Source organism: Papaver somniferum, chromosome 9 (genome assembly GCF_003573695.1).
Source record: "Papaver somniferum cultivar HN1 chromosome 9, ASM357369v1, whole genome shotgun sequence".
In the NCBI taxonomy this organism is placed as follows: domain Eukaryota; kingdom Viridiplantae; phylum Streptophyta; class Magnoliopsida; order Ranunculales; family Papaveraceae; genus Papaver; species Papaver somniferum.
The window spans coordinates 58,539,882-58,611,970 of NC_039366.1; the positions used below are offsets into that span (position 1 = coordinate 58,539,882).

The following is a 72,089-nucleotide window of genomic DNA, read 5'->3' on the forward strand; positions in this document are numbered from 1 at the left end:
GCTCTCACTGATTAGTAAATCAATATCAACCTCAACATGAATATTATTCATCATAACTTGATTTATCCTGTCAAGAGATTCTTGCTCTTTCTGGAGGTATAACTCAATATCAATAGATAAGCTCTCAAGCTTCTTTTCAATCCCTGAAAACACTTCAAGGGTTTTAAACCTGGTGGAGGTTTAGATAGAATTTCTTCTACATATTTTATTAAATCAGTCATGGAAGAGAATTATGAAATCCCTAGATCTGGTGGTGAATTTATTGAGATAACACTACTGTCCATAGAGTCAGATCGCTACAAACACAAACTTGTAAGTTCTTGAACGTGTTTGCCTGCTCTGATACCAATTTAAAAAGCGGGGTCTAACAACACCACCCAATATTTCGCTTAGCAATATTTATGGACTAACTCCGAAACACTTTCTAGAGAATCAACTAGACAGTCAGGCTCAATCTAGGTAAAAGTATCTCAAGGAGTTAATCTCTAAATCTCTCGATTTGATCTTTACTCAAGTAAATAGAAATCTGCGAGTCTTTATCAAAGAGAGATAAACTTGGACGGTACCAAAGACCAATATCCAAGGATCAATCAATATCAATCAACAACCGTTAGGTCGGAATATCCAATTGATTGATCTAACGCACAACCAGGAAACCACAAATGCAGAAAAACCCCAGGACCAAGTCTAGATTAAATACACATTGTATTAAGCCGCTACAGATACTAGCCTACTCCAAGCTAACTTCGGACTGGACTGTAGTTGAACCTCAATCAGTCTCCCACTGATCCAAGGTACAGTTGCACCCCTACGCCTCTGATCCCAGCAGGATACTACGCACTTGATTCCCTTAGATGATCTCACCCACAACTAAGAGTTGCTACGACCCAAAATCGCAGGCTTTGACAATAAACAAATCTGTCTCACACAGACAAGTCTATCAAAGGATCAATCTGTCTCCCACAGAAAAACCCTAAAGTTTTTGTTTCATCTTTTGATATAAAATAAAGGTGAACAGAAACCAATTGATAATCCGGTCTTATATTCCCGAAGAACATCCTATATTAATCAATCACCTCACAACAATCTTAATTGTATGGTAGCGAAACAAGACGTCGTGGAATCACAAACGATGAGACGAAGATGTTTGTGATAACTTTTTATATCTTTCCTATCGAAGAACTCTCACTATCTCAAGCCAATCAATATGATTGTACTCGTACGATAGAAGATGCAAGATCAGATCACACAACTACGATAAAAGTAGTATCGGTCTGGCTTCACAATCCCAATGAAACCTTTAAGTCGTTAACCTGGTTTTAGAAGAAGAAAACCAAAGGTTAAAGGAGAACCGACTCTAGCACGCAAACTAGTATCACACGTAGGGTGTGGGGATTAGTTTGTAGAGTTGATAGGTTTCCCCTTATATAGCCTTTCAAATCAGGGTTTCGCCTTGCTCACAAAGCAAACGCTATCCACCGTTAGATGAAAACCTGATTTAGATTCAAGCTAATATATCTCAACCGTTAGATCAAAATCTTAGCTTGTTATACACAAATGAAATGCACGCTTCTAGGTTTGTTAACCTTACCCAAACGTGTGCATAGTTGGTTCAATAATAGTCAACCAAAAGGTTAGCCATTTGAGCATTTCATACCAACCACTTTCTTCTTCACCATAACTAGTTCAAATGACTCACGTGGACTAGTTAGAGAGTTTTTCAATTGCAAGGAAATCTCATGTACTACACAAGACACAATTGAAGCAAAGATGATTTGATTCACATGAATTGGTTCATGAACTTTATAGCCACGGTTTGCAAAAGCATTCCTTAGTATTTATAAGTTTAAGTTCTGAAATCATTTTTAGATATATAACCTTTACAAGTTCGCAGACTAGGTTCGCGGACTTGAAGTACTGGAAAGAGTTTTCAAACTCCAGTAGAAATTCTCGTGTTCAAGAGCTTCGCTGGTTCGCGGACATGGTTCGCGGACTTGGATCATGCAATCAGTTTGTTAACTCAGCAGAAATTCTCGGGTTTGAGAACTTCGTCAGTTTGCGGACTGAGTTCGCGGACTTGGCTACTAGCCATTCTCCAGTATAGGACTTATGCACATATGTGTTTCCACAACATACTTATGTACATTATGGTTATGTAATCTAAACTCGCATTCCAATCATTGAAACATTCTTAGAGGACGTTATATAGTTGTTACACTATTTCTCGTCAAAGCAATTTTCAAGATGATCGAAACATACCTGACTTGCGTCGCTAGGTAAAGAAAAATATGGTCGAAGCGAAACGCTTACCAACACATATTTCGAGATATAGATAGGCGAGGTATACTCGGCTTGAAATATTAAATGTGTATAATCTAAGTCTATATATATAGCATACGACTTTTGTCTCAAGAAGTAGGATATAGAATAGATAGACTTTTGAGTGACAAATAAGTTCAAGTCTTCACATACCTTTTTGTCGAGAAGTTCCACCGGTTCCTTGAGTAGTTCTTCCACTTGTATGATGAATCGCCATGAAGTCCTTGAGCTCAACTACACTTACTATCCTAGTCCGAGACTTTGCTATAATAGACTGGAAATCAAGACTTATAGTTTTGATCACTAACATTGACAAACATGCTTAATATAGCAACGCATGCGAGTTTGACCGAGCAGTGCTCTAACAATCTCCCACTTTGTCAATTTTAGTGACAAAACTATCAATACATATGGAATACAAAAAAGATAATGAAACTTTAGTAGCTCCTATTCCATAAGTATATTCTTCAACATTCCTTGAAATATTCATCCTTCCAAGTACTCCAATGATCCCAAAGGTTTTAAGTTTAGTATCACCGATGTTGAAGATCCGTAGCTATAACAATGAGAAAGCATTGGTCTCGATCATTGTTATACAGTGTCATAGTATTATTACACAGTGTCAAAGTCCAATTGTATCACAACTTCAACAATAATATTGTGGTGATACGTATCACTCCCCCTTAGTCAATACTCCATCTCGATCATGGAAACCACTCCCCCTTACACAATGATCCGAAAACCATATGTATTTCTAGTGTGAACTACATATTAATTCTCCCCCTTTTTGTAAATAAAATTGGCAAAGGTACAAGAACGGGATCATAATGAAATTTCGACAAGAGACATTTCATGACTAAAAGAAATGACGCACGTCATCTTAATTTAGATGCAATCATACAGCCGAAGCTAATAGCATTCATCAAGGAGTTTAAAGATATAAGATAACCCCTCTAAAATTCCACAACCGCACACCCCTTAAGATATGAGCATTAAGCACAAGTTCAAAAGAACTCTCCCCCATTTGATGTCATTCTCAAGGGAACAACAAGAGCGACCTTAATTTCGAGAGAAAAGAAGGATATTTATTGGACACCAAAAACCATGAAAATGATTTTCTATATCCAAAATTAAATCAAATTAATCACAAGTAAACCCATGATTAATCTAATCGGAATACGCAATAAAATCAAACACAAAAAGTGCTCAACTTAATTGATTATGCTCAACATAAGTAAACTTACGGAACATATGACTATCATAACCATTAGAAAATCATTAGGATAGTCGTTCATATACTCAACACAAGAAGAATCTTATGGAATATATAATACTCAACTGGACTAATTACAAGAGAACCCATAATTAATCTAATTGGAATACAAACAATCAAACTAATCACGAAAGTAATCAATTTAATTGTCATTTGTTTTGCTCTACATAAGAGAACTTACGGAGCAAAAACTAAATAACCAAACAAGATGATTAATTTAGTTCACAAATGCACAACATAACATACCTTACGGAACAACCAACCAAGATAATCAAAGAATAATCAACTTAGTTGTATCGTGCCCAACATAAGACATATTACGGAGCCTCACAGTATTACATAAAATATGACTCAATGAAGATCAATATTGTGGAATACAAAATGATCTATTCTATTTTCAATCATTATTTGCAAAAAAATAATAGACTTTATCCTTGAACACAAAAGATTTTAAACTATCTTCCATCAAAGAATTGACAATATAGGCTTAACTTTTGTATTTGTCAAAAGTCTATTCATCCTTAAATCAATACATGATTACCGGTCATGAACGGCTTTAATTTTGACAAAATATGGGACAACATAGTTCACGGACGCAAACACCAACATCCCATAACAAATTGCAATATAACAAATCATAAGATTAAATACTGCAAACCATCATCCTCCAAATATTTTTAGAATTTAAACCCAATAAACCTAAAAACATGAAGATGAAAACGTTGGACAGAGTAGTGAAATCTCAATAATTGCTATTCCAAACTCTAGTAATCCTTCTCAAAAATAAGAATAAATTCTCATAAGAAGTTTCTTAGGCATCAAAACAAACTCGTTATGCACATACAAGATGATTTGTTCTTACATGGTAGAATCAATCTTTTTGCATGGATTTACACCAATAATAGCTACCAAAGGCGTATAAAAAGATTTTCTTAACAAATAAGAACATACAAAGTCAATAACGACCATGCACCATAGTTCACAAAGGATGATTGCGAACATTCAAGAATCCCATAGCAATGCGTACTACTGCCCTTTCTTGAACTTCCTTCTTTGTGATTCACCAACAATATTCTTGTAAAAGCTACAAATTATCTTAAAATAGTAGTACTCCAAGAATCCAAGTGCCCAAGTTCAAGAGAAGTGGAACAAGTGCAACGAAACGGAGCAAAATACTCAAAAACAAGAGACAGGACAAACACCAATCTTAACTCATCCAAATTCAAGGTTTCTCATCTTCATTTTTAAGGGAATTAAAATAGGAAGAGATTTCAAAAATAATGAGGTCAATCCGAGTTCGGATGAACAAGTTACGGCCAAAACAAATTTACCGAATATCGACGTCAAGTATGCATACGGGTTTGCAAATGAATTTTCGTATCCTGGAGTAGTTTGCAGACTAGGTTTGCGAACTTAAACCCATGGATTTTGGTTTTAAATGATGTTATACATACTTGGTATGTGTACCATGAAGTCCAAACATCCCGAACTAATGTTTTCAAAATTAAACTTTTAAGAACCTTAAACACTGATCAAGTTAGGTAGAAATGAACGATAATCAAGGTACGTGGATCATTATAAGTACTCAAACAAGTAATAAAAACATAAAACTTGCTAAAGTTTATAGACATACCTTTTTATATAAGTCCAATTGAATTCTACAGCCTTACCGAATATAATCTGTGTGCCCCAGTTATTGTGCTTCCCTCACCGTATACATAGCAGGGCATTTCTTGGTGAGGATGCACTTTCAACACAAACAAATTGTGTTGAGGTGAACAATTTCTTGCTCACCATGGCACCAAGAAAGAGTTTCTGTCCAACAACTTTTAAATATTGTAGTGTTGAGAAACACCGAAGGAACTATTTTTATAAGCCTATCAAAGAACTTCAAGAGAACCCAAAAAGATTTGTGCTTCTTATTTCTTTTTTTCCAACTTATAAAAAACAGTTTATGCAGATAGTTTTTAGTACTGCGAAGAGAAACTCTTTTGATAAAAAGAGACGTCCTAGATTCTTCATAAAAGAAGACAATACTACTATCTTGATAGGAAGTATCAGGAATTGAGCAACGAATCAATTCATGTTTTGAGGTAATATACTCAGATGACTGAGATTTAAAATCCTCCTATAATTCGTTTATTTTATCACAACTAATTGGATTACGCAGAGGAGGAGGATTGCTCTCATTGATTAGTAAATCAATATCAACCTCAACATGAATATTATTCATCATAACTTGATTTATCCTGTCAAGGGATTCTTGCTCTTTCTGGAGGAATAACTCAACATCAAGAGATAAGCTCTCAAGCTTCTTTTCAAGCCCTGAAAACACTTCAAGGGATTTTAAACCTGGTGGAGGTTTAGATAGAATTTCTTCTACATATTTTATTAAATCAGTCATGGAAGAGAATTCTGAAATCCCTGGATCTGGTGGTGCATTTATTGAGATAACACTACTGTCCATAGAGTCAGATCGCTACAAACACAGACTTGTAAGGTCTTGAACGTGTTTGCCTTCTCTGATACCAATTGAAAAAGCGGGGTCTAACAACACCACCCAATATTTGCTTATCAATCTGTATGGACTAAATCCGAAATACTTTCTAGAGAATCAACTAGACAGTCAGACTCAATCTAGGTAAAAGTATCTCAAGGAGTTAATATCTCAATCTCTCGATTTGATCTTTACTCAAGCAAATAGAAATCTGCGAATCTTTATAAAAGAGAGATAAACTTGGACGGTACCAAAGACCAATATCCAAGGATCAATCAATATCAATCAACAACCGTTAGGTCGGACTATCGAATTGATTGATATAATGCACAACTTGTATTATTTAATTATATAACAAATATAATGCGGAAAAGAAAAAACACAGACACCAGAAGTTTTGTTAACGAGGAAACCGCAAATGCAGAAAAACCCCCGGGACCTATTCCAGATTGAATACACATTGTATTAAGTCGCTACAGACACTAGTCTACTCCAAGCTAACTTCGGACTGGACTGTAGTTGAACCCAAATCAGTATCCCACTGATCCAAGGTACAGTTGCACCCCCACGCCTCTGATCCCAGCAGGATACTACGCACTTGATTCCCTTAGATGATCTCACCCACAACTAAGAGTTGCTACGACCCAAAATCGCAGGCTTTGACAATAAACAAATGTGTCTCACACAGACAAGTCTACCAAAGGATCAATCTGTCTCCCACAGAAAAACCCTAAATTTTTTGTTTCGTCTTTTGATATAAAACCAAGGTGAAGAGAAACCAATTGATAATCCGGACTTATATTCCCGAAGAACATCTTAGATTAATGAATCACCTCACAACAATCTTAATCGTATGGTAGCGAAACAAGACGTCGTGGAATCACAAACGATGAGACAAAGATGTTTGTGATTACTCTTTATATCTTGCCTATCGGAGAACTCTCACGATCTCAAGCAAATCAATATGATTGTACTCGTACGATATAATATGCAAGATCAGATCACACAACTACAATAAAAGTAGTATCGGTCTGGCTTCACAATCTCAATGAAGTCTTTAAGTCGTTTACCTAGTTTTAGAAGAAGAAAACCAAAGGTTAAAGGAGAACCGACTCTAGCACGCAAACTAGTATCACAAGTAAGGTGTGGGGATTAGTTTGTAGAGTTGCTAGATGTCCCCTTATATATCCTTTCAAATCAGGTTTTCGCCTTGCTCACAAAGAAAACGCTATCCACCGTTAGATGAAAACCTGATTTAGATTCAAGCAAATATATCTCAACCGTTAGATCAAAATCTTAGCTTGTTATACACAAATGAAATGAACGCTTCTAGGTTTGTTAACCGTACCCAAACGTGTGCGTAGTTGGTTCAATAATAGTCAACCAAAAGGTTAGCCATTTGAGCATTTCATACCAACCACTTTCTTCTTCACCATATCTAGTTCAAATGACTCACGTGAACTAGTTAGATAGTTGTTCAATTGCAAATAAATCTCATGTACTACACAAGACATAATTGAAGCAAAGATGATTTGATTCACATGAATCGGTTCATGAACTTTATAGCCACGGTTTGCAAAAGCATTCCTTAGTCTTTATAAGTTTAAGTTCAGAATTCATCTTTAGATAAATAACCTTTACAAGTTTGCAGACTAGGTTCGCGGACTTGAAGTACTGGAAAGAGTTTTCAAACTCCAGCATTAATTCTCGGGTTCGAGAGCTTCGCTAGTTCGCGGACTTGGCTCACTCAATCAGTTTGTTAACTCAGCAGAAATTCTCGGGTTTGAGAACTTCGTCAGTTCGCGGACTTGGATACTAGCCATTCTCCAGTATAGGACTTATGCACATATGTGTTTCCACAACATACTTATGTCCATTATGGTTATGTAATCTAAACTCTCATTCCAATCATTGAAACATTCTTAGAGGACGTTATACAGTTGTTGCACTATTTCTCGTCAAAAAAAAATTCAAGATGATCGAAACATACATGACTTGCATCACTAGGTAAAGAAAAACATGGTCGAAGCGAAACGCTTACCAACGCATATTTCGAGATATAGATAGGCGAGGTATACTCGGCTCGAAATATCAAATGTGTATAATCTAAGTCTATATATATAGCGACTTTTGTCTCAAGAAGTAGGAGATAAAATAGATAGACTTTTGAGTGACAGATAAGTTCAGGTCTTCACATACCTTTTTGTCGAGAAGTTCCACCTGTTCCTTGAGTAGTTCTTCCACTTGTATGATGAATCGTCATGAAGTCCTTGAGCTCAACTACACTTACTATCCTAGTCCGAGACTTAGCTATAATAGACTATAAATCAAGACTTATAGTTTTGATCACTAACATTGACAAACATGCTTGATATAGCAATGCATGCGAGTTTGACCAAGCAGTGCTCTAACAGTTCCTGCTTCACATGGGTACGTCTTTGCTATTTGGAAATATCTCTACAGATATTGGGGAGGCTAAAGTGACGCCTAGCATGCAATCAAAACCAACATGGTTAAGGAAGTCAAACAATATGACACATCATTTTCAATATCACCGGAAGTAATGGGGGCGACTAAGGTGGAAGGAACAAACACCTGGGGAGGTAAGTCTTCCCCGATTACATTATAAATCAAGTTTATAGTCACAATTGAGAACACTTTTTGCATGTATTTATTAAAAAAATACGTTCGATGTCTTTCTATAAGAGAGGAAGACAAAGACGAAGTATTTTGGTTATCAAGGGAATAATTGCAATATCTTTCTAGTAAAGAGAAAGACAGACGAGTGAAGGAAATACTTGCAATGTCTTTTTATAAAAGAGAAAGACAAAGACGGAGTATTTTGGTTACTAAAGGAAATAGCTACCATCTCTTTCTAATAAAAGGAAAGAGAAGAAGAAATTGTTTCAATAAAAGCTGAAGCTAAAAATAGAGCGAGAGGAGCGAACGGGAAATATTAAAGATTGCATGTATTTATTAAATAAATACGTGCAATGTCTTTCTATAAAAGAGGAAGACAATCCACGAAGTATATCGATTGTTAAGGAAATAGTTGTAATGTCTTTCTAATAAATAGAAAGAGAAGAAGAAGTGTTTCAATTAAAGGTGAAGCTAAAAATAGAGCGAAAGGGAAATATTAAAGATTGCATGTATTTATTAAAGAAATACGTGCAATGTCTTTCTATAAAAGAGGAAGACAGCGACGAAATATTTCGATTGTTAAGGAAATAGTTGTAATGTCTTTCTGATAAAGAGAAAGAGAAGAAGAAGTGTTTCAATTAAAGGTGAAGCTAAAAATGACGTGAAATGAGCGAAAAGGAAATATTAAAGATTGCATGTATTTATTAAAGAAATATGTGCGATGTCTTTCTATAAAAGAGAAAGACAAAGACGAAGTATTTCGATTGTTAAGGAAATAGATACAATCTGTTTCTAATAACGGGAAGGAGAAGAAGAAGAAAGTGTTTCAATAAAAGATGAAACAAAAGGAAAAAAGAAAAGCGAAGTGGAATGAAAGAAAGGAAATGTATGACGAAAAGCTAGAGACAATCAACCTGTACACCAGAGATTGTCGTACATTCATTATTCGCAGACACACGAGCATTAAGTCAGCAAATTATAGGCCAGTACGGGAACAAATGGGCAACCAATGTGCTTAGAAAGTTACGGGAGCAACCTACATTCGAAGTGAGGTATGTTCTCAAATTCGAAGTTGAGTTATTAATTTACTCCTGATAATTTTTCTATCAAAGAGAAAAATTGGAGTGTTTTTCTATCAAAGAGAAAAATCAAGGAAACGCTTCATTCACCATAATGGTGGGAGGTGAGATTAAAGAAGATTTACAAGACCAACACTTAAGTCATATGTTAGCTAATGGAAGAGCAAGAGAACATAACATGCCGATCTGTTTGGCGTTTGGGTAATTACTGTATGGAGTTTTAAGTACATTATTGGTACTCATGTTTGGTGATTTGAGATGGTTAAGTACATTTTTGGTACTTTGAATTATCAAGCCGAGCTCGGGGGAGGACATACAAAAAGCTGGCCAAGGCCACGAAAGGTTATCATATAAGCAGCATATGGCGAATTTGAATGAGCCGTGAAGGTTAGTTCTTATATATTTTGATTTTCTTAATCCACACTACAAGTTGGCCAAGGCCACGAAAGGTTATCGGATAAGCAGGCATACGGCGAATTTGAACGAGCCGCGAAGGTTAGTTCTTCTTTTGATTTTCTTAATCCACATAACAAGCTGGCCAATGCCACGAAAGGTTATTGGATAAGTAGCATATGGCGAATTTGAACGAGCCGCGAAGGTTGGTTCTTCTTTTGATTTCTTAATCCATCAAAAAGTTGAGAATTAAGAGGGGGCGATGTTTGTACCCTATTAAAATAGTGTACGTGCGTACCGCACAAACTATTTGATATCTGTAAAATACGGTTTATTGTGGAAACCGGTGGGTTTATTGAGGAAACCCACATGGCTTATTATGGAAGCACAATACGGTTTATTGTGGAAACCGGTGGGTTTATTGAGGAAACCCACATGGCTTATTATGGAAGCCCAATAAGGTTTATTGTGGAAACCGGTGGGTTTATTGTGGAAACCCACGTGGCTTATTATGGAAGCCCAATACGGTTTATTGTGGGTTTATTGAGGAAACGCACATGGATTATTATTGAATCCCAAAAAAATTATTTTGGAAGTCATTTTGAGATAGACACAGATCTTGCGAAGATATACAAGGATCTTTCAAGATAGACTCAAATTTTGTGAAGATATACAAGGATCTTTCAAGATAGACTCAAATCATGTGAAGATATACAAGAATCTTTCAAGATAGACATGGATCTTCAAGGATAGACACAAATATCAAGGGATAAGTACAAATCCAGGTGGTTATTTAGAATAACTACAAATCTAGGGTTATTATGGAACCAGATTAGAGTTTTTTGCCTATAAATAGAGGCCAAAATCCAACTCAAAAGTTATGGAATTCTGGGTTAGATAACCATTCCACAACTATTGTAATCTCATACCAATATAATATTTTCTCTCTACGGGGATTCATCCGTGGACGTAGGCATCAATGGCCGAACCACGTTAAATTCTTGTGTCTCTTTATTTTTCTTCGATGTGTTTTTAACCCTAATTTCACTTCATAATCATCAAATCATCGTGTTTTGTGCCTAGAATTTATTTTTGGTACAAACAATAGGTAAGGCGCCGAAATTTACAAAACGTATGGGATGGTTGCTATATTCGCCAGTCTGGATAAATTTCATGTAAATATATTGAACGGATCAATAAATATGCCAGCGAAGAAGTTAACACTCATGGCTCCGTTTCTTTGCAGAGTGACATCACATCAGATGCAAGGTGGGACGATTTTAACCCTAAGCTAAAAACCACCATCAACAACGATCTTACATCATTCTCAAGAGCATGAGGATATTTTAATCCATTGGTATCAGATTTCAGTATGCGGGTATATCAGCGAACTTTTATGGATATGCTCCTCGTCAGGAGATATATCAACTCATAACTCAAAGAGAATATGAACGTTATCTGATTAGATTAGCATACCTCAAACTAGAGGTTTTCGTCTATTCATCAGCGCACTTTCAGACGAAACAATCACTGCGATTCCATGGCATGCCTTGCAAGGACTTTAGTTGACGCCGAATCAAGCAAGCGTACTCTTGCTAAATCTAGCAACAAAGTAATATCCAACACCTCATGCATTTCTCGGTGTGAGAATTTGTATGAGACACAATTGGAGTTAACCAATATCGTCGACGATTCTCCGCCTGATCCCCAGGCGGGAATGCCTCATCAACAGAAGCTTCAGTTCCGCATTACTCTACCTATCAAGGGAGCAACTGGGTGCAGGAAACAAAAATTTCACGTAACCCATAAGAGGTAACTGATTAGGTTTCCTCTCTCGTTTACTGTCCAGCTGCAATAATATAAAGAATTTACATCGTCATGTAAATACAACGGTAAACTGTAAAAACAAATTTTGGAACATAGACACTGTCTCAATATCAGTACCAGTCCTGCCAAGACAACTGACAGAGATAAACAACAATAAACAACATTTCAAATGCACGTACTGTGTCTTATATGTCACAACGATAGCAGAGATCTTACAGGCTCAAAGATGGCTTATTCAAACCAATCATTATGCTACCGTCCCGTATTTTTCCACTTCAGGTGGTCCGGGGTTTACCAGATTCTAAAACCTGATAACTATTGTGGTTCTCATATTCAAATATGCCTACCACAATTATATTTTCCTTCTTTGCCAAAGATAGACTTATTTGCATAGGCACTGCTGCAAATTTAATTCACGAAATTCATGATTTTAGGTAATAGCTCAGGCGATGAGAATACATGATATTAACTTTAAATATCATTTGAATGCACTCACTATCTCTCGACTTTTGTATATCTACGAGACGTAATTAAAACACGCATCTCTCATTGTTGTTGTAACAACATATACAAAGTGCAAATTACGCACTAGCTCTTTAAAGCTCGTCGATGCATATATATAATAGGCACATATTATGCATGCCACAAAGCTAGCAGGGACACATAAGGGGCAAAATGTGCGACTCTCCTTATTGCTCCACGCAATATTATGTACGGTGCATATATATTCTCTAAAATCAAGCCCAACTAATTTCCACGAAAGTCAACGATGAAACAAGAAATAATATATTAAAAAATGTAATATACATGGTTCTAACATAACACCGACAAATCTCCAATTTTTTCTATCAGGGTCGAAGAAATATTAATTTATCAAAGTTGAAATATGAACACATGCTTTATAAAGTGTCTCGACATCAACTATAGGTCATTTCAAGGACCGTTAATAGAGACTGGCTAACCGTATTAACCACAGTCAGGTATTCACTATTTCAGTTAGTCGCTCACTCGTTTTGGCAGTGAATGAGTGTTAAAAACACTCATTCTACAGCCGTTGCTCTCACTAACCCATTTGATAATCACCCGTTCACTGACTTACCAACATAACGAGTAATTGTACATGCCACTATTAAGTCTATAACACTACAAACACATGACTAATGAGTGTGGAATAATTAACGGAAGAAAACAATATTTTTATTTCACTGATTTTTTTCATTCTTCTTTACAAAGTGCCCATGGTATATACAGGAGGAGGAAAAAGAAAAGACAGGAAGTGATTAATCATCAATTACATTTACAACTTCATGACACGTAAATGTAATTTTTTTCTTTTTCAAAGGAAAAAAAGGCAATGGCTGATTATTTTATTGTTATGAAATTTTGGTTACATGATCAATTACATCATAAATAAATGGAAAGAAACAACTAGTACTAAAATTACAGATTTCAAATCTTAGAAGAAAAACCTGAAATTGTATTATTCTCCGTTCCATCGACGCGATTGATATCTTCCTAATGGTTATGATTTTAAACCATTTTGATTCCTGATCTTTAGAACCTTGATCTCCATATTCTTGATCATCAACATCATATATATTATATGCTTCCACTGTAGAGAAGTAATAAGCCCAACTTAACATCATCACAATCAATATCGGTATTAATTTCCGAATTAGATCGTCGTCTTTCATAACGTATTCGATAACAATGTACCAGTACCACCGGAAAAAGCCATTATGGCTATCATATAAGAAATTTGAATGGGATTGAGACACCATCAGATCTATAAAAACAAAGAGAAAATCCCTGAAATTGTTGAAACAACAATTTTTTATTAGATATTTACATAAATCTAAGAGAAATAACCCTGATTTGGACGGAAGATTCGAAAAATCAAATCCGGACAAATCAAGGAAATTGAACGAAGAAATAGTTAGTTTTTTTTTTTTCCTTTTTGAGAGTTACGGGAGAGAAGAGAGAAAAAGGGGGTACTATAACAACATATTCGTTTCGGGTTGAAATTCCAGAAATCGGATTACGAGTGATAGTCCTAACTTCCCCAACCGAACAATCCATATATTCTCATAATTGGACTCCGAGGGAATCCAATTCCCCCCAAATCTTGATTTTCCATTCCATCGTCATACCGAAGGAATATAATCTGATTACTAACTTAAAATACAACGGAGTAAAGGAAATGATCCTCCAAACAGAACAAAACTAACTCCTCGGTCCTCATATTTTCTTCATTTCAGAAATCGGGAGAGGGAAGAACGAGAGAAAACAAGAAAACCTTGAACAGTCATGGAGATCGAAATTAAGAATTGATTGCTATTAATCGCTCATTCTTCTTCATCTTCCTCTTCGATGAAAACCAATACTATGCAATCACCGATTTGGGGATCCAAGTTATTTAAGGATATTTAAGTAATACTATGAATTTGAATTGCAATGTAATCCAATTACCCCAACCAAACATATTCTTTTGTATTAAGGAATTCAATTCCCTATAATCCAATTTATGGGATATGAAAAAGTTGTAATCCAATTCCTGTGATATGAAAAAGTTAATGAAAAAGTTATTATTGAGATATGAAAAAGTTGAAACGAACAAGCTGTAAAGGTATTCGACACGGAAATGTATTTGTGTCGTACCTACATAGAGTAAGTGGTCCCACTAATTAGTGGTTGTGAACAGTGGATCAGCCACCTAATCACCATCTTAATATAACATACACTAATTAATTGAGGGCTATTTAGACATTTTAAAGAATAACTAGATCACCGCTGCCACGGTAGGGAGTACCGACCGAAGAAAAACTAATCACCGATAAAACTGCTGCTGCTAATGTCATTCGTTTAATGGCCATCTTGAACCCGCATCATACTTGGACTCCAGTTTTTGGTTTTTTTGAGAAGAACTTTAAAGGCCAATTCCCGGATTATCAGGCAGCATCTCTGGGAGCATTGGGAATGATTTCAGATGGCTGTTGCGATTTGATGAAACATCGCCTGCATAATTTTCTTCCTACTGTCATAGAGGCTTTAAAGAGTGAAGAAGAGATGATCAAACTTTCTGCATGGTATGCACTCGGCGAATTTGCAGAGCATGTGCATCCTGACCTCGAAGGTTATTTTTCTTGTATCTTAGGTGCCTTCATTGCTGATGCATCTGTGGAAGTGAAGGTAAATATAGGAAAACAAATCTTCGCTTGAATATTATTTGTTATATATGTTACTTATGAACATGTGTATTGGTTTTCTTTTTCTCTATCTTTTTACAGGAGGTGTTATATCCTGTTTTCACAACGATCTGTGAGAACATGGAGGGTAAACTCCAACCTTTCCTCGGAAGTTTGATGCACAAGTTGACTGAGGACCTCAAAAATGCTGACCAGCTGCGAGAGCTGTCCTTGGTGTGTCGTGATCTTCTTTTTGATCCAGATTTTTTATCAAATTAGTTCAATTCAACTATTAATTTGATTTTTTTGCTACTAACTTCTTTTTTCCCTGGGTATGATAAACGGTACTGCAGGCCGCTATTGCTATTATAGCAACTGCAGTAAGGAAAGATTTTGAAGGACATGCTGATAGTATTCTGAAGTGGATGACTAACTTCATGCTGGTTGACAAGGAAGACAATCTGCATACATGTGCAAATGCTACAGAACAAATTGGAATAGTTGCACTGGCAGTTGGAAGACCGTTCATGAATTCCTGGATTGACCGTATAATGAAAAGTGCAATTAAGGTAATTTTCTTTAACACTTATCTTTTTTGGGTAGTACCCAATGCTTCATTTAGTTGATTCACTTTCCTTTCAGTGTTTTAAAAAGCGCAGAGAGTGCACCTTTGGACTCTTCATCAATGTTGCTAAAATTATGAGCTCTGATTTTCGAGAGGTATGTTTTTTTTGTATATAAGTACCACTGTCTCAGTGCTTTCAACATGCCACTGAAAATATAATTGGCGAAACCGAACAGTACCTGCCAAAGGTTGTAGATCTAGCATATGCTTCGTGTGAATTTCTGTCACCTGCTGATGAAAAGGCAGCAGCAATTAAGGCCATTGGCTTATTCGCCTTACATATAAAAGGTATCCTTTTCTTTCTCTCTCCTTTGTTCGTTGATTCAGTTTATTCCGCTATTTTATGGGAATCACTTATTGGCTTCTTTGCTTGTCTAAAGATATTTTGAACAGTCTCTGGAGATTGTCAAGCTATATTCTAGTCATTTCGATATAGATGATTGTCTACAGGCTATCAAGGCTTTGCAACGTAAGTTTGAATTCCAGCCTCCTGCTCTTCCACAATTTTCCTGGCAGTTTAAAGGGCATCATTTGTTGGAGAAAGTACTAATAATGTAACTGAGAAGAAGATACTTAGCTCAAAATAATGTTACTGATGTTGCTGCACAGAGAATGTAGAGGCACGTAAACTACGCTGTCCTAAAGGCAATATCGCCTGCCACTCCTCTGAGATGCTACAGTAGTTGGCGAGTCACCTCCAGGATACAACTACAGTTAGTACCCCTCAATGTAGCATACAATGAGGGTACCCTTAGAGCTTGGCAGAACTTAAAACAGTAGAAGAAATGTTTACAGAAAAACAGAGGGAGAGTAGAAGAGATGTTTCTCTGTGGTCTGTCAAATGAGCTCAAGACTCCTCCCTTATATATTGTTTAAGACGTTACAAACGAGAGGAAAAAATGCATGCAACCAAACCATGCGTATGACAGAAATACTGGTAATGTTGGGTTAAAAACAGTGTTGAGCAGTGTGTTGTCAAGAAGCTAAGCCAAACATGTGCAGACAAAGAAGAAGATTCTTCTACATGTGTGTAAAACCTTGAACCCACACCCGAACGACCGGACGGTGGCGGCGTGCGTGCTTCTGTGCGAAGCACCGCGCGTACGGGAAAGGCAACCTTGCCCTAGTCTAAGCCTTCCCTCCAAGCACAAAAGTCTAATGACCCAAGGGCCATGCCCTTATAGCCAATTCTATGGTATTTATGTCTAAAACTCTTTAGATTTTAGTCAATGTGGGACTATTGTTTTATCTATTCAAAAGAAAAAACAATTAATGGGCAATAGGTCTAGGGATCAAAACATAGTCCAAGGAAAAATTGGTAATTTTAAATCGTTTTTTCTAACATCATTTCATTTGATCTCCTCTGTATGACTCTGCTCATAAATACTACAAATGTGTGATTCTGGTAAAGTGCATCTGGATAGCTGAGTGTATATGTTTTTAATCACTACTGACCTGAATGTTTGAAATCAGCCTTGTTTACACTTATTTTCAGATCTTAGTGATTGGGATAACCTAGTTTCCTCTTTGTTCTTGAACATTAATGAGCATGAACTTAAACTGGTTACTAATTTAAAATGATTTCCACATCAACTGCAGATATGTTCGTAGTGGCATCAATGGTATACGGGTCAGATAATGTGAGTGTAAATACAAATTTGTCGGGATTTTTTTTTGTTACTTTTAGTTCTTACACTCGCGGCATTGATCAAGGTGGTGTTATTTGCATGCTTTTACAAGATGTTAGTTCTGCTCCTTGAGTGGGCCCATTAAGCCAATTTTCGTCAGCTGGAAGACCCGTATTGTTTGATCAAAGCTTTTCTTTTGATAGCTTGTAGCGGAAAGTAAAAAATGCCATCCTTTATCTAATGCATTGGTCTCTTAGTACTATGTGATAACTACCTTTTGGTTGGTTATTATTTGCCTTGCAACTGTATCGGGTAACTTCTTGCTCGCCTGGGTCCTTGCTGCAAGATGAGCCTACTAATTTTGTTCGTCCTCTTGCTTTGTTTTGTTCAGGAAGGGCTAGAAAAAGCTAGGGAAGTTCATGGTAAGAACTGGATATCAAGCTCAGAAATGATTTTTGACACAGTAGTTATATTCTCCCCATTTATTCATGCATCATTGTATGCAGAGATTGTAATAAGTATCTAGAAGATGAGCATCAGCATCAAGAAGATGAATGATGTTGATAAGGAAGTTGCTGCGGAAACATGTAAAAGTATTGCTGAGATTATTACTGAGAGTGCCAAGAGTGATGGCGAGTATATTGAGCCTTGTAAGTATGACTCTTTTGGAGTTGGAGTATTAGATATTAAATAAGCTTTTCCATGAAGCTGTAGTTTTTTATAGTCTGAGTAACCAAAATTGCAGACAAGAGTCGGCTTGGCGATGCAATTGTGTTGCTCGTTTGTGAAATTTCAGCCTGTTCACAAGATGAACTCCGCACTGAATATGGTAACATGATTGTGAATGCTGTATTTGCTGAGCTCTTACCTGCATTTGCTTCCGTGAGTCCTGATTTTGCACTAATCTTTCAAAAGCTTGTGGAACCTATGATGAAATATGCGGTATGTTGGCTACTAATTTAAGTAAAGTTTTATACCCTACATTGTTTTCTCATATCAGTCATTCCTTGTTTGTGTGTCTTTTTGAGCAGGTATCAACAGAACTTGCAGAAGATGTGGCTACAGTGGTTGGTTTCCTTGGAAATGTTGCCAAGTCAATAGGTGCTGTATATGTTGACGTAAGAATTTGAATGTTCTCTGTGCTCTTTACCCCCCAACCTTTCTTAATCCCTTAAAACTAAGAGGACCACTTGATTCAGACCCTGATGCCTTTTTCCTGCGAGAACTAGCATCACCAGAAACAAATAATAGGAGGAATGCAGCATTTTGTGCTGGGGAGCTTTGCAAATGGGAGTCAATGTCCAAGTATCCTTTCCAGTCAATAACTTCATGATTTGATATTTGAGGCTTTATCTGTTAAGGTCTTCTAGCTGCTCTGCGGTGGAGAAAATTTTAGTTTTGGTATGTCCTATTTCTTTTTTTTCTATCTCTCAGGTGTTCCTGTTTAACAGGAACAAGTGGGTCCAAGTTTCAAGTTCTTTTCAGTCTTTACTATATATATATATATTTCTAATATCTGTTTAACAGGAACAAATGGGTCCAAGTTTCAAGTTCTTTTCAGTCTTTACTATATATATATATATCTCTAATATCTGTTTAACAGGAACAAATGGGTCCAAGTTTCAAGTTCTTTTCAGTCTTTACTATATATATTTCTAATATCTGTTTAACAGGAACAAGTGGGTCCAAGTTTCAAGTTCTTTTCAGTCTTTACTATATATATATATATATATATATTTGGTCCTTTCATCAAATACTCAGACATTACCTCGGTGTACTTCACCTGCTAATTCAAATTTTGGAAGATCCCAAGGCGGATTCTGTTGTCAGAGATAATGCAGCTGGTGCTATCGCGAAGATGATAACGGCCGGACCCAGTTCTCTACTTTTAGACCAGTTAGACCAGGTTTCTACGGCTTCTGCTCTATTCTTGCTCTCGTGCTCTCTGTCTAATTTCATATTAATACCCTCATCCATAACTTTGAGATTCTTTAGGTTCTCCCCGTTTTCCTGAAAGCCTTGCCACTGAAGGAGGATCGAGCAGAGTCGATGGCTGTTTACAAATGCATTAATGATCTTGTAAATTTGTCTTCATCACACACCCAGGTAAAATGATAATTATATGCTTGCTAAATTGGACTAAAAAAGGTTCACCACTTTCATCCTCTACCTTGGTAGTTGTCATGGGATGCTGATGTGGACCATAGTCCTATTACATTTTTGTTGTGAGTCTTTGACATTGGTTAAGAAAGCCAACCTCTAGAGCAATGATAGTTGAATTCCCTGTTTGGTTGGCTCTCCAAATCAAACGGTATTACATTCAAAAAATGTGTACATGTGTTCTTTTTATAGTAAGATCTCAAAACTCATGTATATGTTGGGTATTTCGTTTCATTTGCTCACTAGTTCAGTACTTGCTCAGATCCGGAGGTTTCTTCCACAGTTCTCTATGGTTCTTAAACAAGTGCGTCTAAATGATGAGACAGAAGCAGTTGGAGCACTGATTCAGCAGATTTTAGTCAACATTTAGGTACGGAGGCTGATCCGCTGTCTGCTTTTGCACCAAGAGCACGAAAAAATGACATATCCGGCAGCTTGTGTTCTTCAATTCCTTGTGGTGGATTTAGGAGAGAGAATTCCCCGCACTTTAAGTGATCTTTTTTCCCCTAAGATCTATTCTAGTAGAAATGCAACAGATGAGACGGGGCGGGGTGCCTAGTTTTTTATACTAGTGAAGGCGATGAAGAGATCGTCGGTCTTCTTCTTTTTCAATGATTAGTTGGCCTCAAGTTCACATATGTGGACGTTTAGTGGAAATTAAACGGACTTGCACTTGTTTACGCTTGACCATGAATTTTCAAGGTCTGTACTACGATTCGATTTCCTGACTTGTTTTTCCTTTTGAAGCATTGTCCACTTTACTGTGGGCACAAGTCACACGACAAGCCTTTTTATTTTTTCTTTTTAATGTGTCTCTCTCTTTTGTAAAGTAGCCAACAAGGTCATACCCTCCCATCAAAAAATACCAGAAATGCATATCAAGCATGTTTAACTTAGAAACCTGTAATAGGGCTCCAAGGTTTGAGTTTTGAGGGCTCATAAAATGACAAAATATGGGTTATCCAACTATTTTATTTTTATTTTTGCTAGAAAAGAAGAATGTATTAATAAAAGAAGGTTACACAGCGGAGCATGCTTAAGTATAAGAATGCTCGAACAGAATCCAACCATTCTCTAGAGACTTTAGACCTTCTAATATGTTTTGTTGCTTTATCAACAAGTAATAAATGACTTCTACGCAAGAATTCAAATCTTGCTAAACTAAAACAAGATTGTTTTACAGTCATGTATGACTGAATTATTATACCAATACAATTGGTTGACACTAGAATTAAAGGAATCAATCACTATTTTGGCATCACTAACAAAACAAACTTTATCCAGCGCTTTAGATTTAGCCCATTGCACTGCTTTAAATAGTGCCAAATTTTCAACTTCCTCAGATTCCTTACATTCCCGGCTTTGAGTTTGCATTCGAGAAATGTACATGCATGGTCAGTTAGGACCAAACCAATGCCAGATAAATTAGTATCCTTGTCGAATGAAACGTCAGAAAAGATAATATGACAGTCAGAAGGGAGTGTGCAAGTAATTTGATCAATGGTTTTATCATCTACTGAGGCTAATCTAACTGGATTCTGGGAAGTAGAATTGGACAAGTATAACTCAGTGTCATTGATAAGCTTAATAGCCAGTCTAACAGTAGACTGATGATTAAGGTTTTTCCCTTGAAAGACACTGGAACATCTTTCTTTCCAGATGCTCCAAGCGATAGAAAAGACATATCATGCCTACTTAATCAGTTCATCATCCGATAACCATTTAATAATCCAATCATGCAGATTAATGTTAGAAGAACAATCATGTGCAATAATATCTGCATAAGGAGTTAGAAACCAAACAGCTTTCGAAAATTCACAGTGAAGAATAATGTGTTCAGGTGATTCAGTACTACCAGAATTACACATATTACAAGATGTTTCATGTTCGTTGGAGAATCTTGCAAGTACCGTTTTTGCTGGAAGAATGTTTTCATGACACTTCCAAGCAAAAATCTGTACTTTGGGTAAAATGGGAAGATTCCACAGAGATCTGTAAATAGGATTAATACTCTGAGGATTATTCATATAAAAATTCTGACCAGAGATGACTTTATATGCTGATTTGACAGTAAAGGAACCATTTTTGGTATATGGCCAAATGATTCTGTCACATCCAGATAAAGGAATCATAATTCCTAAGAGCGTCCACAGTGGACGATCAAACCTATAACTATGGTCCAGAGACGAGACACAACGGGACGGAGTAAAGACTAAAAGCCGGACCAAAACCGAATTCCAGACTATATTTGGTCTGGGACCAAGACAAAACTATATATAGTCGAGCGAACGTATAATGTTCGTTTGTCACCGGGCGGGTATATAATGTGATCCTGTTGATGAGGCGTGCATATAATGTGATCCTGGTGATGGTGCGGGAATATAATGTGATCCTCATGAGGCGTACATATAGAGTTCGCCTGATGGCTGATGGGGCGTACATACAATGTGATCCTGGTGATGGGGCGGGCATATAATGTGATCCTGGTGATGGGGCGGGCATATAATGTGATCCTAGTGTATATTTTTTTCTAGCGACCAAATTTACTCTTCCACCCTAGTGTAACACCACGGACTAAACTTAAATTTGGTCGTTTTTTTTTGTCTTTGGTCTTTGGTTATGATCGCACCACTGCAGTTGCTCTAAGATACTACTAGCATTCTGTGGTGTGAAATAGGCATTGACTAACTCAGCATTCCAAGATTTTGTATCCTTATCAATAAAGTCAGAGAATTGGTAAAGATGAATTTAGGCTCAATAGCATTAGGGAACCAATTATCCGTAAAAGCAGAAATATTATCTCCATTCCTAACCTCCCAAGTGGAGTTATTTCTAATGACCTCAAGACCACGGCTAATGCTTCTCCAAGATCAAGAACAGTCTACCTTCTTAGCACAATGAAGGGGATGGCAATGTTTAAAGTACTTACATTTCAAAATAATGACCCATAGAGCATCAAGGTTATGAATGACTCTCCAAGCAGTTTTGGTTAACAAGGACAGGTTAACATGTTTAATGTTACGGAAACCTAGACCACCTTGGTATTTGTGTGTGCAAATTATAGGCCAACCTCTAAAGTAAAGGCCCCCAGCCTTAGATTTACCATACCAAAAGTCTCTCTGAGAAGACTCCATGCTGTTAATAATAGCATCAGGAACAATAAAAGAATTCATATGACAAATAGGAGAAGATTTTAAGACATTTTGGACCATAACAGACCTACCTGCCTGATTGAAATATTTTCCTTTCCATTTAGCAACTTTTTTGTCAAAGTGATCATTGAGGTGATTAAAAGAGTCAGTTCTATCTCTAGAGATGAATAGGGGAATGCCTAGATAATTCTCATTAAGAGCTATTTTCTTAACTTTTAAATCATTAATAAGGGAGACAACAAGATCAGGATGAACATTATCCCACTATTTTATGTAATGGTTAAATTGTCCTTTGTGAATTATTTGATTTATAGTTAGTATCCGAAAATTAAAATATCAAGATTAGTGAAGGAAGAAGAAAAAATTTGAGATCTAGAAATTTAGGTTTTCTAAATCCAAATGAGTGACTCTAGTAAGATTATTAGTGAGGCAAATCAAACAAAAAACCTCCAATTCCTATAGATAATCAAGAATTTCTTACATAACCACAAGCTCAACCTATACATGAATCATATGAACATTATTATGAATTTTAAGAACCCAAAGAAGATGAATATCAAGAACTAAATGCTCCATAGAGTGAGGTATATCTCTAGTTTAACTCCAATAACAATTTTTTTTGCTTTTAATCACATGAAGTATTTAGAAGTTTGATTTTTTTTGTTTTTTTGAAACCCCCGAATCTGAACTGTAAGCAACATATGGTGTGGAAACATTGTCGACCAAACTGTAGCGACTGTATATGGTTTGGATAATTCATTTTACCCATCGTAGAACACCTTTACGGTTCAGAATATTCTTACTTCCCCACCGTAAAAGTTTTTGAACTCAGAACTTACGGTTTGGAAAATATGATCTCCAAACCGTAAACTCACGTTGTGTGAAACATCAACTTAGTTGCATGAATAGCATTTATCCATGAGTTTAAGGTTTGATTTCCAAACCGTATATTTTTCCAGGGAAGCCTACGGCTTGGAAACACCAACGTAGGAAATCAGAGGATGTTTTACGGTTTAGAGCTCACATAGTATATTTGTTTACGGTTTGGAGTTTCCCACCGTATCTAGGTTTACGCTTGGTTTTCCAAACTGAATGTTTCTGTTTTCAGATACATATTTTTCCAATCCTTTGCAATATTTTTCATATTTATAGATCGATCTTCTTCCTGAACCAATGGAAGATCAACCTGCAGCTACGGATGTTTTGTCCGAGGATAAAAGTGCTCATTATGCCAACAACTTTGAATGGAATGATAAAAAGGATGCAAAGAAGTGGGCTCGAGAACAAAGGCTGAAGAAGAAGTGTATCATAGTCCAAAATAAACAATTTAAAAGCTACAACTTTCAAATGGTTTGCGAGTCTAGTGGAAAATATGAGAGTCATCAAAGAAAAGGTCATGAGTATCGACCAAAGTCCACGAGGAAAAAGAAAGTTATTCATATAAAGAAGACCGTGTGTCCTTTTCAACTTCAATTTAATTTCAACAAGAAAAGAAAGTGTTCTATATGAGTGAAGTTAAATCGGGTTATCATAACCATCATATCCCGGAGAGTTTGATTAATTATCCTTATCTGACAAGGCTCAACCCTGAAGAAAAGAAGCTAGTAAAAGTGTTGAATAAAAAAGGAACAAGACCTGTTGATATTCTAGCTAGTGTGAAGGTATTAGATGAATATAACACATCTATCTTGTCTACCATCTACAATAAAAGAGAAAAATTAGGAATGAGGAATGGGAATATAGACTACTTATGCAACAACTATTGTATTTGGCGAAAAAGGCGAACTACTCGGTGGCCTATGATGTAAATGAGAAACATGAGGTGATACATATTTTCATTGATCATCCAGAATTCGTAAGGTTGGCAAGATGCTTCCGTCAAATACTTTCATGGATTTCACTTATAAAACGAATAAGTATAATATGCCGATGTTGAACTTTGTAGAGCAAACATCTGCAAAGGCACCATTTAGTGTCGGTTTTTGTTTATTGAGAGATGAGACGAAGGAGAGTTATTTGTGGGCATTAGGAAAGGTAAAGTTATTATACCAATAAGGTTATACTCCTAAGGTATTGATCACGAATAAGGAGCAATCATTGATGTGGGCGATGTAACGTGTTTTTCCCGACGGACATCATCATCTTTGCACGTTTCATTTATGGAACAATGTGAAAACTAATTACAAGAGCATCATTCAACCGGCATGGAAAACCGTGATGGAGATGATTAAGACACTTCTATTGGATAAACAACCAGAAGTGAAATAGAAATTTGTTGAAGATGACAAAGTAGCCGAGGTTAAATGGGCTAGCTTCAAACAAAAATGGGATAAGTTGACATGGTCGACCACGAAAGGAATTTATTTTGTAAGTGAGCTTGTTATATTTGAAAATTGGGAAAGCTACCCGGAGGTGATAGCGTATTTGAAGAATGAAATATTGGATCCCCACAAGGAAAAATTCATTAGTGCGTGGATAAACAATCATAATCATTATGACAAACAAGCCACAAGCATGATGGAGTCATCTCACTTTCGATTCAAGAGGAGGCTAAATGGGTACGATGGTGGTTTTTTGTGATTTTCAAGTTATGGATAAGTACTTTAAGCATGATCTCAATAGAGTTAATGAGGATTTTGAATTTAATCGATCTAGAAAGGATACTTTTTATTTGGATAACCCTTGGCTCCGAGGAATTAATCTCTATGTATCGCATTGGGCGATTAAGAAGATTATGAAGGAAGTGGACGCTTTGAAGAAATTTATTCCAAGGGAATGTATTTGTCCCAACATGTCTTCATTGGGCTTTCCATGCAAGCATATTATAGCTAAGAACTCACCAAAGGTTATCCCAATCCAATACGTCGATCATTTTTTGAGACTACTTAGCTTTAATGATATGTTACCCAATGAAGGTTATGGAGAAGTGTTTTGCGACACCGAGGCGTACAAAGAACTACTTGACAAGTATGCTTCACTGTATTCGGCTCAAAGACAACTTTAATTGTATGAGTTGCAGAAATTCAACCGCCCCCACACGTCAAACAATATTGTTGAACCAACCAAGGGGAAGGGAAAGGGTAGGCATCCATCTCAACAAACAAATAAAGAACGGAAAGTAGAAGCCAATAGAATTGTTCAAGAAGGTCCATAATTAGCGGCTTTAATCCAAAGAGATCTTTCGGTTTTTGAGCGCTTGAATTCCTGGTATAAGAAGGAGGGCCTTAAATAAGAAGGTAAGGCTACAAACGAACATAAATTAAATGAAAAGGAAGAAGGTGAACCAAGTCGAGATAGTGAAGTGAAGGTCAAAAGCCCCAAGAAGACGGTTTCTCCATCCCAAGAAGGCTCAACAACAAAAGTCTGCCTTATGTTAAACCCTTGGGTGCCTAAATATCTATGCATGCAGCTAGACACATGTCTAGGCTCTTCCCTTAAATTTTCCACACGTGGCTTAGCTAAAGACATGCAAATCTTTTTTTTTTTTTTTGATGCTAAGGCATAGGCCCGTCCTGCCCCCTGGCAGCGTAGCCACCGGCTTATTCCCCACTGAGCAAACTCGGCCCTTCTTAAACCCATGTTAAAGTTAGTATAATGTACGTTGGAGCAGAGATTCTGAGGGGATTTGAACCCAAGACATCCCAATCCAATTCATCTAGAGTACAATGAACCACTATACCAGGCCTTCGTTTTTGATAATAATTGAACGTAAACGAAATTTATATACATATTATTTTTCTAGATTTTATGGTTTACACTAACAATTAGTGTTATTTATAAGAAAGCTTCCGCTTCAAACATCAACCATGAAGCGACGGTTCACGCTTCAACATATGCATCGCTTCTTAGAAATGAAAAAACGAGTCACACTTCGCTTCACGCTTTAAAAACCTTGCTACTGTCTAACTAATTATGTTTATAGCAAATTTGTTAAAAAAAACAACTAACTTTGCTGCCAAATTATTTGAGATCTCATAACTAAAGTAAAGTCCTTCACAATAAAATTTATGTCAATCTTAGTATTGTTGCCAAAGTCTGCACTAATTTTGTATCTTTGCTTCCTAGCTTTTGCATATTTTCCTATTAGCAGCATGAGAGTTGGTTGGGAGTCTCTCCTAAAAGCGATGATGTGTCCACTCCATTCTCTTTCCCATTGGAAAGCCGCATCAGCTCCAGCTTTTTCTAGCTCGTCTCTGGTAGTACAGTCTACATGCAAACCTCTAGCTTCTCTAATACTCCCTGTATGATCAAACAAAGTTAGCCCAATTCCAGTCTTAGCTGTGGAAAACATCATAGTTAAAACAATATTGATTTTAACGTTCATGGTCCATGTTGGCTCCTCCAACTAATGTGTCGTAATTTTAAGGGCATCATCTTTTTTGGGGGTTGCAGTACAAAGATTGCATTATGTTATAACCTGCTTGGTTGACTGTCTTGTAACCACTAATGAAACTGATTATTTTATTTACTGTAACAACACTGCTTTGCTCTTCTTTTGAAAGGTAATATTACACCTGCCTTTACATATATGCGAGATGATAATGCTACATAAAACTTATCAGTCGATATCTAACCTCCTCTATCTGGATTTCCACAACAGTCGCTTAGCCAATCATGGAAAGTATTTGTACCATTAGTAACATATTACATATCAAAGTTAAAATGCATCTAAACTTGTTTAGCAAAATTACATTGTAGAAACAGGTGAGTGAGTGTTTCATGACCATCATTACATAAGTTACATTCAGTGTTTATGCTTGGGATGATAGCTGCCACCCTCATACTATTGGGAAGTATAGCGTGGGATGCTTTCCAAATAAAGTTCTTGACAGATGGTGATGTATCCATCCTCCGGATCTTGTCCCAATTCTGGTTTGTAGTACCATTAGAGTTTATATGGTTATATAGAGATTTTACGGAGAATGTACCTTCTTTGTTTAGAGTCCAGTGTGGTATGTCCTCTTTATCATCAACATGTATTTTTATTTTTCTAATTTTCTCAATGGTTTGAGCATCAAAGTAGTTTTCTAGTTTTCCTAAATCCCAAGTTTTATGTGAAGTTCACAAATCACTTACTTTATTTAGACAATGTGTATGCATTTATGGTTTTCTGAGTGGTGGCTTCGTGTCTGGGATCCAGTAATCATCTCATATGTCGATATTAGTTCCATCTCCTACTTCCCCAAAACAAAACTGTTTTATCTGATTGATATCAGATAACAATCCTTTCCAAATCCAACTATCCTTCCTATTTGACTATTTATGTGCAGAACATCACTATTGGGGTAGTATTTTGCTTTAAGGACGGAGGCACAAAGAGAGTCGGGATTCTCTTTCAGTCTCCATCCCATCTTATCAATCATAGCTAAATTAATTTCTGAACATAAGGATACTATTTATGTGCAGAACATCACTATTTGGGTAGTATTTTGCTTTGAGGACAGAGGCACAAAGAGAGTCGGGATTCTCTTTTAGTCTCCATCCCATCTTAGGAATCATATCTAAATTAAATTTCTGAACATTTTTTATTCCCAACCCCCTTTCATCAAGAGATTTACAAATAGAAGTCCAATTTTTTAAACAAACACCTTTCTTACCTTTCTCATTTAGACCATTTTCATCCTTCCCCACCAAAAGTCTCTTTGCAGTTTTGTTAAATCTTTACAAATTTTAACTGGTATCTGAAAGCAATTCATTTGATAGACATACAAAGAGGTAGTCACATTCTTGATCATTACAGTTTTGCTAGCATTATTCAAATCAAATTCATTCCAATTAACATACCTGGATTTCATTTTCTCCACCAAAGGTTCAAAACATTCAATTTTTGATCTGTTTGTAAACAAAGGACATCCTAGGTACTTATATTTTAGAAGGGTAGCAGTGACTCCCAGAATATCTTTAATTTTGTGTCTTATGCTCGTTTATGTTTTTGGACTAAAAAAACTCCTGATTTACTTAAATTTATAAGTTGCCCAGAAGCTAAACCAAAGTTCTTGAACAGATTAACTAAGTTATAGCATGTTTTTCATTTACCTTACAAAACAACAAGATAATCGTCTGCAAACAACAAGTGACTTATAGAAGGAGTTGGATGAACTATTTTTATACCTTGTATCAAACTTGTGTTTTCAGCATGCATGATTGTTCTTGAAAGCGCTTCCATGCAAAATAAGAACAGATAAGGGGAGATTGGATCTCCCTGTTTAAACCTCTGGTAGGTTTAAAATATTTAGTGGGAGACCCATTCAATAAAAAACAAAGAGTAGTTGTCGAAATACGTTGATGCACAAGATTACACCATTTACTGTTAAAACCTAATTTGTTCATTATTTGTAACAGGAAGTCTCATTCGACTCTGTTGAAAGTTTTGGACATATCTATTTTCAGTCTCATAAACCCCTTTTTTCGATTTAGAATTTTTCATTTTATGAATAATTTCATGCGCCAACGTGATATTTTTAGAAATCTGCCTTCCTGGAATGAAGGCAGATTAACACATGAAAAAAAATATACAAGGTATAAAAATATACACACTGTTTAAGTCATGAAATTAACACATGAAAAAAAAATATACAAAAACACATCCAAACCATGCTAGCCTTTTGATCTTTTAAGTAAAATTCTTAATAAAAGAGAGGATAGGTCAGTAATTGAAACTACTAAATGCTGGTCCATTCTGGAACTCAAAATTTATCTACTCATGACGATATCGATTACTTGAAGTTCTTGCCTTCGTAGGTCTGACCAAACTGCCAGTTAGTATCAGTGATGTGCCAAGAAGTAGAACTACGTCCATCACCGGCTATGACTCTAAAGGTAAGAGATTCACCAACTAACATGGCATCTGTGACCCAATTCTGACCCCAATCTCGTCTCATCGTTGTCCATTTTAACTTCTTGCTACCCTTAACCTTCACCATTTTGATATCTCCTGCGCCTGCTACATTCCACACCAATACCTTGTTGTAGTAGGGGTTCCCTGATATCGTGAATCGAATCCCTCCTTCTTTCTTGCATAGAACCCTTCGATATTGAATAGGAATGATGCCGCCTGTTAAGTCAGCTATTTGACCGAATGCCGGTTGGGAAAGATCGAAGTGAACTGCTGCTTGTGAATCTGGGCAAAGGTTAGTTCCAGTTACAAAGACCGAGGGTTGCCCTGGTTTGCACCATTTCTGATCTAGACACTAGATCTCATAGCAGGAACCACATGCCAAACCATCATTGTACAGTGATGGGCTTATTGCAGCTGTTAGTTGACCATATCCGCGTTTGCTTAAATCCTCATAACCGCATGATCCTCTCCTGCACGCAGAATTATTACCAAACGAGAGGCTGTTGCGTTAGTCCCAGAGGCATAACGAATGAAAAAGTAAATCAATAATAGTGCTACCTTTTTTTTTAATCTTACGTACCGTTAGTCCCAGAGGCATCGGCACCTCCATAGAATGTAGCCTGACCATTGCCCCATGGTCCAGGCTTGAACTTGGGTTTGTGATGCTTGGCAATTTGACCTTCTATAGGATCAGCAGCAATAAGGCTCCTAACTAGACGAGGCTCGGATCCAGAAACATTGACAACAAGAAGGGAGAGAAACTGAAGCAGCAGCAATCCTCCTGATAAGAGAATACGCTGCTGCATTGTCGAAGACGACAATGACATTTTTGAGCCCAAGGGGCAAAACGTGCCTTGGCAAAATTTGAGCTCTGAATGGTTTCTCTCTCTCCGCAGCACTTAATCCGGCTCCTTACCTCCTACCTACGCTACTTTATTGGTATATTGAGTTCCGGTAGAATGATATTGGCATATATTTATAGTCGCCAGATGAGGTTGGTAATAATTTAGCTGGAGGAGGGACGTAATTCTCTCTTTACCTCTCTTCCTATGGAAAGGTCCGAAGCAGAAGCGGAAAGCTTTTTCTAAATTAGGCAAAAGCTTATTCTGTTATATATGGCTTGATCTTTCTTGCAAAGCAATTTAAATTGACTTGTTTAGAATCCATAAACAAAATTCAACTGATAGTGATACTTGGTCGCAAATAAGCTATAGTTACTATGCTTGTGTCTCGTGGAATTTTAAATTTTGCTCCAGCACACTAGTACTTGTATATAAGCTCCTTGTATGCATCCTTGTTCTTCGAATAATAATCGATCTCCGCCTGTGATTTTATCCATAGGAAACACATGGCATCAGTGAGGATGAATAAAAAATTACAGCTCCAGGTTGTGTAATAGCTCAAAATCATTAACAATGAAACTAGAACTTGTAAAGAAAGGAACATGAAACACAACAAATACTGTACCTTGCGAACACCAATAATAGCTGTGACAAGTTTTTCACCAATAAACTCTTTCAAAAATGCATCTTTCTCTAAAGCTTCTACAGATTCCTCTAGATCATTTGGCAGTCTTTGAAGTCCTTTGACGCAGGCCGGGTTCGTTACTGTACCATAATGATGGTGTTAATAGTGTCGAAAGTGATAAGGATATCAAATGTATTGTGAATGAAGATGGCGAGAAAACATACAAACCGGTTCAGGCAAGCTAAGATGTCTCCGCAAACCATCAGTTCCGGAAGCAATTAGTGAAGCCAATCCCAGGTGTGGATTGGCACAGCCATCGAAAGATTTCAGCTCAAAGTTGCTGACAAGACCATCTGCTATTCCTGGTGGGCATGCAGTCCTCAGTGGAGCTTCCCTGTTTTCAGTTCCCCAGCAATGGTATGCTCCACTCCATGTATTCGGTTGAATCCGATCATAGCTGTGCATTTAATGAATAAATCAATACACATGGATATTCAAAACTTAAAAACTCATTGAGATTGGCTGTTGCAACCATAACCGAGGATCTAATAATTTTCAGAAATATCTAGTCCTTTAGATTAGCCTCTCCTACTGATCTGAAGAATGTTAACGAGAAATGGGAAGTTGTAGAAGAGTTTATTATAATGTGTTGAAAGCTTTCACCAAAAAGGTGAAGAATGCAACCTGTTTGGAAGGGGAGATACAAATGCCAAGACAGAAGAAAGATGACCAAGAACTCCAGCCATGAACTCCTCCGCAATTTTGGACATTCCATACCGAGATGATCCATCATTCGATCCCATAAACACATTCTTCCCATTCTGCGATAGACTTAAATGGACACGGCATCCAGATCCAATGTCATTCAAATCATACCTGAGAGAGAGTACAGGATGACAAATATGTGATGTAAAGAAACAAGGGTTCAACATTCTCAAGAAAAAAACATTTACTAATGAGGAACGGAAAGAGATGGATCCATTTTGACATTAAACTAAATACTTACTTGGGCAGGAAAGTTGCCAGTAAACCATTTTTTCTTGCAACAGCTCTTATAACCTCTCGAGTATATACTAAGTTATCCGCAGCAGAAGTACATACTGCATGCCCTGTAACTATCTCAAATTGACCTTTGCCAGATTCAGCATGCATCTGTACGATTAGGAAAGCTATCACTCAAATAATTAACACATAAAATTTATAGAAGGAAAGCAACAACTTCAAAAACTGATCTTAGCCAAAAGAGATTTTTTACTTCTAAAACACTTGTTCTGGTGTTTATATCTATCATAAAATGCCACGATAAAATATTTACTGAAGTACATGGATCAAGAGATTCTGGTGACACTTCACGGATATCCACCCAAACATAAACATAAAATTAACATGGATATGTTCTACCTGTTCCAATGTAATATTTATAGACTGGAGAGCTGCATTTACTTCCTGAAGAAAAGGGGACGCGACATCAAAACTTTGAGTGGAACTGTAGGGTGTGTGGTCCAACGGTATCCATTCTTCTTTGCCATCCCTATGTAAATGCTTATACAATTGTGATCATCCAAATTGAATGCATGTGACGAATAACCAAAACGGAGAGAAAAAATAGTATACCTTAATATAGCCCTAAAAAGATAAAACTCGTTTTCAAAACCAGCATTCATTTCCTGTAAACAAGTTTTATCAGTTAACCATTGAATGGAGATTTGTTGTACAATGGACTTAACAAACACCCAACACAATACCAAGTTAAATTCATCTTTCAGGACTTTTGACGCCCTTTGTAAAGTCTCTCTTGGACAATATTCCCAAGCTTCGCCAGGTTTAAGTTCCATGTCAGCCAAAACCATTTCCTCCTGCCGAGACCTGCAGGAAAATAATAATGGCTTAATGTGCTAATATCAGTTATAACTAATATCAACATGGACAAAGCTGGTAACCAAAATGAGACAGATAAAGCGTATTAAACAACACATTTTTCGAACCATGGGAGCGTCCTCTTGGTTGACAAATCAGGCATTAGTCTGATTTCACCAGTGCCAGTTAGATTAGTTCCATCAGCTGGACCATCGGTAAATGAAGTCATCCCCATAATTGCAAAAGTTAAACCCACGCCCTTATGCCTGACAACATCATAGAAGCGCTTTGCAGGGATTACCTGAAATGAAAATTTAAAATTGAAGTGCTTTACTAGATCACAGTAATCCCATGTCTTCTAAAAGTATCAATACAATCAAATTTAGTTTAAGGCCTAAGGGAAATCTGCATCTTTAATACCGGAAAAGGTATAATTTGTATTGATTCTAATACACAGGGACCTACATGTAGTAAGTCAATTGTCAATCCTCTTCTTTATAGAAACTAATTATCAAATTACCAACTTACACGACATCGGTGCTGTCCAGAGGCCTCAACAAAGACAACCCGAACAAACACAATACCCTGCTCTGGTACATTAGCTTTTAGTGTTTTAGAGTCATGAGGTGTATCATCGTTTGAAGATGAAGATCCAACAAGCTTTTGGAGCTTGTAAAGTTGAATAGCATTGTTCTTAAAAATGTCTTTGGCTGCTTCCACAGCTTCAGAAATTGTAAGGTCACCATCATCACATGCATCCCGTAGAACAGATGCCACAACTTCTCGTGCTCTCTTCGCACCTGAAGAATCAAAGGAAAGACAGTAAACAACTACAACACCAGTTAACTGCCACGTAAATTGTTTCTAGTTGGTCTCCCATCAGGTTTAGCCAAGCTTTCCAACTAAGAAAATTTCTGGCGCTCACCAGCTTTAGTTAGAAGAACATTTTTGGTTATGAAAAAAATCCAGGCATACCTAAATAGAAGGTTTCTGGAAAAGCATAACCATCGCTGCTGAAAACTACCTGCGAATAATTCTTTGTTTTAGCTTAACAATAGCGAACAAAAAGAGAAATGGAAACTTAATTGGAGTATCACCGTACATTTTCTAAAACATAGTGAAAGCCTGATAAATTTTTCATTTTTCATTTTTTTTTTTTTGAGATAATAACACCAAGATGAGTCAAAGGAGAAAATGACCCACAGATAAACACTTGGATCAGAAATTTGACAAACGAGGTTAGTATTAAATTATTGCCAGCAAACTGGGACATCAACTACCAAGTTCAGAAGAACAAATCTGAATTTTGGTATGATTTCAAGTATGCACATGGGTATATACCATGAATGTTATTCCCACCTACAGAGGTCAACTCATTGTGTTAGGCATCTTTACTAAAGCATGCTGATAATTGGTGATCACCAGTAAAGCTGCTTGCCACATCTTCCTTCCCAGTAGGAAAAATGTCCCCCTAACAATCTCCACTGTTACGAGAACTGATGGACTAATACTCAAATTCCTATAACCCCAGCCAAGCTGTTAGATAGTAATGCACTGAAAGCTTGCGATCTGATTATAACTGTAAATGTAAAGGTACTGCAGATAGTAAAAGCGCTCGGCATGTATTACCTTCTTTGTTGGAGCTAACTCTAATAATTCTTTCACTGATGATATCATCCCATGAATGCTAAGCTTTGGCACTGCCAATCCGAAGTCAAGGTACACCTGATTCCAAATCCATTACATGGTCTAAGAGGGTACCCAAACATTAAAATCAATCTTGCCCATGCTTGCAATATGAAAGACCTCGAACCTGAGGATAGACAGATGCTAGATATGATGCTTCTCTTGAAAATGGATATGATGCGTGTAGAAGCACAATATTACATTTTGAATATCTCTTATCATCAAGAATAGCCCGTAGATGAAAGGGATTACTCAGCCTTAAGTCCAGATCCTTATCCCCGAACCTGGTACCGTTTTTCTTAACTGTGTTAATATTTCTCCATTTGAAGATTAACAAACAGAAGAAAGGGAACATAGGTGAATCAGGGCTTATATTACACAATTGCAAAAATCGGTACATCAGCATAATCAGATAGTAACTGGAGACTAGTAGTTCCAAAAACCAGATGTGCAGCCTCAAGCATACACTGTACGTATAAGGTTAACAAGTGTGCAGAAAAGAAGATGTTACAACTGTATTACCCTGTATGTATCTGTATCGGCAAGTCAAAACTCAGGGCAATGTCCAAACTGCATGTAAATATATAGTCAATAAAGCTCTTATTCTGGATGCGGATAGGCTTTCCAGCTGCAAAGAGACATGGATAGAAATTAGCAATTGATACCATCACCACCTGTAAAAAGAGTCATGTAATAAGGCATCTATTACCACTTAAAGCTTCAAAAAGTCCTTCTTCAGCATCCTTCTTACTAACATTTGGATTAATCTCTAGACCACTTCGATATGCAGCAATGCTCTTCAAACCAACGACTTGATTAGCAACTGTAAGAGGTGTTAATTAAGGAAACAAAATCAGAGAACTAAACTTCATTTATGAATCACAGATGATTTTTATCACACCCATATAATTTAAAGGCCATATCTGGTTAACATTGTAATAATAAATGCAAATGAAACACGATTAAATTTAAAAGGATATGATTTCATTTTCGTTGCGAAGATATCAGTAAACAAATCCAATGTCCATTTCGAACCATTTGGTATTTCCTGAAAGAAGAAAACAACTGCTCTCGTCAATCCATTATTTGTACAAACCAGCTATACAACTAAGTGGTTCGCCTTCAATTTAACCCACATAGAGCAATTATATTTGATCAAGTCACAAACATTACATTGTCAAATGCCAGCTCACGCCAAAACTGATAAAACAAGTATATTTACAAGGTAATGGTGACCAAAACCACCATTTGGATAATAAAAATCCTAATGCAGGATTTATAGTTGAACTAGGTGAATTCGCAGGCGGCAACTCAGAGGTCTACTAGACTCTCATAACCCATTTGGAATGGTTCTCATTAAAACTATCACCCATATTGTCATCACTCCTATGAAATTGGAAACCTATAAATAAATTACCAAGAAAATTGACTGTTAATCAAAATGTAACTGTTCCAGATTAAGACAATTGTATAAACTTCTAACTTAATTTTTAACAACATTGAACCTAACTAGGAGCAGATACATTAACAGGTAGCAATCCTAGTACTCTTTTCTCTGTATATTTGAATGTAGACGAGTTTCAACCTATGATGAGTATTATCAACCAATGAATTTACCACCGTACTAGCGAGCATATACGAAAATCTAGGTACATAAAGCGAAAAAAAACATAGACACGAAATTGAAGAAATACATTATCGAAAAGAATTGTAAAGATTAAAATGTCTAGAAACTCACATCATTAAGAATCTTCTCAGCAAAGTATTCAATCCTTAAGATTCTAGCAACAACTGGTGCAACACTCTTATGCCACTCGAGGTCATGCATTTTATCAAACTCAAGTCCATCATCAATTAACAAGACAGAAACTTTTGTAGCTTTAAAGCATTCTGAACTAATCGATTCCAGTCCAGCTGATTTCCTATATTCTTCAATACCGTTCAAAGTTTTCTCACAACCATATAATTCTGCAATATCTCTTACACTTCTCTGTAAATTCATCAAAAAGAAATCCAAAAAATCAGAAATTTGAAATTCAAGTCAACTTGTACTGTAGTAAAAAAAGTAGTGAACTGTAGAGTTGAAGAGTGAGTGAGATAGTTCAAGTACCTTGAAAGAAAGAGTATGAGGAGCAAAAGATAAAGCATCACCATCAGCTTCAGAGAAACATTTGATGAAAGGAAAAGTTGAATTTATAGATACTAAATTATGAGCATGGTTATCAACTATATCCATTTTCTCTATTGTTTCTATTATCACATCATATTCATCACCATACTTCTTCATCTCTCTGAACTCTCTAACTCTAACTAACAATCTCTCTGTCTGGTTAGCTGAATGACTTTGATTTCTTGATTTTGGGCTGAACAAACTGAGACTTTTTTGTTTAGTTAGGAGAATGTCCAAAATTTTGTCTGTTGATTCGGTGTGTCATGGCTAGAGCTGGCAAACAAGCCAAAACCCGCGGGTTAACCCGTGCCCGGCCCGTGAAAATCCGAACCCGGCTCGGCTGGTTTCAAAACAAGCCGGGTTCGGGTTGGAGAAATGCCGGCTTGTGAGTAAACGGGTTAACCCGTCCCGGCCCGGGAACTCGCGGGTTGAACCCGTAAACCCGTAATGCTATCAACGGCTGAGATCGTAAGATCTAACTTCTCTCTTATATAACTCCTCAAACAAAAAATTTCTCAGTTCCTCCAAAACCTAAAATCTCCGCTGCGGCTCAGAAGAAGGAAACGAAAGGCTTTCTAGGGTTTTCTTCATCATGGTAAGAAGATTCGTGGTTCATTAATTCGTTGTTCGTTTCATTAGTCATTTCTATTGATGATTCTGATTCTGATGGTGTTGTTGTATTTTTCAGGTTCTCTCAAATGATATCGATCTGTTGAATCCAAAACCTGATTTGGAGAAGAGGAGGCACAAGCTTAAGCGTTTGGTTCAATCCCAAACTCCTTCTTCATGGTAACTACTCCTAGTACTAATCACCATCTTCATCATTATCAATCTCTTATCTATGATTTCATTTTATTGAATCTGATTTGGGTTTATTTGCTTGTTTGTGTTTATGTGTTTCTATGGAAATTGTTGCAAAATTGGATGATTTCAATTTTTCGGAACTAACTTGAAGTTCCACTATTGTGTTTTTGCTAGCCTGCCTGCCTGTCAACGAAACTGCTTCCCATTCAATTTGTATGTATTTGAGAATAATTTTGGAAACGCTTTAACTTGTTGGATGTTTTTGAGATGTCAATGTTCCAATTTGCTTGATCACTTTAATGGGAGGACATCATTTGCAGTCTAAGAGACACTCCCTAATTGATGTTGCGATCAAATGTGAACTCAGACTGTCTCGGAGACTTTTCGAGTAACGTTCTTTGGCCTCATTCTTTTTATTGAGTTATTATTTGTACATCTAATTGGGGTTTGTAATGAATGGTTTGATTCTGTAGTTTGTGATGGGACATTCTTTCCGTCTCTCCACGATGAGATGTCTGCAATTGTGGGTTGTTTCAACCGGCGTGCACAGAACCTGCTACAAGTTCATTTATCTTCGGGTTTCAGAAAGTATTTTACATGGATTAAGAGAAAACTTGTGAAAGGAAATCACGTTGCTATGGTTGAAGAAGGCAAAAAAGGTTTACTACATATCTTTGCAGGTTATGCGGTTGGAGGAGGACATGTATTGCATATGGTTTGTGATTTAACAATAGCTGCTGACAATGCCGTTTTTGGCCAGACAGGTCCAAAGGTACTCGTATTATGCTTGTTTTATGAGCATTCTTTGGAATGTTAATTTTTTAATGCATATCTAGAAATTGCACACTAGAATTATTTTTCTGATCTCCTCAAAATACCTTTTACGGTGGATTTGTGCAGGTTGGAAGTCTTGACGCAGGTTATGGAAGTTCCATCATGTCTCGTTTAGTAAGTGTTGAAACTGAATTCTCTGGCGCAGTGGGGGAATCATAGCCCTTAACATGTTATTTTTCTTCTGGTGGTGGTTTACCAGGTCGGGCCGAAAAAAGCACGTGAAATGTGGTTTCTAGCTCGATTTTACAATGCTTCTGAAGCAGAGAAGATGGGGCTAGTAAACGTCGTAGTACCGGTGAGTTTATTACAATCAACTACTCAAGGGGGCTACTGTATTGTTTTCAGCATTTTGTGTTTTTGATAGACAACAACTTTTTTTGTCTTTTCCCTTGAATTTCTGCCACCATTGCCAATTTGCTTGTGTATGGAAGATTTCGGCAGTGACAGCGACATTTCTTCTGCAAGAAGGTTTTCCCACTTTACTTTTTACCCCAACAGGATACTACTATGGATGTAGGGTGGCAGCAGTCAACCTCGTCGGCAATACAAGCCGAAGGAATGTCTCGCTTCACTGCTGTCTAGTGGGCACAAAAACTAACAATTATGCTGTCAGATATTAAGTGCCAAGGATGCTTCAACATGTAAGTAGTAGTTATTACTTGTATTTTTCAGTTTTTCTTGTGATTTTGGAGAATATATGAATATTTGAATCTTTGTGTTGTTGTTGGATTTTTGAAGGCAGAACAACTGTATTCAGTCACTCACAAACAGTGGTTGTATGTGGAAATTGTCAAACTGTCTTGTGCCAACCAACTGGAGGTAAAGCTAGACTTACCGAGGGATGCTCATTCTGGAGAAAGGGAGATTAAGCGGTTGCGATAAGGGAATGTTGTAGTCGATATTCATTATTACTAGTAGAACAATGTAGATTATATAGTGTTTGTTTTTAGCTAAATAATGGCTCCAAAATTTGATCTCATTTAGGATATGTTCTTAAGGTATAAAACGGGCGGGCTAACCCGTGAACCCGCGGATTAAACCCGTTACGGGCACGGGTTGAAGAAATGACAACCGTGGAGAATTTCAACCCGCGGGTTTCAACCCGTATCAACCCGAACCCGTGGAACCCGCAACGGGCAAGCCCCGGCCCGCCCGTTTACCAGCTCTAGTCATGGCCATGGAGATAACACATAAGAAATGTGATAGGACACGCCTTTCTTCTTCAGTGCTCCATTTGTACCCTTATATTAGAATGAGAATTGCGTAGAGACCCAAAATTGGTTAATGGGAAATAAGTCAACAAGTGCATTAAAATGAGGTTGGACTTGGGTAAATGTGCACCGACCGGAAATCCCACTGATCTTAAGTTTAAGCCTAGTTTGGTATTGCTGTGAGTTTTACAAAAGTGCTTTCCTGTTGTGCGTTGTTGTGCTGTGCTTTAAAAATAAAGTAGTCAGACGTTTGGTAAACTATAATATTTAAAGTGTTGTGGAACCAATAAACTGTAAATTCTGTTTGGTAAATTATCATGTTGAAGTGATTATGATGTGGCTAATGACGAAAATAGACATGATTTTATTTATTTATTTCAATTACATCTTTTAATAATAAAATATTTTTTTTATTTTGAATATTATTTAAATAAAGATAAAAAAAAATTCTTATTCATATTTTAAATTTATTCTAATTTTTAATATTTACATTTAAATATTATTATTATTGTTGTTGTTGTAATTATTATTTTATAAAAAAAAATAATAAAATTTGATTAGTGGATAATTGTACATAAATAAATATTTAAGGGTTGATTTTGTCTTTTTAATATAATAACAAGGTTAAAATAGAGAATCAATTAATTTAAATTGAGTGGGTCCACAACTTCTACTTTTACTGCTTTTAAAAGAACAATTAATTTGGGGATATTGATTACTTCCCCCAACCCATGGTGTGTGCTAAGGGGTGATTTTTGGGTATGAAAATATTAAAATACCTTTTGATTAATTAAAAAACATTTATGAAAAGACTACTATACCCTTTCCCCTAAAATTTAAAATCTAAAAACCAAACCAAATATTCCTCATTTCACATCAGTTCCGGCATTGACCTAGGTTTAGGTTTTGAAAAAAAAAAAATCATCGTTCTTCGTCGATTAATCGTCGATTCAAAAATTTCTTCGTCGATTAACCTACCTGAATCATAAACAATGCCTCCACGAAAGAAAACGAATGCCTAATCGAACTCAAAATCGATTGCTCAACAAAAACAGGAACAAAGAATTGCTAAGATTGCTCAAGAGCAAGAAGAAGAACAAGCAGCGGATTCGGACAATCAACCTCTCGCAACCATGACTTCTGTGAGAAGGTAAGTGATTTTAAACTACTTTATGAGTGTTTTAATCGATTTATAGCAATTGTTTTAGGTTAGAATAGCGAACCCTAGCTGAAGCAGTTGAGTTTCAGTGATTACCGGCACTGAAATATGTATGAATACGGTGCCGGTTTTACCTTCAGGCATTCAATCTAGGATGAATGCAATGCCAGTTTCACTCCGCATATTCACCAGAAACTGAATTTTAGATACCGGCATAGAAATTGGGTCGAATTCCCTGCCGGTTCTTGGTACCGGCAGTCATTTATAACTATTCGTGTATGCCGGTAGTGGTCTAAAAACATACAGGAAAGTTTATGAATTTGTCACCAGTACCGGTATAGACTTTTGGTTGCAATGTATGTCGGTTTATAATACCGGCATTATTTTGTAAAATTCGAGCATGCCGGTAGTGGACTTAAACCATACAGAAGAGTTTATGAATTTGTCACCAGTACCGGCATAGATATTTAGGTTGATTCGAATGCCGGCACCAGGTTACGGCATGGAATTGATTTATTTCGAGCATGCCGGTAGTGGACTTAAAACATACAGGAAAACTTAAGAATTTGTCACCTAAACCGGCATAGATTTTTAGGTTGATTTGAATGCCGGCACCAGGTTACGGTATGGAATTGATTTATTTCGAGCATGCCGGTAGTGGACTTAAAACATACAGGAGAATTACATATGATTACCGGCATTGTCGACAGTCATTGTTTAATTCCGGAACAGACAACCGGCGTGCTTTGTTTCAGTAAGTCAATGCCGGTAGAAAAACTGAAAGTGAGTTGTCTCACATTCATTTCGTGTGATTTTATGATATAGGTCAAAATCCAAGGAGGCTAACAAAAGAAAAACTAAAGATGCGGTCACTAAGAGAAGAAGGAAAGACGGTCTTGATACTCCTCAATCTCTCCCTCCTCGAGGGAAAGATGAAGGTCGTAAAAATCGTTTGGGGCTGAGACAAGAGTGATAATTTGGGAGAGTGGTGGTGACCGTAGTCGAGCTGTAATTCGTGACCACGATGATCAAGATGAGCCAGATGAAGAGGAAAGTGAGGATGAAGATAATGTGGTTCCTCCAAGTCAATTAGCAAGCCAAAGCGAAGTTGGTGGTCCAAGTCAACAACTAACACAAGGCAATGGCAAGAAGGGAAATGGCAAAGTGAAAGTTAAAGGTTCCCACCTTCCTCATATTAATGACATGATACCTGACCTTGAACGTGGTAGAATTTGGGGTGAAGCTCCGGAACCGAAAACACTATTTGGATACAAGCACTCGTGGGCTCGTACTATCTATCAAACCTATGTAAGTATTTTTTATCTTTTGCATATGTATTGTTGTGTACTTATGTAAAATATCTTAATTGTATTGTCTCCTAATTGTAGGATCATACGAAGGCTGTGCGTGTTTGCCGAAACCAAGCCGCGGATTGTTGGAAATTGTCCGATGAATGTGAAGAGGTCCAACAAATAGTAATGGAATCTGGTCTATATGCTTTGGTTGAAAATTATGTGAAGCCTGATTCTGTGACTGTCAATTGCTTCGTCGAAAGGTATCATGGTGAAACCGATACCATGCACTTCCCTTTTATGGAGATGACCTTCATCCATGATGATGCTCAAAACATTCTAGGCTTGAATGTTATCGGCAAATCAATTGCAGACGGAGTTGAGTCTCTCAACCTAGAATGGTCGAAGTTGCACGCTCTGACTAAGAAGCTGTTGGGTTGGGACTACAAAACTTTTGTGGAAAGCTTTTATGAATCCAAGTCTGGTAGGACAAAGACAATCAAGTTGACGCTGCTTAAGAAGAAGTTTGAAAACACAAAGCAAAGAAGTTTGGAGGATGGATGGGACCCTGAAGAAATTCGTTATATTGCCGCTGCATACCTGTTATACATCTTGGGCACTTGGGTATTCCCTGACACTAATGGAAACAGGGTTAGTGCGAACTACCTTCAGTACTTGGATCCATTGGAAGATGTCTATGCTTATTCTTGTGGCACCGCGGTAATGGCACATTTGATGATGGAGATGAGAAGGGCCTCTAAGGCTAAAACCAACCAATTTATCGGGAATTTCACTCTACTGCAGGTAATTTTGTTTTTAAACTTATGTTATTATGTATATTGTTCACATGTACCCTTATCGTGAACTTATAAACAAAACTTATTGCTTCATCTTGTAATAGGTGTGGGCTTATGTACACTTCCCCACCTTGTTCAAGGACTGAACCTCCTTGAAGATCAAAGACCTTCCCGAACCCGATACGCCTATAGCTAGGAAATACGAGTTCAACAACACTCTGAAGCCCGGTAACATAGGTCGACTGATCGATATGAGGTTGGCTTTGGACGCGATGAGTACCCAAGATGTTGTCTTCGACCCTTACAAGGAGGTTAGAGGAAACCTCCAAGTTTTGAGGTATGCTAATGTTGCATTCTACCATGGGCCGTTGTTCCACCCAAAAGGATAAGTTATGGCCAATCCTACACGTGTGATGCGCCAACTTGGATTCAAGCAATTATCACATATCAAGACGGACTCTTTTCAATGTTTTGTTCTTGACCTTTCTCGGTGCTTTTCAACTCCTAATCGGTTGCATGTAAAGTATAATGCAAAACCGGATCCAACAGATTGGAGGGATAGGGAACCACGTCGTTTGGTAGATATTAGTCAGTGGGATAAGTGGTAGCTTGCGTAAAACGGTGATGAGGTTGATGCCGACTACATGGAAGATTACCTGCAATTATCACATTCTTTTGTCGTCCGCCCGGATGACGTCAAAGTTCCACCCCGGAAACACCCTCCCGTTCCAACTCCTGCACATGCACCACCTACGATCGCCCAACTTAATAAGACCGTTGGATTGCTAGTAAGTATTGTTAATTACTTAGTCGTTTAATGTACACATAATCTTATATTACCATATAGATACTAATTATGTGTTGTATGTATGAAACTAGCGGCGTCGGCTTGGCAAGTTGAGGAAGCAATTATGTTGCAAGTACGATGACGGAGCGGGGCTATCCAATGAAGAAGTGAAGGAATTCGTGGAGAAGCTTGATAAAATTGAAGAAACCGACCCTAGTGCAAGGGATTTGTTCGGTGAAATTAGGAAGAAATCGACACAAAAGAAGCAAAAGACCAATTGATTAATTATTTAGTTGTGTTTCTTTTTCTGGATGGTGGTTGTTACGTCTTGAACAATTACGAACTTATTTTCGTTTGTACCTCATGGTTAACTCTTTAGTTGTTTGGTTTGCTTTTAGTTTTTTGTTACCTGGATTAAGAACATTTAAGCAGAATCCAGTTGTTTGGTTTGTGTTGAACATGTTTAGGTTTCGAGTGATTGCTTTATGTTGAACATGTTTAAATTTCTAATGAAATGCTATTTTTGCAAGATTTAGTTACTACAGCTTCCGGCATGGAAAAGCTTTGGTTCAACAACGCCGGTACAGGTTCCGGCATGCGAGAAAATTACAGTTCATTGCCGGTTTCTGGTACCGGCAAGGAAATGGTTCATAAAACCATACCGGAACTAGAAGATTAAAAATTTCATGTTCCTGTATAGAATTTGGAAGGTACCGGCATAGTCGTTTTTCTACAATCTATGCCGGTTTTATGATTTTTTTCCCAAACTTTCATAGTCGACAGAAAACCGGCACTGTAATATTGGTTGCTTCTATGCCGGCAGTCTGCTAGTTTTGAGTATAAATCCATTTCGAATGTTCTTTTATTTCATTCCTAAGAAGTCTATTACATTGGATTTGATACTTTAAATTAATTCATGCTAAAAAAACATAGAATGGATTACATTTGGGGTAAAGATTAACTATTTTCATCCCTTTTCAACAATTGCGGAACCTTTGAGCGTTTCCCGAATATGTTCGAAGACATCGTCCGGGATGGGAGTGTCAAGGATCAGCTTCATTGGTTCTTCTTCTCTTTCAACATATTACTTTCCCTTCATATAACACCCATCACACCCATCGATAGGTTTGTATTGTCCCTTGTGGTTTTCTCTTGACTCTGCTAGTTCAACAACTTTGTCAAACCATTGAAACTCATCGCACTTTGGGTGATTCAAACACCTTAGAAACATTCTCCCATTTTCAGCATCATCAGTTTTTACAATCCAAAACCGGCGTGTCCCAGTAAGAGAAGATTATATTAGTTATGTGTCATAGTAGTGAAGATTATATTGTTAGTAAAGTTTATTCTACTTACTTTTCAAATAGAGCTAGATGATGAATCTCCCATCCCTTGTGAAGCTTTAACCATGCTTGATTTCTTGAGAGAAGGATTTTTGTTATTTGGTGGGTGGTTTGTGTAGATTTTTCCCAAGGAATGGGGGGTATTATATACAAATGAATCACCAACGGTCTTATTTTTCAAAAAACTAGCCGTTTTTTTTTTGAATTTCACAAACACCGGCATAGTCGCTATTATAGATCCAATGTCGGTTCTTTGTAACGGAATTAATGTTGTTGTACAAACATGCCGGTAATAGTTGCATATTTGGCTCAATCTCTGTGAAGAAATTCCCTTGTACCGGCATGGTTAGCTTATGGCAAAACTGTACCGGTACTTGTTGCCGGCATCTTATGTCACAATTACCTCAATGCTGGGTTTGGTGATTTTCAAAAAAAATAGTCGTTGAGGTTTTTCTCTATATAAAGTGAGCTAATACTTGGGCCCAAAAGTCCAAAACTCGTGTGTTCTTATATATTTCCTTGAGCATCTTAACTTAGAAACCCTAAACCCTAGAATAATTATCTATAAATAGCTTAGTATAGTACCTAATCTCATATACAACAAATGGCATCTTTCGACTCGGAGGAAGATTTAGCAATCACCCAAGCATGGTACGTCGAAACTCGTCCTTCAACTATAGATAACAACACGCGGGATTCCATGTGGTTGAAGACTTTTAACAAATTTATTCACGATTACGGTAACCCGAAAGGAAGAACTGCCAAACAAATCGAGGAACGACACGACATCATCCTAAATGCGGTGGTTAAGTATCTAAAAATGAAACACCGGATCAATCAAGCTACCCGCAATACATTGTCCCCTCAGCAACTCGTAAGTATCTTTATGGTTAATTCGACATAATCTACTCGTTTGCAAATTTTATGAATCAAACAAAGTTTGTGTGTTGTTTTTGTAGCATCAAGCCGTGAAAACGCGTTACTTACAAGAAAAGGGGGAAGCATTCATGTTTGAAGCCAACGTCAACTATATTGTAACCAAAGTCACGGAGTACCACCATCTGGGTGAATCGGAGACGGATTCTTCTTAAGAAGATTGATAGTTTAGTGGTGTTTGCTTAGGTTTTTAGGGCATTTGGCTAGGTATTTCGTAACGTTTTGTGGGTAGATCTCTGTGTAAACCCTCACGAGACTATAACTCGTCCACTAGGGTCGCCTAGGGATTTAAAGGCTTGATGCACGTGCTAAGTGCATTCGTTGTTCCGTCGACAAGGATTACATTTGAAATAAATTACATTTCTGGCATTCTATGTTTACATAATTCCATGCCGGTACCAAGAACCGGCATGGATTTTATATATTTATTGCATGCCGGTATAAAGTGTCAAGCACTATATTGTTTCTGTGTATGATAAACCAGGTACCGGCATTGATGATATATACAAAACAACGCCGGCTACAACTTCCGACGCGTCGTTTATCCTTATTACTATGCCGGCAAATTAAAAATTCAAATTTTTGCAAGTACAACTTCATTGATTGAGTACAATAACGGCCATATTTGGGCACCATCCTATAAATACACTTTTTTCTCCCTACAAAACAACACACACCTGGTTCCATATACTCTAAAAGGCTAATATCATTATATAATATTTCTAACTCTACCAATACCTCAACATACAAAGCAATGACATCCTTTGATTCAAATGAAGATTTGGCGATCACCAAAGCTTGGTACGCGAAAACTCGAGCTAGGAGCCAGTCCTCCGTAAGGGTGGATTTCGTGACCTTTTGGGGTAAGGTATACAACAAATATAGGCAAGAGTTTGGGAATCCGAATAGAAGAAGTGTTCAACAGATTCATGATAGGAACCAAGTCATCGAAAGTGCGATACTTGCTTATTTAGAAATCCAAAAACCAATTTTCAATGATCCCCACTTTAACTTGTACATTGACCAATTTGTAAGTATTGTTGTGGTTTATTTTACGTGATCCATGTTGTTTGATCTTCATACTAAACACCACTAACCAAGTAAGTTTGTGTTATGTTTTTGTAGCATGAAGTAGTCAAAACGCGCTACTTGGAGGAAAAGGGGGAAGCATTCGCATTCGATTCAAGCTACCAATTCATGAAATACAAAATCCCGAAGTATGCCCCGGAGATGATGGAGGGTGTATCGTCCTCGGACAAAGATTGATGGCTTTAGAATTTTGTGTGTAGGTTTTGTGGGTAGATCTCTATGTAAACCCTCACGAGACTATAACTCATCCACTAGGATCGCCTAGGGGTTCAAAGGATTGATGCACATGCTAAGTGCATTCGTTGTTCCGTCGACAAGGATCAAATTTCAAATAAATTACATTTCCAGCATTTTATGTTTGCATATTTCCGGCATGGATCTTTTATATTATTATTTGCTGGAATTAAGTGTCAAAATTCTGAGTGCAATAAAAAATGTTCCGGCTTTTTATTTATATACATTAGCGTGCCGACAATCGTTTCCGGCATTGTCGAAAATCTAACGTTCACTGCCGGAATAGAGCATTCAATGCATAACGGCTATATTTTTGAACCATAAACCAGTAAAGACCATTTCCGGCGCGGGATCTAAGATACTGACAATGCCGGAATGTTAAAGTGGAAAAGAGCCGTTGTGTCCTAATCTATTTAAAGGAATGGATACACTTATTGCAGTTGATACCTCAAAAAAAAAATATAGGTGACCTCCACCACATCTCTCTCATGGCAAAGAAATCACGAACTACCGATTTCAGAGATTTTTTATATGAAAAAAAAAAATCCACTCCGATAGGGAATCAATCATCATCCACCACCAACTCAATTCCCATGATACTAGAAAAACTTAAAAGGAAGGAGCCAACCACCAAGTCACTTGCCGAAATGGAAGAAGAGATACTTAGAAGGAAAAGAGTAGAAGAAGAGGAAGCAATACAAGAAAAATATCGCAAAGAAACTAAATAGATAATCGAACGTGTAAGACAAGCGAACATAGAAGCGGATGTTGAGGAAGAAACCGAATAGATTAAAATTACTTCATAGTTACGGATTTGCCCGAAGACGACCGCCCTTCAAACCTTTTTTGGGGTCTTGTTGCGGATGGTAATATGTCGAGGTTATATGACGGTAAGTGCAAGAAACGCAAAATGGATTACGGGGATGAGTTTGTAGCGAATCGGACAATTGTCGTTGTTAAAGAAATATTCAAAACATCTGCGTTGTATCCCGCGATTAAAAATTATGTCGCCACTGATACCGTCACGACGAACTGCTTTTTGGATCGGTTTTTTGGTGAAACTGATACCATGCATTTTCCTTTTGGCGAGATGACCATTATCCCTGAAGATGTCCAAAGGATAATAGGTCTAGAGGTTCTTGGGAAAGCCGTTAAGGTAGGAGATGACTCTAAGGACCTTGGATGGGACAAAATCTATGAGCTGACTTCTAAGTTGTTTAGATGGGACAAGGAAACCACTTTGGCAAATATGTACAAGACAAAGCGTTCCCAAACAAAGACCATCACATTCGTCAAACTCATTGAATTGTTTGGGAACACGAAGAACAAGGAATTGAATCCCGAACAAGTTCAGCAAACTGTCGTTGCTTATATGTTGTTCATCTTGGGCTCCGCTATATTCCCTGACGCTAATGGTAACAAGGTGCATACGAACAACCTACAATACTTGGATCCGTTGGAAAAGGTTCATGAGTATTCATGGGGCACTGCTTTCTTGGCACATTTTTTGGAAGAAATGCGTCGAGCTTCTAAGGCTTACGCCCGTCAATTTAATGGGAATTTCACTGTAATTCAGGTATAGTGAACTACTTATTTTTTGATTGTTGTCATTAAATTTGTTAGTTTCCAATTATTTATTTTCTTATACATTTCATTGGAACGATCTTTCATTGGCGTAGGTATGGGCTTATGAACACTTCACAAAATTGTTCATACGGTATAAAGGATTGGAGGTTGTCCCTGATTATCCACAGAATAGGCCTCTAGGTCAGAAATACTTCTTCAACAATACCCCAAGGCCCAATAACAAGAAACGGCTATTAGCAATGATATTGGCTTTGGATTTGATGGTTGTCCAAGATGTCGTGTTTGACCCATATAGGAATTCCAGAGGAGTTCACTTCGAAAGGCGTGACAATGTTTCATTTTACAACGGACCGTTATTTCATCCAAAAGGATTTGTTATGCACAACCCTCGATGTGTAATGCGCCAACTTGGGTACAAGCAGAAAGATCTCACGGATACATCTTATCAGAAGTTCTCTCATGACTTTCCTAAATGTCAATCAAACGAGAACAATACTCTCGTAGTTTACGACCCAAAAGCTATTCTTGCGCATTGGAGTGAGAGGGAAGAACAAGGACTTTTGTTGGATAGGGATGATTGGGAATTGGCTGAAAACGGTTATGAGAGTGAACCAACCTTCTTAAGAGGCCATCGGAAGTACTTGCATCCTTATGTTGTACGCCCGGATGTGGTAGAAGTTCCTCCACCACCAGCACGTCCCTCCACAACTCCGAAAACTGTACCCGCACTTCTACACCTCGTTACGTTGTTGGTACGTACGTCTTGTTCATTAGTAATCTTTTAATATATATCTATGAAGTTATACAATTGTACATACTAAGTACATGTTTAATAATTCCTTAACAGCGTAAGCGGATCGGAAATTTGTCAAAGTTCGTTAAGAAAAAGAACAAGGAAGGAGAGGTACTGACCAAGAAAGAAATGGAGAACGTCGAGCAAAAGATCGACAAAATTGAAGATCCGGCGGAAAAAGACTTGTGGGGCGAAAGGAAGAAGAGGGCACACAAGAATCCAAGAACCGAGTGATCGTCTGTTTGTTCTGTAGTATTAGTTTGGTTTGAACAATCTAGTGTTGGTTTATGTTTGTTTACGAGTCTTGAACAATGTGTTTGTTTGTGTGTTTGCTAAACTCTTTGCTTGACTTGGTTTATGTTTGATTTTTTTTCGGTTTGGAACAACATAACTTTGGAGTTTGTTCTGGTATAGAATCTAGTATTGTTATTATATTTATTATGTTCATAAACTTGCGTCAAATTACCTCTTTTACAGAGTTTGAATGTGGCAAGATCACATAAATTTCTAAGTTATCTGCAGTACCGGTATGCTCGAAAAGAGTAAAATCAATGTTGGTTTCCTAAACGAAAGAGTTCCGGCATTTAAATGTGTTTGTATCCTATGCCGGTGGTCTGCAATCTCCTTGGCAAATATGTTTTTGACAGAAAACCGGCACCGTCATGATGTTAACTTCTATGCAGGCGAATTTACTGATTTCTCTGGATGTTTTTTCTGTATTTCCGGCATGGTTCCAAAACAACAATCTACGCCGGCACAAAAGTTCTGGCGTAATAATTATAAAACACAACTATGCCGGCATAGGCATCAGAATATGATTTAATGTTTACAATTCAAACTTCCCAAAAAAACAAAAGATTGCGTATTAGTGAACCATATATACCGAAATTACTCATCATCGCTTCCACACGTATTAACTTTAATCTCCTCCTCTTGAAGAGGTTTCTTTGATAAGGCCAACGCATCCCAAAATTGGTTATTATCATCATACAATGCCATCCATCCCTTCCAGATATTGGGATCTAGATCCTTGTTTTTTACCATCCCACAAACAGGTGGCAAAGGACAATTGTCCTTGAGTTTTGGAATTACGAAATGATTATCGTTCACGAACGCCAAAACAACTCTTCTCTTCTTAAGGGATCCTTCGCATTTTTGCCACTTTGGGGTAAATGTTACTTCTACGGTGGGGGTAAAATAATGAACAACACATCTAAATGTATCCGCCACTAGATTCCCACAAAGCGGCATTCTCATCCAATATTGAGAAGGAAGAAAGTTCATCTCTTGCTCGGGCCCTAATATTTGAGAATGCATAACATCAAACCCCTCGCCTACACCAACCAATTGCTCATAAAAGCTCCTCTTGTTCACAAGTTGTTCGGCCATCCTCGTTCTAGCATATCGGCATGGTGTCATTCCTCTACTAACCGCCGTGTCAAAGATTCCTAATTTTTCTGTCACAGCATGATAGCCACAATTTCCATCTCCATCGACATCATTCATATATAAAATATACTCGCGAATAACCTCAGGAATTTGGTGTATGTAAGACTGTATCTTGGTATGATAACTTCTAATTGTCTTACCTGTTCTGGGATCCTTATACATCTTCATATTACCCTTTTCTGACTTGATTATATCCAAACCATCCTCTGCAATCTCTACACTTGCACTGTCTTCGATATGTGATGGGAGTCCGTACTTCCTTGGCATACCCCTTCACCTTGGAACTAAAACTACATCAACTTTGATATCACTTGAGTTTTTCACCAACTTTGCCTCATCACCTTGTTGTTCTATGTCACTTGATGATGATACCTTTGGAGTCCTACCCCTTTTCCTTGGAACCTCCGCTAGATCGACTATGAGTTTGGCTTCGGAATGCTCACCTTTTTGTTTTTTGTCACTTGATGTTGATACCTTTGGTGGCCTACCCATTTTCCTTGGAACCTCCGCTAGATCGATTATGGGTATGGCTTCGGAATGCTCATCTTGTTGTTCTTTGTCACTTGATGTTGATACCTTTGGTGGCCTACCCCTTTTCCTTGGAACCTCCGCTAGATCGACTATGGGTATGGCTTCGGAATGCTCACCTTGTTGTTCTTTGTAACCTGATGTTGATACCTTTGGCGGCCTACCCCTCTTCATTGGAACCTCCTATGAGTTGGCTTTTGGTGTGGATACGGAATTCTTCGTTTGTTGTTGACTTGATAGCGGTTCCTTCCTCGGCCTACCTCTTTTGTTTGGAACCTGCTCTTCCACGAACCTTTGTTCCGAAATCTCACTTGCGGTTAGATCTCGTTTCTTACTTGCTGCGCGTTCTTCTTCACGTTGAGTCATTCCTTTCAATTATACCCTTTGTTTTCTCCTTGACGTTTTAGTTTGGGGTCTACCTATTAGATCTCCCTTTCCTGGCTCTTCGCTTTGTGTGATCCATGGACGAGTAATTAGCCTTAGTTGGCTCAACAAGTCTTGCCGGCTTACCGAGGTGCCACGTGTGTAAGCTTCATAGAATTCCTTTGCTTCGCTCGTATCCCATGGAGATTTCCCGAGATCTCCCGAAGGGGGAGGGTCGAAAGATAGTTGCTTCCAAAACGGATCAATAACCTCAATAGGTATCAATTCTTCATACTTCACAATCATATGAAGACACGGAAGCCCCAATGAAGACATGTCGGGACAAATACACACATCACCCGGTTTTCCGTAATTTTTCTCATATTCCATTTGTCTCATCATATGTTTTATTGCCCAATGAGAGACGTTGAATTCTATTCCTTGGAGCAACTTACGATAACGAAGAAATTGATTCATCCTTTCCATTGAGATTTTCTCAAAAGCCACCTTGATACTATTGATATCAGCCTTAAAGTAGTGCTCCATTGCCTCGGTGACCGTAACCATATTGCCTTGACCGGACTGGATGAGATCTTTAAATCTCCCATGAGCGGACTCTGCTGCACTAGTTGCTTCAATCTTGAAGTGTCTATACCGGTTTGTCCATGCATGCACAAATTTTTCCTTGAATTTATCCAACCATTGATTCTGAAAATACCAGACGGTAGTCGGATAAACTTCGTTCCAATCGGCAATAAACTTCTCCAATCTCTTTTCGTACATAACCTATGTAAGAGACCAATAAAATTTCTCCCAATCTCTTAGAAATTCCAACCACTTTTTATGATTTTCCGCATGTTCTTTGTCCACTCGCTCCTTTATCTTGCCTCTCTCATCTTCTTCTTCTTCGGGGGATAGTTTGTTCTTTTGAACATCTTCCTCTAGTTGAACAATAATTCTTTTCTTAATATCCGCCTTAGTGGGTTCAAACAAGGCATGGCAAGTTTTTTATGATATTTTGACGTATATGATATGTACATAGGAAATTTTGTGCGTCCGGGAAGACATCGGATATTGCTTTCATTAATGCATCATCTTGATCGGTTACGATCACCCTCGGAAGTTGATTTTCCCAAAAGAATAATTTCAATTTTCGTAATGCCCAATGATAATTATGGTCCCTCTCGTTTTCCATTAAACACCAAGACAATGTGAATGTTACCTTGTCCGAGGTTTGCCCCACGATGTTGAACAACGACATATTGTATTTTTTTGTCTTGTAGGTACAATCCATCATAATAACACCACAACATGTATTTGCCAATTGTGAAAGCAAAGGATGCGAAATGAATATTTGAAGGGGATTCTCGTCCGACCCTCTTTTAATGATACGCGTGTAGTTGTAATCCCAAGCCATCTTCTCAAATTCTTGCATAACGGACCTCCCTTCCCATTCCACCCTTCTAATAGTTGCTTGTGCGCTATAAATTGTACGTAGATAAGACACGTTGGACTCATCCTTTTCCTTGAAGCCTCTGAAAATTTGTCTCGGTTTGATAAGTGCTTTGGTCAATCTCTTTACATCCTCGAACTCATGAGGTTTCAGCTTCGCAACTAGGGAGTGACCAACAAAATCTTTCGGATCCCGGTGGTTATGACAGGCACACAACACCTCACAATCCAAATTCTTCATGTCATTTAAACGGAAAACAAGCTTAAACGGGCAATCATTCTTCCTCGTACGAGTCTTGTATACCCTATTAGTCTTCTTTGGATATACATAATCCTTTCTCTTGTGGCTATTCTTCTCCTTGTATTTCCCACTTCTCTCGCAAGCCATCTCAAAACGCCTCTTTGAACGTTCGGTATTCCTCACCAACACACACATGTTCTTAAGAGCCGTCTCTTTAGCCTAAGCGACTGCTTCATTTCGATCTATTATTCCCTACATAAGATCAATTTCACATTCATTAGAAGGTTCATTACTAGCAATCCATTAGTAAAGTATTCTTTGGTCACATACCGGAGGTATTTTATAGTATTCCGACGTATCCAGATAAAGCGGCTTTGCATTTTTTGGATCAATATATGTCACCACCTAAAGATCGAACGAAAATTAGTTTCAAACGAAATTAAAACACTATGCCGGAAACCCGTACCGGCATGCTCGACCGATGTTCCGGCATAGCCGAACTTAAACAAAACTGAAGACCAAATTTGAAACATATTCCGGCATACATTATTCATTAGACAGTAACGCCGGAAAACAAGGTGCCGGCATTTTCGTAATTTATCGTCCCAAGCCGGTACACGCTACTAGCATTCCAATTAATTGATAAGTAATGCCGGTATTTTTGGAAAACATTTATTCATGTATGTTTTTTTGTAGGTGCCGGCATTGTAAATTTGAAACTCAACAACGCCGGTTCCACTGCCGGCACTCTCGAAATTGATGGTACCACGCCGGTAACTGGTTCCGGCATTGATGGTTATTAATTTTCCATGCCGGTTTTTGGGTTTACATGGAAATGTTTCCTGTATGTTTTTCATGCAGTTCCGGCATGGTAACCTATCAATGAACCCATGCCGGTTTAATATTCCGTAGTATATTCCTTGGTAGGAAAAAATGTTAACTACGTACCGGCATAGTTTTTTGGTAGAATAACATGCCGGATCAATATTCAAATTGGGGGATATCGCTTTACCGACATGGTCGTAGTATGAATACCATGTCGGGAACGCGTCTCCCGACATGGTATTCATACTACGACCATGCCGACACCGAGGTTTTACAGTTGAAAAAATGGCGGGTTTAAAGAAAAAAAATCGATTTTTCAACCTCCTAGCAGCTTTACCTGTGTATTGGGGATGCTTGCATGTTGTGCAAGTTTACTTTCTTGTGTAGCTTCTTCGAAAAGCTCTCCATACTCGTCAAAATCATCATTCAAGGGTGTTGGCTTAACAAATAGTTGCAATTGAGAGTTGTTATCGTTAGCTCCTTGTTGTAGTAGAGGTAAAGATTCAGCAACTGCAATTCTCTCCTCACAATCATCTTCCATTTTCACAAAAAAATTTCCACTCAAAAATATTTTTCCCTCCTTCTACTCTCACCTCACTCACCCAAATTCAATAAAACACACACTAATCATTTATCAAAAATCTTAAGATTTTACTAATTATTATTAATCACCAATCCTGATTAGTGAGGGGTAGATTAGGTAATACGTAAAATACTTAGATAAGGGGTGACCCCGAATTGATATCTGGAACCAGTTTTTGTCTTTTTCTTATATCTCCCAATTCCTTTTTTTATCCCCCAATTATAATGTTTCTTTTAAAAGCTACTCCTAGGTAGCTTTTAAAAGTTGGCCTAAAACAGAAGTGCTTTTGGAGAAAAGCGCTTTGAAAAAAGTTTACCAAATGCTATTTTCCTAAATAGTTTGTTGCAAGTTAGTTACAAAGTGCCTTTGTAGGAAAAAAGCAATCCCAAACGGGGCTTTAGTCCTATGGGATAGATATCTAGCTGCTAGATTGGTCATCCACGTCAGCCTGGGAAACCTCCTAAGTCCTATGGTATTGCTAATCTAGCAGCGAAACGCTGAATAGAACAGCGCTGAACGCTGAAACAAACAACGCCACACAATTTTATTTTTTTAAAAACTAATCATTATCTCTCTCTCCAACTTTTTCCTCTCTCTCCCCCTGTTTTTCCTCCCTCCATCACGTTCTCCCTCTTTTTCCTCTCTCTCCTCCATCATATTCTCTCTAAAAAATTAGTAAAAAAATATAGAGCGCTGAATGGTTCAGCGTTTATGTCACTTTTTGAGTGCTGAATGATTCAGTGTTTCAATCTTGCTGATAGTTGAACTGCGAGTACTTGCTAGGAGAGAGAACTATCAACTATCAGTGTTAACTTTTTTCCCACACTTTTTTCATGATTCGCAACACTTTTTGGCCAATCTAGCAGTTCAATCTAGCCCATAAGGGTTAGCCTTAGCAAAGTTTTGTAGGTAACCTAGGCTGGTTGAGTATACTAGGAGTAGTATTTTTTTGTTTTTTTAGCGGTCTATGTTCCAATGATTTGGCATATAAAGGGCGGTCATAATGAGGTAAGTTGAGCAATCTCAATCAGATTTATCGGTGAACTATCCTATTCTGATTCCCAATCTAGTAGCCCATTGATTTACTCTGGCATCACCGAGCTGCCTGCTTAAAATCCCTCGTCTAGATTAAACAATTATAGATGAATGTAAAAACAACGTAAAAAAAAAGCCGTTGTAATAACAACGGAAAAAATCGCTCCCTCACAGTTTTCAGAATTTGTGGTCCTCAGTGCGTTGTGCCCCTCGGAAGTTTAACAGGGGCCCACATATAATTTGTCTGACGGGTTTTTTTGGTTGTTTTTCATGCAGTCTGTTCAGACTTTTTGAATTAGAAATTTATATTTGTCAGTAATATTTATCATAACATGAAAAATAAGAGTCACCGATTATCCAATGACATTATATGGGTACTAAAAATCATTTTTTTAGATTTTTGTTATAGGAAAAGCTGATTTGTTTAGGGGAAAGCTAAAATAAGAGTCACCGGTTATCAGAACTCAACCATACTGCCAAAGCCAAACTCAAGTTCCCTTTATCTGCTCATCATCTCAGGCTCTAAAACAACTACTAACCCAACAAGTCCCAATGCCGCCACCATTACAATAACATCGTTTGATCCATACAAACAACACCAAATCTCAGCACACTGACATCTTATTAACCTGCAACTGTATCTTCTCAGTCTAGTCTTGCTTTAGCTTCATATCATCTTCAGTTCAAGAACTTACTGCAAATAAAACCCTGACTCCTCAAACCTAACCATTGCACTCTCTAAAATCTTCATATGCATCCTTACCAACCTAAACATACATTTACACTTCCCATTAATTCTTCACCCAGCTATCAACAACAACTTCATTGTCATATCTCAGTCAGACAACCTTACTCCATAATCTCCTCAACCAAGACTCATTCTTCTCAACATCTCTTCCTTCATTCCTATAGCTTATCTTCATTAGCAAGCCCAAATACCATCCATCCAGCCATAAAATCAAAACAACTATTCTAGTCTTCTCATCTGCAATTTCCACAAACATGCCACCAGATTCATCACCACAGACAAATTCACCTCCATTTTGAAATCAGACTCAAACCCATCTCTAATTTCATCCTAACCATATCCAAAATCCCATTAACTCATCATCCTAAAGAGAAATTGAGAGCAACCCGTGTTTTTAATGCCTTCCAGGACTTTAGAATCACATGTGTTTTAGACACCTATCAAATTTCCCCACATTTAGACTTTGCTAGTCCTCGAGCAAATCAAACAAAATTATATTACAACAACTTCATTTCGTTGAGGTTATGGTCTTCAACAAGCATGTGTGACAAGTCTTTAAACCCCTAGGTGTCCCTAGTGGACGAGTTATAGTCTCGTGAGGGTTTACAAGAGATATACCTATTGAAAAAGCGGGGGTACAACAACCACGCCCAACAATTCGATTAGCAATCTGTATGGACAAACTCCAATATACTTTTTAGAGAATCAACTAGACAGTCAGACTCAATCTAGAGAAAAGTATATCAAAGAGTTTATATCTCAATCTCTTTATTTGATATATACTCAAGCAAATAGAAATCTGCGAGTATTTATCAAATACTAGAGAGATAACTTGGATGGTACCAAAGACCAATATCCAAGTGTCAATCAATTTAAATCAACAACCAAAAGGTCGGATATTCTAATTGATTGAACAACGCACAACCTGTGATATTTCAATTATATAAAAAAATATAATGCGGAATAGAAATAACACAGACACCAGAACTTTGTTAACGAGGAAACCGCAAATGCAGAAAAACCTCGGGACCTAGTCCAGATTGAACACACATTGTATTAAGCCTCTACAAACACTAGCCTACTCCAAACTAACTTCGGTCTGGACTATAGTTGAATCCCAGTCAATCTCACACTTATCCAAGGTACAGTTATGCTCCTACGCCTCTGATCCCAGTAGGATGCTACGTACTTGATTCCCTTAGCTGATCTCACCCACAACTAAGAGTTGCTCCGACCCAAAGTCGAAGACTTTAATAAACAAATCTGTATCACAGAGAAAAGTCTACGGTAATAGATAAATCCGTCTCCCACAAATATACCTATGAGTTTTTGTTCCTTGTTTTGATAAATCAAGGTGAACAGGAACCAATCAATAACCCAGACTTATATTCCCGAAGAACAACCTAGTATTATTGATCACCTCACAATAATCTTAATCGACGCAGCGAAAAAAGATATTGCCGAATCACAAACGATGAGACGAAGATGTTTGTGACTTTTTTTGTATCTTGCCTATCGGAGATATAAATCTCGAGCCAATTATTACAATCGTACTCGTAAAGATAGAAACAACAAGATCAGATCACACAACTACGATAAAAGTAGTATCGGTCTGGCTTCACAATCCCAATGAAGTCTTTAAGTCGTTAACTTGGTTTTAGAAGAAGAAAACTCAAGGTTAAAGGAGAATCGACTTTATCTTAGCAAACTAGTATCACACGTAAGGTGTGGGGATTAGGTTTCCCAGTTGTTAGAGTTCTCCGTTATATAGTCTTTAAAATCAGGGTTTGCAATCAATGTTAGCTTGGTAATAAAGCATTCAATATTCACCGTTAGATGAAAACCTGACTAGATTCAAGCTAACTCTAACTGACAATCTATCTGTCTGGTTAGCTGAATGACTTTGATTTCTTGATTTTGGGCTGAACAAACTGAGACTTTTTTTTTAGTTAGGAGAATGTCCAAAATGTTGTTTGTTGATTCGGTGTGTCATGGCCATGGAGATAACACATAAGAAATGTGATACGACACGCCTTTTTCTTCTTGTTCCAATTAAAATGAGGTTAGTCTTGGTTAATGGGAAATAAGTCAACAAGTGTATTAAATGAGGTTAGTCTTGGGTAAATGTGCGCTGATTAGATTTATCTTTGAACTTGGCAAATATTTGTAGGCAATGAAGGCTGGTTGAGTTTATTAGTAGTTTTTTTGTTTTTACGGTGGTGGTAATTGTTTGCGATTAAAGCTGGGGGTAATTAGTGGTTTCTCTGTTCCAATGATTTATTTAGCATTTAAAGGCCGGTCATAATAAGCCTGGTATTTTTAGGGGCGATCCCGAAAGAACTAGATGCGACACAAAAAGACAAAAAATGTCACCCAAACGTAAAAATGTAGCCATTCCTTATCTCCCGTTTTTTTAATGGCCAAACTACCCTTTACAATCGGTAGATAACTTCACAATCGGGAAGTTAACCCACAATCGGGAGTCAATTTAGTTTATATAACTTCCGAATATAAAGTATCCCAAAATAAAATCCTCTATCTTTTGAATTTTGATTATCCTATAATCGGTAGTACAAATTTTTATCTTGACTCCCGATTAAAGTAGACCTTTGGTTAAAATGCTACCATATTCGGTAGTGAATTTAGTTTATTTAACTCCCGAATATAGAGTTGCCCCAAAATATGATTTTGCCAAAATCATCTATTTTTTGAATTTTGGTTGAGCCTATAATCGGTAGTAGATGAGGTAAATCCCGACTTCCGATTGTATATGGCTCTCTTTGCAAATATTCAACCATATTCGGTAGTCAAAATAGTTTATATAACTACCGAATACAGAGTTTCCCCAAAATGTGATTTTGCAAAAATCCTCAATTTTTTGAATTTTGGTTGAACCTATAATCGGTAGTAAATGAAGTTATCCTGACTTCCAATTATACAGTGACTCTCTTTGCAAATATCCTACCATAATCGGTAGTCAAGGTAGTTCATATAACTACCGAATATAGGGTTGCCCCAAAATGTGATTTTGCCAAAATCATCTATTTTTTGAATTTTGGTTGAGCCTGTAATCGGTAGTAGATGAGGTAAAATCCTGACTTCCGATTATACATGGCTCTCTTTGCAAATATTCAACCATATTCGATAGTAAAAATAGTTTATATAACTACCGAATACAGAGTAGCCCCAAAATGAGATTTTACAAAAATCTTTTTTTTTTATGAATTTTGATTGAGCCTATAATCGGTAGTAAATGAATTTATCGTTAACTTCCGATTAATAGTAGCCCCAAATGCGCATTTAGCACAAATTTATATCAATCGGTAGTATCTTTGTGATACTTAACTACCAATTAATATTAACAATCGGACACAAAATAATTTCCGATTACGGAAGGGCATTAACGTATTTCTATCTTTTGGACATCCCTTAACCTTGATTATGGGTTGGGAATAAAAAAATCGCCCCTAATTCTTTCAGGATCGTCCCTAAAAATGCCAGGATAATGAGGGCAAGTTTCAATCAGATTTACCGGTGAGCAATCCTATTCTGATTCCCAGTTTAGTAGCCCATTGATCTACTCTCCCATCACCCAACTGCCTGCTTAAAATCCATCGTGTAGCTTAAACTATAAATTTAGACCTGACAACGATATTTATCTGAACATGACAGACATGACATCTATTGTATCTTTATCCGATAAGAGTCACCTCCGATCGATTCAGATGGGTATTAAAAATCATTTTTTTTTATCTTTTCAATAACAATCTAAATGCCCGATAATATCCGGTAATATCCTATAGTATGTCACTAAAAGAAAAATAATTTAATCTATTTTGTATTCTTTTTTGTACATTTAATAATTTAACAAATAAAAAAACCTGAGTAAATTCAACCTAACAAAACAAAATAATTTGATCAGATGCGAAAATTTTACTTGACGTTAACTTAGAGTTTAAACGAACCTCAATTTTTTTTTACCTGAATTAAAGATTTCCTACTTTCTTACAACTTTTTTTCTTCCATAAGATTTCTACGTTTTTCACATACGCTACCAAGTTAACAACTAAATATCTTTTGCATATGCAATCTTTAACGAATATCGGATATTATTTTATAGGATACTGCCTTTTTCATATCTGTATTACCAAGGTATAAATATCTCAGAAGATATTTATACCCGTTATCCGTGATTTCGGAAAATATCCTAAATATTCTCTTAACGAATTAGGATGTGTATTGAATATTAGGCTATCCATTGACAAACTTGACTAGAGTTATAAATAGCGAAGATGCTACATTGTATCTACGCGATCTGTCCTGCCTTTTACATAGGTGTGGTCTAATCAGCTCACCCCTATCAAGAGGCTCCACCTTTGTGAGAGGCGAGACAGACCACGGGATACAATCTGTGGTCACCGTAACAGCGTTATATCAATAAATATTGAAAATTTAAAGCAATACAAGGGAGGCATGTATCACTTTCTTTTATAGGTTTATGCCGCTTTCCGGTGAAAGAACGATAATTAATATTGTGTTCGGGAGAAAAAAAAAATTAGGTAGATGAAAGGTTGGGTGACAGCTGGTGTTAGAGCATAGCTCGGTCGACCTCGCATGCGTTGCTATATCAAGCATGCTTGTCAATGTTAGTGTTCAAAACTACGAGTCTTGATTTCTAGTCTACATAGCTAAGTCTCGGATTAGGATAGAAATGTGTAGTTCAGCTCAGGGACTTTATGATGATTCATCATACAACGACGAAGATCTACTCAAGGAACCGTGGAACTTCATCAACAAAAAGGTATGTGGAGACTTGAACTTATCAATCACTCAAAAGTCTATCTATTCTATCTCCTACTTCTTATGAGACAAAAGTCGTATGCTATATAGACTGGATCATACACATTTGATATTTCGAGCTGAGTATACTCTACTTATCTATATCTCGAGATCATGTTTTGGTAAAGCGTTTCGCTTTGATCAGGTTTATCTTCACCTAGTGACGAAAGTCATAATGTTTCAATCACTTTGAAAATCGCTTTGACGAGAAATAGTGTAACAACTATATAACGTCCTCTAGGAATGTTTCAATGGTTGGAATGAGAGTTTAGGTCTATATAACAAATGATGAATATAAGCATTGTGTGGTAACACATATGTGCATAAGTCCTATTCCTTAATCCGAAGTTTGCAAACTTTGTTGATTGAGAGAAACCGGAGGAATTGGCTTTGCCAAGTCCGCGAACTGTCGGAAGTTCTTGTACCGAGAATTTCTGCGGGGATTCCAAATTCGTTCGTGATGTACAAGTCCGCGAACTGGCGGAAGAATCTCAGCCGAGATTTTCTGTTGAGTTTGGAAAACTCTGCCGGTTGCCTTAAGTCCGCGAACTTGTTTGCGAACTTGAGTGAGTTATGATCTAAAGATGTGCTCTGAACATGAAACTTAAATTACTAAGGAATGCAATATGCAAATCGTGGCTATAAAGTTCATGAGCCGATTCAAATCGAATCGAATCATCTTTGTTTCAATTGTGTCTTGTGTAGTTACATAATATCTCATAGCAATTGAACAACTCTCTAACTAGTTCATTTGAGTCAACTGAACTAGTTATGGTGAAGAAGAACAAGGTTAATATGAAATGCTCATATGGTTAACCTTTTGGTTTACTATGTTGAACCGACATACACGTACACGTTTGGGCACGGTTTTCACAAACCCAGTAAATTTATATCTCAAGTGTGTGTGACAAGCTAAGTTTTTGATCTAACGGTTGAGAAATATTCGCTTGAATCTATATCAGTTTTTCATCTAACGGTGAATATTGATTGCTTTGTACCTAAGGCAAAACCCTGATTTGAAGACTATATAAAGGAGACATCTACCATTGGGTAAAACTAATCCCCACACATCTGTGTGATACAAGTGCGCTTGCTAGAGTCGATTCTCCTCTAACCTTTGGTTTTCTTCTCTAAAACCAGGTTAACGACTTAAAGACTTCATTGGGATTGTGAAGCCAGACCGATACTACTTTTATCGTAGTTGTGTGATCTGATCTTGCATCTTCTATCGTATGAGTACAATCTTATTGATTGGATTGAGATCGTGAGAGTTCTCCGATGGGCAATATAAAGAAGTCACAAACATCTTCGTCTCACTGTTTGTGATTCCTTGACGTCCTCTTGTTTATACAAGTAAGACTGTTGTGAGGTGATTAATTAATCTAGGATGTTCTTCGGGAATATAAGACCGGATTATCAATTGGTTCCTGTTCACCTTGATTTCATATCATAAGACGGAACAAAAACCTAGGGTTCTTCTGTGGGAGACAGATTTATCCTTTGATAGACTTTTATGTGTGAGACATATTTGTTTGTTATCAAGTCTGCGATTTTGGGTTGCAGCAACTCTTAGTTGTGGGTGAGATCAGCTAAGGGAATCAAGTGCGCCGTGTCCTACTGGGATCAGAGGCGTAGGGAGTACAACTTTACCTTGGATCAGCGGTAGACTGATTGGGGTTCAACTATAGTCCAGTCCGAAGTTAGCTTGTAGTAGGCTAGTGTCTGTAGCGGCTTAATACAGTTTGTATTCAATCTGGACTAGGTCCCGGGGTTTTTCTGCATTTGCAGTTTCCTCGTTAACAAAACTTCTGGTGTCTGTGTTATTTCTTTTCCGCATTATATTTTTTATATAATTGAAATAATACAAGTTGTGCGTTTAAGATCATCAATTGGAAATCCGTCCTTTGGTTGTTGATTGATATTCATTGATCCTTGGACATTGGTCTTTGGTACCGTCCAAGTTATCTCTCTTTGATAAAGACTCACAGATTTCCATTTGCTTGAGTAAAGATCTATAGTTGGAGGAAATCCTACACTACACTTTTCATGTGATTTTATCATTAATCAACTAATTTTAGGTTTATATTCTTAATTTTATTGAGTAATTTTTGGATGTTCTTACAAGAAAAGATAAAGGATTAAAGAATGATCTCTGCTCTAAACTTTCTCTCTCATGTTTACTTGTTTCTTACACAAAAAAGATCTCCCCTCTTTTTACAACTCGAATGACTATTTATAGGGAAATACATAGTGGATGACAGCTAATTTGTCATTTATTTTAGGATATGGCTTGCGACATTCTCGCAACCTTACAAATGTTAATTTCGCAAGCTTTCTAATTTTCGCAGGACCATCACATCTTTCTCATGATCCTAGCTGACATCATTTGTTATATTCCTCCTGAAATTGTTCTGCGACGTATTATGTTGTGCCATTGATAATTTCGCTGAGACATTATTATTGCGAGATTATGATCCTATATCTTGCCTCTTCTCACATTTTCTCTGCGAAGTTGAGAATGATGTGAGAACTGCCGCAATTGTTCTCTTCTTTATATTCTGCATTTCTCAGACATATTATTTCTTCCATTTATTTCTCGACACGTCTTTTGTAACCGTTGCTTTTTAACCGCTTATATCCTTCCGCATTAATCATGTTTATTTTCTCGAGGAGAAATTCCCTCTATATATATCCCATCTCACTCTCTTTCTTCCTCTTTTTATTTCCTCTGCAACTTCATCGTTCTTCTGCAAATTCTTCATCGTTCTTCTGCAAATTCCATTATTGCAACTTTTCTTCAACCTTTTTAAGTTCTTCTTCATCTTCATACTAGATCATCACAGTTCGTAATTTTCTTCGAGACGATCTTCCTGCTATTATTTTTCATGGATTCATCAAGGTTAGTTTTCTTTTTTTCTTCTTTATGAAATTTGCTGAAATTGATATATTTGAAATTGATCTTGTTTGTTGCCTTGTTTGATGTTGTTTACGTTGTTTATGTGATTCCCATACTCTTGTTATTTCAGCAAAAGCGGCTCTATCACTAAATTTACAGTTCAGAACCCTAACATTCCAAAATCACAGCATAAGGTTGTCGCACATAAAAGAAAGTCTGCGAATGAGAAGGTAGTAAGAAACACTATCTTTTTCTAATAACAATATTGTTGCCTCTGTTTCTTATCTGGATTATAATTCGCAGGATGATAAAGATCTTAATAAACCTCTAAAGAAATCTCGTCACCTTAAAACTGTTCCAACTTCAGTTCCCTTCCACCTACTCATTTCTTCCAAATCTCCTGCGACATCTTCGCAAGATAAACCTTTATCTCCAATTCGCGAAAATGCTGCCTCTGTTTTCATTTCTTCAGCTGACCTTTATATGATTGAAATTCCCCTCGTGGATCCTTCTGTGAATGAAACCTCTTCTCTTCCCATTGAGAGTATTTCTCAACCTTCTATCTCTACCAGTTCTCTACCCTAGTTTCTTCCTCTTTCGAAAGAAACCGTGGAAGGGATAAATATTGCTTTCAAAGTTTTATCTGAAATTCTGGATGATGGAAAGAAGTCTTCTACTGATCCACTCAAGTCTAATATTTGGGTTCTGACAGAGCTGCTTCGCAGACAGCTTTAGAAAAAGAATGTAATGCTCTTCGTCTTGAAAATCAGAAGCTTCAGAATGTTTTGCTGGATCGTGAAAATCTTCGCAAGAAGAATGATGAATTGAAAGGTATGATTTTCTTATCTATGTCTTTAATTTACCTTTTCGATGGTTTTATCCTTCCCATGTTTAATTATCTTTTAAATCCCTCTTTCGCATGTTAAGCATTAAACCAGAAACGAATAATGGAGAGATACCAATTTGAATCTGCTGTTGAAGAATCCCGTGTTGATAAAGAAATCTTGATGGATCAATATAACCAATTAGATAACCTCTATTCATATTCTCTTGATCAGATAAATAATCTTACCAATGAAAATACCCAATTAGCTCAAAAAAAAGATCTATTAAGTAATGAAGTATCTCGTCTTTCTTATTCTTTAACTAAAGCTAATTTAGGGATGAAAACTTTATCAGGTGAGAATAAAAGCTTGTCTCAAGAGAAGCGAACTTATTTAAACAAGATGGCGATATCTTTGCAACAACTTAGTATTCTCCAAAAGGTATGTGCTGACCAAGAGCAATCTCTTCGCTCTTTGAGAAATGAAATTAAAGAAGTGACTGAATCATCTATCGCTGAAAGAGATACACTTATTCAAGGGAGAATAGCTTTAAGTGTAAAGGCGAATCAACTTAAAGAACATATTCCAAATTAGAAGAATCTTATTCTTCTCTTGCGAAGAAAAATGCCTTCTTATTTCTAAGAGAAAAATCTTCAGTCTCGACTTAAAGGTTTAGTTGGAGATAAATTTGATGACGCAATGGACCGTTGGGAGAATAGTTGTCTGTCTTGATTCAACACCTTATTTCGCAAAAGGAAGGTAGTCATAATAGTTTGACTGCCTTAATTATCTTTTCTTGTCATATCTTCTGAATTTCATCTTAATGAATTTTGTATTCTATCTTTCGCAGAGTCTGAGAAGAATCTTCATTCTTCCATTCTGTTTTGGAGGCTAAATATGCCAAAATTCGCAAAGAAAATGCATTGCTTGTCTCTACTCTTACTGGTTCTCGCGACCGAGCAGAAAGAAGACTTGATTATCTTGCTTATTTAAGGATATTCAAGATAGGAATCATCAAAGAGCACTTCTTCGTCAAGTTCATCTCCGGGCTGAAGTCCTTGTAAATGACATTTATTGTCCAATCTCTTCCTCCTACATCATTGATCCTTTAGAAGTAGATGATGATGAAGTTCCTCGTCCTGCTGATAGTGATTATGATTACGAAAGCGGTGCAGAGGATTTCTTGGAAGATGAAGAAGAGGTTCCTTCTAAAGAAGTATCTGCTGGTGTTAATCAGAATGAGAAAGAAATTTCTCCTGAAGAAGTAATGCTGGCGATAATCAAGATGCTAGTCATGGCGAAGATCAAAACCGAATGAAGAAGGAGAGGCTTGCGAGAATATTGGCGAAGAATTTTGTCATCTCCTGCTACTGAATTAATATTGAATCTTGAGCTCTCTATCTAGCTTTGTCTTCTTGAATGTCTTATTTTTATCACTTTTGCGAATTACATTTTTCAACCAACTTTGGAATCAACTTTTCCTTTTAATATTTTGTTGATGAGAAAGATAATGCTTCTTGTGTATTGATTCCCATACTTGCCTCTCATTATCTTTCTTGCAAAAAATAATCTGTTATGAATACTTAAATATTTGTTTCATCATGGTCTTATTTTTCCTTCCTAATTAAAGGTCTTATTATGCCACCTCTTGTCATTGCGACAAAATCGCAGGACGTCCTTGCACTTTCATGCAAAAACCCATTGATCTTGTCCTTAACTTTTTCTTTTGTATTATGGCCTCTTCAGGAATGTTGCGACAATATGACAGGCCTAAATATTCTTGCGAAATAAATCCCCATGACATTGTCGTCTTGCGACGAAATCGCAGGACGTCTTCGCACTTTCATGCGAAAACCCATTGATCTCGTCTTATCTTTTCTTTTGTATTATTGCCTCTTCAGGATTGTTGCACAAATATGACAAGCCTTAATATCCTTGCGAATAAAAGCCTCATGACATTTGCGTCTTAAGACACTTATCAGCTCCCTAATGGAGGGTGCCGCCCTTATCTCCCCCTGGTTGCCCCTTCAAGGAGGCGTACTTCTACCATACAAGGTTAGCTCCTCCCATCCAGTCTTAACAACAACCAGTTGTTTTCGCAGCCTTTATCCCTTTTACCTATAGGGCTTATGGTTACGAGACTGCACCCTAAGTGGGGTTTCTTCGGGCCGAGTGCAGTATAAGCAAGACTGTCAAAATGGCAAGGACGCTTCAAACGCCCCCTGCACTCTTGACTCAACCGTGTACCTCGGCGCTTGATCAGATTCTGCACTACTTGGGAGAGTCCTTATTACCTTAGTCGCCCACCTAAGTCATATGTAAGATGAGAATCCAAGGTGCCTCTCCCGGATGGGCTTTATTGACCCCAAATCTCCATGACTCAGGTTCCAGTGTCGGTGTAGCCTTTCCCTGATCCATGCAACAGGTACCCCCTAATATGACGTACTTTAGGTCTTACATTTGCCTCTTGCGAAATTTTATTCGCGAACTAAGGTGTACGCCATAAAGGTTCGCCCCTTTCTTTTATGTCATTGTTCTGTAATTATCTCTGCGAAAATTTCGCATATCATGATCTTATTTTGACGTGAGTAATCTTGCAATTATTCTTTCAGAATCCATAACTTCTCAAAGCTTCTTACGGATAATATTTTTTTAAGTACAACCTGTTCCATGGTCTGTCTAATCTATGACCAACATCTCTTCCTTCTGGATCCATTAATCTATAAGCTCCTGTTCCAGCTATCTCCTTAATGATGTAAGGTCCATCCCATTTTCTCGCTAATTTTCCACCATTTTCTCGTTGATATATTGGTGTTTCACGCAGAACTAAATCTCCTGGTTGAAATTCGCGTATTTTAACACGTTTATTATATTCTCGAGCTAATCTTCGCTGATAATTCTGCATATGTTGTAAAGTTTTTTCTCTTCTTCCTTCTAATTCATCAAGTTTGTTCAAAATCAAGCATGCACTAAGATTTTTCTCCCAAGCTTCTCTTTTTGTTGTTGGAATAACAACTTCTGTTGGTAACACCGCTTAAACTCCGTATGTTAAACAAAAAGGTGACATTCCAGTAGCTTCTCTTCTAGTTGTATTATAAGCCCATACTGCATTATGTACTTGTTTGCACCATGCTATGTGATGTCCTTCCAATTTCTTATTTAATATATCTGCAATTGTTTTATTTGTTGCTTCTACTTGCCCATTAGCTTGTGGATACAAAGGAGTTGACTTTCCACATTTTATCTTGAATGCATTAAGTAACATTTCTATATTCTTCCCCTCAAACTGTTTCCCATTATCAGATACCAACTGTGCAGGAATTCCAAATCTGCAAATGATATTTTCGAATATGAATGTAAAGATATCTTTGTAGCGAATATGTTGTACTGCCTTCACTTCTATCCACTTTGTGAAATAATCTGTTGCCACTATTAAGTATCTTCTTTGTCCAGTTCCTGGTAAAAATGGCCCCACAATGTCTAATCCCCATTTTCCAAAGGGCCATACACTGGTTGAAGATGACAATGGTGCTCCTGGTGCATGTATTTTCTTTCCATGCCGCTGACAATCTTCGCAACGTCTTGATATTTGTTTTGCATCTTCATGCATGTATGGCCAGTAATAACCTTGCATTTTTGCTCTATGTGCCAAAGATCTTCCTCCACTATGATTGCCAGCATCTCCACTATGTAACATTTTTAGAACCTTTTCTCCTTCCTCTCGTGTCAAACATCTGAGTGATGGTCCACTAAAGGATTTTCGGTATAGCAACCCATCTCTTAATTCATAATTCGTTGCTCAGCTTTTTAACTTGTGTGTTTCCAATCTATTTCTTGGTGTTTCTCCTTTCGCCAAATATGCTTGAAGTTCCATTCTCCAGTCTGCGACATTATTTATTTGTTCTTCTTTTTCATTATCTATTATCATCACATCCATATCTTCTTCTTCTTTATTGATTGATGGTGACAGAAGTGTTTGTATTTTTATGCATCTCGCAGTTGGATCTGTCATCATGCTTGAGATGAAAGCAAAAGCGTCTGTGAGTCTATTATCCTTTCTTGAAATATGCCTCCATTTTATTTTTGGGATTTTCGCTGACAATTCTTCAACCAGCTTCTTGTATTTCTTCAATGATGGTTCATTTGTAGTATACTATCCTTTTATTTGGCGAATAACTAGCTGCGAATCATTAGTGATCCTGGCATTTTCTATTTTCATTTCTATTGCGAATTTTAAGGCATGTATCACAACTTCATATTTTGTTTCATTATTAGTGGATGCAAATTCCAACCTGAATGAAAAAGCCATATTTATTCCTTCTGGCGAAATTAAAACAATTCCAACTACATTTCCTTATCCATTTAATGATCCATCTACCAATATTTCCCATCTATTTGGTTATGTTAATAAATCTTTTGGATCTCCATGCTCTTCGTCTACATCCATCATTTCTTCTACTGCTTCATCTTCTTCTAAAGGAAATTCCGCCAAAAAATCCGCAACAACTTGTGATTTTGGTGAAGACAAAATTTCATATTTAATATCGAAGTGGCCTACTTGTGCATTCCATCTCTCCACCCTTCCTGATCTTTTGGAATTCTTCATCACTGATTCAATTGGTACTTTTGTTAATGCCTTTATCTTGTGTGCTTGAAAGTATATGCGGAGCTTAAATGATACATAAACTAATGCTAAGATTAACTTTTCAATCTTTGAGTAATTCTTCTCGGCAGTATTAAAAGTTTTTCTAACGTAATAAATGGGTTTCTCCACTCCTGCGTCTATTCGCAATAACACAACACTTAATGCATGCGACGTTGTCGCAAGGTAGATCAATAATTCTTCTCCTGGTTCTGCTTTTTGTAAAATAGTTGTATTCATAAGATGTTCTTTGATTCCTTGAAAAGACTTTTCACATTCATCACTCCATTTAAATTTTGCACCCTTCTTGAGTATATCGAAAAAATATTTGCATTTGTCTGATGATCGCGAAATGAATCTTCCCAGCGAAGCTAGAACCCATCTTTTATTGTTGCTGGTGTTGGCATGTCACGAACTGCTTGCACTTTTTCTGGATCAACCTGTATTCCTTCCTTTGATACAATGTAGCCTAAAAATTTTCCCGATGCAACTCCAATAGTACACTTCTCAGGATTCAATTTAATGTTATACTGCCGCGTTTGTTCAAAAATCTCCCTCAGGTCTTGTACATGGTCTTTAGCTTCTTTACTATTTACTAACATGTCATCCACGTATACTTCTAATGTTTTGTGTATCCATTTTGCGAACACCTTCTCTACCATTCTTTGGTATGTCGCTCCCGCATTTCGCAAACCAAATGGCGTTTTCGTGTAACAATATAAACCTCTAGGGGAAAAGAAAACAGTATGTTCTTGATCTTCTTCAGCGAGAGGGATTTGGTTATACCCTTTGTACCCACCTAAAGACGACACTCTATCGTTTCCCGCTGCGGATTCCACCATTTGAGGAATATCTGGTAACGGAAAACTATCTTTGGGGCAAGCTTTGTTTAAATCAGTGAAATCTATGCAAATCCTGATTCCTTTGTTTTTCTTTGGGACAATGACCATATTCGCTATCCATTCTGGGTATTTAGCTTCTCTTATGATTCCCGCATCAAGCATTTTCTGTAGTTCTTCTTCTATTTGGGAATGGTAAGTTGTTGCAATTTTTCTTATTCTCTGTTTAAATGGTCTCACATTTTTTTTAATCTCCAACTTGTGGCATGCAATTGATGGATTTATTCCCGGTATCTCATCCATGCTTCCTGCGAAAACATCTTTATATTCTGGCAACAAGTTTACAGTTCTTTCTTCTTCTTCCTTATCCATTTTGGTTCCAATTCTCAATATTAGAGGTTCCTCTATAGTCCCAACGTTTATTTCTTTTGTTGGTTCTGCGGCAGTGTAACTTGGTTTAGGTTCTCCCATTGGTGTTGGTTCTTTTATTGATTTCATAGGTCCTTCTCCTTCTTCCGAAATTTCGTTGGGTATTCCTTTGCCTTCTTTTGCCCTTATCATATATACTTTAAATTCTTCTTCTTTCTTTGCTTCCTTTGCCAACTTTCTGCCAAATTGTTTCTTTTTTGCCTGTCCTTCATAATGCTTTACTTCAACCTGATGACATAATTTCACATTGTCAACATCTCCTCTTATTTCACCTATTCCATTTGGTGTGGGGAATTTAATACATTGATGCAACGTTGATACCATATCTTTTATCGCATGTATCCATGGTCTTCCTAATAACATATTATATGGTGATTCCATATCCACCACGCACAACGTTACATTTGTTTCGATTTCTACAAGTGGAATTCGCACCACTATCTCTCCTTTAGGTTTTGTTGTGTATTTTCCAAAGCCGTGAACAAAATATGTTGAATTGGACATTTCTTCATCTTTAAATCCCATTTCCCGGAATGCGTGATAAAATATTATATTAATTGAACTCCCTGTATCGATTAAAGTTCTGTTCAACATCCATTCTCCTGTGGATTTTATTGTTGTCTCCTTCTCTCTTCGTGTAATAAGCACTGTGATGACCAACGGAGATGTGTGGTTCAAATTTTCTTTTGGTATTTCTTCCGCCATGAATGTAATTTTTTTCTTCTCCCAATCTT

The 72,089-nt window shown here is 37.3% G+C and overlaps 3 protein-coding genes and 1 long non-coding RNA gene across 6 annotated transcripts; 3 read left to right on the top strand and 1 right to left on the bottom strand.

Annotated features, from left to right (window-relative positions):
- Nucleotides 1–14,893: 14,893 nt before the first annotated feature.
- On the top strand, nucleotides 14,894–16,395 carry LOC113311994 (importin-4-like). Its single transcript, XM_026560772.1, has 6 exons — nucleotides 14,894–15,217; nucleotides 15,316–15,447; nucleotides 15,567–15,782; nucleotides 15,856–15,933; nucleotides 16,015–16,126; nucleotides 16,219–16,395. The coding sequence occupies exons 1-6, from the start codon at nucleotides 14,894–14,896 to the stop codon at nucleotides 16,272–16,274; spliced, it is 918 nt and encodes a 305-aa protein (XP_026416557.1). The 3' UTR covers nucleotides 16,275–16,395.
- A 14,319-nt stretch (nucleotides 16,396–30,714) lies between these two features.
- Nucleotides 30,715–37,034, bottom strand: LOC113314391 (protein fluG-like). Of its 3 annotated transcripts, none has more exons than XM_026563185.1 (18): nucleotides 36,737–37,034; nucleotides 36,365–36,616; nucleotides 35,607–35,674; nucleotides 35,339–35,451; nucleotides 35,149–35,254; nucleotides 34,754–34,910; nucleotides 34,570–34,665; nucleotides 33,916–33,964; nucleotides 33,469–33,740; nucleotides 33,069–33,241; nucleotides 32,829–32,949; nucleotides 32,698–32,750; nucleotides 32,485–32,614; nucleotides 32,090–32,235; nucleotides 31,768–31,959; nucleotides 31,308–31,540; nucleotides 31,084–31,223; nucleotides 30,715–30,939 (listed from the first exon to the last, which is right to left on the bottom strand). In XM_026563185.1, the coding sequence occupies exons 1-18, from the start codon at nucleotides 36,911–36,913 to the stop codon at nucleotides 30,877–30,879; spliced, it is 2,541 nt and encodes an 846-aa protein (XP_026418970.1). In that variant the 5' UTR covers nucleotides 36,914–37,034; the 3' UTR covers nucleotides 30,715–30,876. The 3 variants fall into 3 exon arrangements, with proteins under 3 accessions (XP_026418970.1, XP_026418969.1, XP_026418972.1); XM_026563184.1 differs by having other exon boundaries at nucleotides 35,336–35,451; XM_026563187.1 differs by lacking the exon at nucleotides 30,715–30,939 and having other exon boundaries at nucleotides 31,088–31,223; nucleotides 31,312–31,540; nucleotides 35,336–35,451.
- Nucleotides 37,035–37,254: 220 nt separating this feature from the next.
- On the top strand, nucleotides 37,255–37,807 carry LOC113307572. The gene is made up of 3 exons (XR_003339183.1): nucleotides 37,255–37,391; nucleotides 37,485–37,585; nucleotides 37,775–37,807. It is a non-coding gene; the product is annotated as an uncharacterized LOC113307572 (long non-coding RNA).
- A 57-nt stretch (nucleotides 37,808–37,864) lies between these two features.
- LOC113311995 (1,4-dihydroxy-2-naphthoyl-CoA synthase-like) lies at nucleotides 37,865–38,951 on the top strand. Its single transcript, XM_026560773.1, has 5 exons — nucleotides 37,865–37,988; nucleotides 38,074–38,372; nucleotides 38,501–38,548; nucleotides 38,634–38,729; nucleotides 38,799–38,951. Exons 1-5 carry the CDS (start codon nucleotides 37,943–37,945, stop codon nucleotides 38,949–38,951), a joined length of 642 nt encoding a protein of 213 aa, XP_026416558.1. The 5' UTR covers nucleotides 37,865–37,942.
- Nucleotides 38,952–72,089: the final 33,138 nt, after the last annotated feature.

Excerpts from the sequence above, each read along its gene's own strand:
- LOC113311994 (XM_026560772.1), top strand. The coding sequence starts at position 14,894 with ATGGCCATCTTGAACCCGCATCATACTTGGACTCCAGTTTTTGGTTTT. Across the intron at positions 15,448-15,566 it reads AGCTGCGAGAGCTGTCCTTG|GCCGCTATTGCTATTATAGC; the intron begins GTGTGTCGTGAT and ends ACGGTACTGCAG. Across the intron at positions 16,127-16,218 it reads ATTCGCCTTACATATAAAAG|ATATTTTGAACAGTCTCTGG; the intron begins GTATCCTTTTCT and ends GCTTGTCTAAAG.
- LOC113314391 (XM_026563184.1), bottom strand. The coding sequence starts at position 36,913 with ATGAAGAAGTATGGTGATGAATATGATGTGATAATAGAAACAATAGAG. Across the intron at positions 33,965-34,569 it reads AGTTAGCTCCAACAAAGAAG|GTAGTTTTCAGCAGCGATGG; the intron begins GTAATACATGCC and ends AATTATTCGCAG. Across the intron at positions 31,960-32,089 it reads CTGGCAACTTTCCTGCCCAA|GTATGATTTGAATGACATTG; the intron begins GTAAGTATTTAG and ends ACTCTCTCTCAG.
- LOC113311995 (XM_026560773.1), top strand. The coding sequence starts at position 37,943 with ATGTTGCGATCAAATGTGAACTCAGACTGTCTCGGAGACTTTTCGA. Across the intron at positions 38,373-38,500 it reads TTGGCCAGACAGGTCCAAAG|GTTGGAAGTCTTGACGCAGG; the intron begins GTACTCGTATTA and ends GGATTTGTGCAG. Across the intron at positions 38,549-38,633 it reads GTTCCATCATGTCTCGTTTA|GTCGGGCCGAAAAAAGCACG; the intron begins GTAAGTGTTGAA and ends GTGGTTTACCAG.